Here is a 60,126-nt window from a genome sequence, read left to right on the forward strand (position 1 = left end):
GCATCCCATATATACATTTCCATATGAATCCTCAATGCACATATTGAACCAGCATTTATAGGATACATCGCATCAATATATTCCCAACAATACAGCTGTCCAAAACATACATTTCAGACTATTCCCAGGTTGCATGAAGGATAAAATAGCATTCCTCCATTTAAGTGGGGAAATTTATTTTTCCAGAAATTCACAATTAACTTAATCGTTTCTCAGTTGTTGAATATTGGGTCTACAAACAAAATAGCATTAATTGTGAAATATAATTAGACTTATTTTTATTACTACTACTACTAATAAAAACAATATAACAATATCAGCCAATCGCTATCCTTTACTCCAATATTTTCCAGAACACCAGGTCGGAATAAAACGGATCAAGCTCAGAATCCCAATCCAATTCCATACCATTCCCATTTCGGAATGCAATGCGTGACTCTATACAATAGAATCCTAGCGTTTCTAGGATATGTAACACTAATAAACATTCCAAACATATATTTTAGACCATTCCCAGGATGGAATACAATGCATAAATATGATCAAATCTGATTAAATGGGAAAAAATCGTTTCCCGATATTCACTTTAAACGTATGCTAATCGGTTCTCATTTTGTCAATATTGGGTCTATCGATAAATGGCATAATTTGGGGACATAATATGTTATTTCAAGGTATAACAACAATCACGCTGACTTTAACAATACCTGTATCAATACGGGTCATTAAAAAAAAAAGCAATATCGGTCTATTAATATTAGACTACTATTTTCCTGAACAGCAGGTTGGGAAACAAACAAAGCATGCAGCATCCAGACAAATCCAGACCCCTGACAGGCTGAAGCCCACACATGAACCCTGCATGTCTGAACATTTCTTTGTTGAGCAGAAGTTGCTCTGGTTGTCTTTACCGCACTGTCGTGCTCAGATTGAGCCAGCGTTCATTCTTCATATCGCTTTCGCTGCAAACCGCGACACACACATCGTGTTGAAAACTGTCCACCCTAATTTGACTAATTAATTACATCTAGTTATATCCACTGTCCCAGGTTTGCGGATAAGCGTCAAGAAAATGACCTAAACCTCACGCATTATCCGGCGGTGCATCGCCGCTTCCCTCCCCGCTGTAGAGGCGCCTTACCTCGGCACGCAGCTCGGGGACGACCGGTCCACTTCCCAGGTGGCGTACAGGTTCATGTGCACCGGCCGATTGGAGGTGATCGCCATCGGCTTGGAGGGCTGCGGAGACGGTACTCCTCCAGTCCTCGGGAGCCCTCCCCGATCCGACATACTGGAGGAACCTTATGTTTGAAAACAATGAAAGAAAACCCGAATAAAGCGGCGGTTGGTCCTCTACTGCTCCACGAACACCGAGGCTCGGTTATATACCGGATCCGCTGTTCGCCGTCAAACTCGCGGCCAGTGTTGCTCAAGTTGCGTTAGTTGTTTATCGGTGCAGGAAGCGGAAATTTCTTTTTTGCCTCGCAGAGAAGCGCCACTGCCGAAGAGCAACGCCTCTAGTGAAAGACGAGCCCTCACAACCAACCACTGAGAGAGAGAGAGAGAGAGAGAGAGAGAGAGAGAGAGAGAGAGAGAGAGAGAGAGAGAGAGAGAGAGAGAGAGAGAGAGAGAGAGAGAGAGAGAGAGCCTCACAACCAACCACTGAGAGAGGGAGAAGAGAGAGAGAGAGAGAGAGAGAGAGAGAGAGAGAGAGAGAGAGAGAGAGAGAGAGAGAGAGAGAGAGAGAGAGAGAGCCTCACAACCAACCACTGAGAGAGAGAGAGAGAGAGAGGGAGAAGAGAGAGAGAGAGAGCCCTCACAACCTTCTCGAATATCCAGAATATTTTGGCCTTTTGCTTATTTGTTTGTTTGTTTATTGTGTAAATTTGATCAAACTATATTTAAATACTCTCATATTTATCTCCTCATGCAAACCGTTCCCTACACTAAAAACAAAGAAACTGAAAACGCGTTCATTTAAACACGGAATTTTGAAGTAGCATTTTCTTTTAAATGACAGCCTAGTCCAATCATCTCTGTATTCACAGCTTTAAAAATCCTGTTTTAGCCTACAGTGTAGGCCACACCTACAACAGAGACACAATGGGGATCATTTATTTTACATTTAGCTTCATTTATACATTTAGCAGACACTTGATCCCAAACGACTTGTGATTAAAAGGCCATTCTGGATGCAGTTTTCTCTTAAAACACTGTCAGCATAACCGCAGCAACACTTTTCGAAACACTTGTGGTTCCTCAGGAAATGGTTTTGTGTAAGTGGAGGAGGGGGGATTATTGTGATGGATGTGTAGTGTGATATGTGCTGTTGTAGTTGCAGACAATGTATTTCCAACAATTTATTTATTAATTAAACATGAATTAAATCGTAGCTGTAAGAAGTTCACCATTCATTGACAAATAACATTGTTTAGAAAAAGTGATGCCAAAAGTGATTGATATTCAACTTTTACCTCCAATTGTGTTCCATTAAGGGTCCGTTTAAACACCGTTTTCGACTAAAAACGGTAAACTTTTTGAGCATTTTGGCCATTTATTTACACAACAACATATTTTGGGGGGCCTGAAAACTCAAACATTAGAAAACGAGTTTCAAAGTGCAAGTTTTTGAAAACGAGACCGCTATCTTCGCCATGTAAACGACAAAAACGTGAATCTGTGAAAACGGTGACGTCATGCACGTGTGTATTACGTGTAAATCTATGTGGGCAATTTATTTTATTTTATTTCATTTATTTATTTTGTGAAGCTTTACATGTATTTGATATAATTTCATTAATGTAGAAGTTCTATCTGTTCTGTCCTTTGTCTGCTTATTGTTTGATACATAATCAATAAAATAAAATAAAATTTTTAAAAAATAAATCTATGTGCGTAATGTTTCTTTCGCAGTGACATCGCCACCTACTGGCCTGGCAGCAGAATACAGCGTTTTTTGTCACTTTCGCTTTCCATTTGAATGAGGATCATTTTGACAATGTTGTCGTCTGTTCATGAATAACGCAAGTTTAAGTTTCTAGTACATCATTGTTAACTTGTGTAACCATTATTTTCTCTCGATCATAACATTCTTTGGGAGCAGATAAAACACATATTTACATGACAATGATGTACTAAAAACGGAGAAAAGTTTTTACTTTGCATTTTTTTTGAGTACAGACGACAACATTGTCAAAATGATCTCCATTTTTTACAGTCTATGATTCAAACCATAGAAAACGCATCCGGGAAAACAATTAAACACACTGTATTCTGCTGCCAGGCCAGTAGGTGGCGATGTAAAGAAACACACACGCCTATATATTTATTTTTTTAATTTTTATTGAATGCCAGTCACATACAAATAATAAACATGACAATAAATATTTTACAAGAATAATACAATAAAAATTTAATAATTATACATTACAACAAATAGGAAAAGAAAATATAGTGTAATTAAAATTAATAATACTATCATTTTTTTTAATAACATAAAAATAATAAAGAGTTAATAACACACCAGATGAAGTATTTTAAAATGTAGGCTACTTCTCTCTCTCTCACACACACACACACACACACACACACGCCGTAACATGTAATTCACATGTGCATGACGTCACCGTTTCACAAATTCACTCTTTTGTTCACTGAGACGACACCGGTATTTTAAAGTTTGCGTTTTCAGGCCCCCAAAACAGTGTTTTTGTATAAATGAACAGCCAACACGCATAAAGGTTTTACGTTTTCAGATGAAAAGGGTGTGAATGTAAACGGCCTTAGACCCACTGAACCGCATTAAGAGTTCATGAATTATTGACGGTTTTCAATGTGGGTCAGATTTGAGTTTCCCAGGCTTATAGCTCGTCTTCATGACTTCACGCTGCGCTTGTTTGACGCGTTTAAGAGTTATTTAATGTCTGATGAATTTGTATTAGGTATATACATATAGACATTAGATATATATCCTCATTAAAATTGGCATTTTGAAACGTTTCCTTTATATCTATCTCAAGCACAACAACACTGTCATTGAATATTTTGATATATTTTAAATGATATATTTCGATATTTCTGCGGGTCTTAGTAAATATTGTAAAAAAAAAAAGCCGTTAAATTAAACAATTTTCTGTACATCTCATTATTAAACAGAATATTAAATTATTTAATGCATTATTCAATTAAATTATAAAATAAGTTAAATTGTATCATGTACATCTCTGTCAGACAGATCTCTAAATAGCTTGGTTATTTTTTTTTTTTTGGATATCTTTATTTTGAACATGTAAATACAATTTTTTTTTTAAATCATAAAAAAAAAGGTAAAAAAAAAGAACAGATGAACAACAAAATAAAACTCTATACTTTCCAGTACTTAAAAAAACCTCTATTTACATGTACAAAAAGGAGAAGGAAGAAGGAAAACGTATGTACTCCTGTCCCTTTATACCCTGAACAGTGTTATGAACAGTATTAAAGGCCTTCAACGGGACACTGAACTAGTCATAATGCAATATATTAATAAGTCACTCCATATCAGAGTATCCGCAATTTGAATGCATTTGATTAAACACACAACCCATCGCAACCAACATTTGAGGTTAAACAACCGTTTATCTGAGGTCAAAGCTAACTTCATTGCACTTTGTTGGTCATGTGATCATGTGTCAGCGACATTATAATGAGCCTAGATTATAGATATGACACTGATCCTCTCCTGTCCTCCACATCATCAGGGCAGAGAGGAATGGGACGAGAAGGTCATTTAGAAACGGCTCCTGTGTCCTAACAAGCCACCGCTGAGATTAAGATTCATGTGCTGGAAATAAGTAGATACACCCTTAAAAATAAAGGTTTGGGGGTTTTTTTCACAGCAATGCCATAGAATAACTATTTTTGGCTCCCCAAAGAACCTTTCAGTGAACTTTCAGTTCTTAAAAAAAAAAGTAAATAATCCTTTTTTCACACAAAACCTCTGTTCCATGGATGTGAAAGGTTCTATGTGGAACTATAAATGCCAATAAAGGACCTTTACTGTTAAAATTGCAGTAAGCAATTTCTGAAAAATGCTGTTGATCGGTGGAGTGGATCGGACAGATCAGCACAACACTCCTGTAGCCAATCAGCAGTAGAGGGCGTGTCCACTCATGATGGGGAGGAGAGATAGAGCCAATCAGCAGTAGAGGGCGTGTCCACTCATGATGGGGAGGAGAGATAGAGCCAATCAGCAGTAGGGGGCGTGTCCACTCATGATGGGGAGGAGAGATAGAGCCAATCAGCAGTAGGGGGCGTGTCCACTCATGATGGGGAGGAGAGATAGAGCCAATCAGCAGTAGGGGGCGTGTCCACTCATGATGGGGAGGAGAGATAGAGCCAATCAGCAGTAGAGGGCGTGTCCACTCATGATGGGGAGGAGAGATAGAGCCAATCAGCAGTAGGGGGCGTGTCCACTCATGATGGGGAGGAGAGATAGAGCCAATCAGCAGTAGGGGGCGTGTCCACTCATGATGGGGAGGAGAGATAGAGCCAATCAGCAGTAGGGGGCGTGTCCACTCATGATGTGGAGGAGAGAGTGAGCCAATCAGCAGTAGGGGGTGTGTCCACTCATGATGGGGAGGAGAGATAGAGCCAATCAGCAGTAGGGGGCGTGTCCACTCATGATGTGGAGGAGAGAGTGAGCCAATCAGCAGTAGGGGGCGTGTCCACTCATGATGTGGAGGAGAGAGTGAGCCAATCAGCAGTAGGGGGCGTGTCCACTCATGATGGGGGAGGAGAGATAGAGTCAATCAGCAGGAGGGGGCGTGTCCACTCATGATGGGGAAGAGAGATAGAGCCAATCAGCAGGAGGGGGCGTGTCCACTCATTTCGGGGGAGGAGAGATAGAGCCAATCAGCAGGAGGGGGTGTGTCCACTCATGATGTGGAGGAGAGAGTGAGCCAATCAGCAGTAGGGGGCGTGTCCACTCATGATGTGGAGGAGAGAGTGAGCCAATCAGCAGTAGGGGGCGTGTCCACTCATGATGGGGGAGGAGAGATAGAGTCAATCAGCAGGAGGGGGCGTGTCCACTCATGATGGGGAAGAGAGATAGAGCCAATCAGCAGGAGGGGGTGTGTCCACTCATGATGGGGAAGAGAGATAGAGCCAATCAGCAGGAGGGGGCGTGTCCACTCATTTCGGGGGAGGAGAGATAGAGCCAATCAGCAGTAGGGGGCGTGTCCACTCATGATGGGGAGGAGAGATAGAGCCAATCAGCAGTAGGGGGCGTGTCCACTCATGATGGGGAGGAGAGATAGAGCCAATCAGCAGTAGGGGGCGTGTCCACTCATGATGTGGAGGAGAGAGTGAGCCAATCAGCAGTAGGGGGTGTGTCCACTCATGATGGGGAGGAGAGATAGAGCCAATCAGCAGTAGGGGGCGTGTCCACTCATGATGTGGAGGAGAGAGTGAGCCAATCAGCAGTAGGGGGCGTGTCCACTCATGATGTGGAGGAGAGAGTGAGCCAATCAGCAGTAGGGGGCGTGTCCACTCATGATGTGGAGAGAGATTGAGCCAATCAGCAGTAGGGGGCGTGTCTACTGATGATGTGGAGGAGAGAGAGTGAGCCAATCAGCAGTAGGGGGCGTGTCCACTCATGATGTGGAGGAGAGAGTGAGCCAATCAGCAGGAGGGGGCGTGTCCACTCATTTCGGGGGAGGAGAGATAGAGCCAATCAGCAGGAGGGGGTGTGTCCACTCATGATGGGGGAGGAGAGAGTGAGCCAATCAGCAGTAGGGGGCGTGTCCACTCATGATGGGGGAGGAGAGATAGAGCCAATCAGCAGGAGGGGGCATGTCCACTCATGATGGGGGAGGAGAGAGTGAGCCAATCAGCAGTAGGGAGCGTGTCCACTCATGATGGGGGAGGAGAGATAGAGCCAATCAGCAGTAGGGGGCGTCTATTCATGGGCTGCGTTCAGCGCCGACAAAACGTTGCACAACGTTTTTTAAACAAATACGGTGATGCGTTGAACGCACTGTTCTGATGACGCAAGAGTTGCAACTATGGCAGCTGAGAAAGGCCATTCTTTGTGAAGAATTTTCGGAGCCTGATGAAGTCGGTATTTATGTGTTTAATACTACAAAATGTGCCCGATGTTACAGTTACTGCACTTGCCGCCCAGAACACAAGAGAACATCCCAGTCGAGTGAAGGGATTTGTGGAAACTGAAATGGAAGCACACATCTTACCTAATTCAGACTAAAGCACATCTATTCAGCCTCACATACTGACTTTATTTGTAGTTCATACTGTTTTAATACCCTGTATTTTCTCATTTTTAGGAAAAGCACTTAATTACCATTGTTTATTTCTATACCAAATGTCATACACTTGCAATGAAGCTAACAATATAAACAACTACATCATGTTGATATCCTATATTTTTACAATAAAACTTTCGACAAACATGTCTTCTAATATCCTCAGTTGTTGCGTATACCGAGCTGCATCGAACGCATTTGTAAATTACTTTCCTTGAACCCATTGTGCGAGTTCCCTTTAATACAGCGTGCGTTATATACATGTTGCTGCTGATTGGACTGCAGTTCTAACACACCCACCAAACAAGAGAAAACGTACCTCAAACCCCGGTGCACGCCGTTTCCAGGAAACATGACGTTCAACCCGGAAACCGTAGCAAAACGTTGCGCACTGTTTTGAACTTGAACGTACCCATGATGTGGAGGAGAGAGATTGGGCCAATCAGCAGTAGGGGGCGTGTCCACTCATGATGTGGAGGAGAGAGATTGGGCCAATCAGCAGTAGGGGGCGTGTCCACTCATGATGTGGAGGAGGGAGAGTGAGCCAATCAGCAGTAGGGGGCGTGTCTACTGATGATGTGGAGGAGAGAGAGTGAGCCAATCAGCAGTAGGGGGCGTGTCCACTCATGATGTGGAGGAGGGAGAGTGAGCCAATCAGCAGTAGAGGGCGTGTCCACTCATGATGTGGAGGAGAGAGATTGGGCCAATCAGCAGTAGGGGGCGTGTCCACTCATGATGTGGAGGAGGGAGAGTGAGCCAATCAGCAGTAGGGGGCGTGTCTACTGATGATGTGGAGGAGAGAGAGTGAGCCAATCAGCAGTAGGGGGCGTGTCCACTCATGATGTGGAGGAGGGAGAGTGAGCCAATCAGCAGTAGAGGGCGTGTCCACTCATGATGTGGAGGAGAGAGATTGAGCCAATCAGCAGTAGGGGGCGTGTCCACTCATGATGTGGAGGAGAGAGATTGGGCCAATCAGCAGTAGGGGGCGTGTCCACTCATGATGTGGAGGAGGGAGAGTGAGCCAATCAGCAGTAGGGGGCGTGTCTACTGATGATGTGGAGGAGAGAGAGTGAGCCAATCAGCAGTAGGGGGCGTGTCCACTCATGATGTGGAGGAGGGAGAGTGAGCCAATCAGCAGTAGAGGGCGTGTCCACTCATGATGTGGAGGAGGGAGAGTGAGCCAATCAGCAGTAGAGGGCGTGTCCACTCATGATGTGGAGGAGAGAGATTGAGCCAATCAGCAGTAGGGGGCGTGTCTACTGATGATGTGGAGGAGAGAGAGTGAGCCAATCAGCAGTAGGGGGCGTGTCCACTGATGATGTGGAGGAGAGAGAGTGAGCCAATCAGCAGTAGGGGGCGTGTTCACTCATTTAGTCATTTAGCAGAAGCTTTTAGCCAAAGCGACTTACAACTAACATGATGGGAGAGGCGAGAGAGAGAGAGAGCAAGAGGGAGATTTGAAGAAAGACTGTAGAAAGAGAGATGGCTGAGAGACATTACAAAAGAGAAAAGCTCAGAGGAATATCACTGGGAAAAGAAGGGTTATGATCAGGCAAGAGCTTTAGGACCCATGTTAACATTAGAAAAGCTTTCCAGCGCTGGAGAGACTGAAGCGGGAAGGCCTGAAAACAGATGGCGATGGCGATACTTCATACACGAGTAACATTGGTTTTGCCGCCCGTTTCTCAGAACCAAGATGCTGTTGTTGTGATGTAAGTTACAGTAACAGGACAGCCGAGTGTCATAGTGTGTCTGCAGCTGCTGAATGAGTTCATTTTTTGTTCTTCTTTGTTGTTCGTTCATCATCTTCGCTTTATTTTGCTTTGCTTCAGCAATGATAAGAGACATCTACTCGCTTTAGTGGCGGAGCAATGAAGAGAGGGGTGTGTGTGTGTGTGTTTGTTTGGGTTGATTTCAAATATCAACAGTGTTTCTCGGAAATCACTTAATATATATAAACTATAAAAAGCTTTTCTCACATTTGAAATAATCGTTTAGTCACACAGTTCCAGGCAAACGGGATATTATTTGTCCAGTAAGTAGGCGTTGGGAAACCCACACAGAGCTGGTGATGAAAGCACATCTATATTTATCAGACTCATTAACCCCTGTGTGTGTGTGTGTGTGTGATGGAGAGAAACACGACCCGGCTGATGCTGATCAATGCATGACACAGCTAGGCTTCTCCTGTGTGTGTGTGTGTGTGTGTGTGCCTCCAGCTTTCGTCCAACTTCATCTTTTAATGAGCGCGGCCTGAAGAACGCTGATGATGTTGTAGGATTGAAGCGGAAGGTAAGAGCCCACGCCTGTGGATATTCACATCAACCACTAATTAGTTGAGTCATTACAAGCTGCCTTTAAAACACTCGAGTTACTGGTGGTGTGCATCACAATTTTAGTCATGCAATGCTGCTCTTTAAAGTTTAAAAATATTAAAGTTGGTCTGTGGAGATTTGATTTCAAAGGCATGGAAGCCCATTTCTGCCTAATAAGAAAAAAAGCATGCATTGGTAAATCATAATTACGACATAAAAAGTCAAAATTGAGATTAAGTCGTAATTTTGATTTAAAAGTTGAATTATGATATAAAAAGTAAATCATGACAGAAGTTGTCAAAATTATGAGATACTAAGATGACATTGACATCGTCATAATATAAGTCATTTCACATAATTTTGATTTGACTCTTGTCATGATCTCAAAAAAGTCTTGTCAAAATGATGAGATAGTCAACCGTGACATAAAAAGTCAAAATTGATACTAATTCATAATCATAATTTAAAAGCTTTTTAAATTATTTAATTGTCATAATCAATATAAGTCTAAATATGACAAAGAGTGAAAATTATGAGATAAAAAGTCATTAGACATTAGAAGTAAAAGTTGTAATTATAAAAAGTTTAAATGATCAAATAAAAAGTCAACCATTACATAACATCAAAATTAAGTTATAAAGTCATATTTATATTAAAAATTGAAATTATGAGATTAGGTCATAATAAACAAATTTCAATGTCAAAAAGTAAAGAATTATGAGATAATCATCAAAAAGTATACTAAAAATTACATTATGACACCAATCATAATTGACAAGTCGAAATTCTGACATAAAAGGTTGAAATTCAGACTTTGTCATGATTGACTTCTCATAATTTTTACTTTTGTCATGATCTCAAAAAAACAATCTTAATGAGTTAAAATTATGAGTCAACCATGACATAAAATGTAAAAACTGAAACACTAAGTCATAATTATGATGTTGAAACTATGAAAGTCAACCATGACATACCAAAATTATGGTTATAACGGACCGTTTTTAAACCGAGTTAAAAAGTTTTATTTACAATACAAAAAACCCCTGTTATGATTCATAATAATTTTGACTTATGTTTTAACTGATTTAGCTCATATTTTCAAGCTTATATGTTGTCTATGCTTGCTTACGGATGCGTGTTTCAGCTCATCAGGCTGTGTGTCTGTGTTTGGGGGAAACGAGTGTGTTATTGTCTGAGAAAGCATATTTGACTGTTTGTTTGTCAGTGAAAGTTTAATGTAGGTCAACCCGAATCCCAGACATCAGGTGACGGTCACTCTCTCTCTCTCTCTCTCTCTCTCTCTCTCCCCCTGCTGGCCTGAGCGCGTCACTGCAGACCCCAAAATCATTCATTCATTTAAAGTCCCCCTGTGGTGAAAATCAAGCTTTTAATGTTGTTTATATGTCTATATGGTGTTTTTAATATGCTTTAAGACACACCTTGTGTAAATTCATAAGTCGACAGCATTGCTGAGTATTTTTCTCCTTAAAACTGCAGTGAACCAAAGACAGTCTCAAAAACACGGTGTGAAATCGCTGGTGTTTCTGACGTCACACACTACCTTGTAACCAATCAGATCAACGTGTGATCGTCAACCAGTGGATCTCTGAGCTGAGTGAGTGGAGGTGGGGCTCATTTGCATATTCATAGAACCACGCATACTAAATGAGGCAAGGGTGTCGAGTTACATTCAAGCTATTTTAAGGCATGAAGAAAAAATGTTTAAATGTCATTTTAGTGATCATAGACGAGTTAAGAATACAATTATTGAATACTTAATATAATTGTTTTTTTATTTTTTATTTTCATATAATAAATACAAATTATATTCATTAGATCCCAGACCTACAGAATAATAAATACCACAATGTTTGCAGTTGTTTAAGGTTAATGACTACAGATAAAAAAAATCATGTTAAAGTTTACACTCACAAAGATTAATTTCTAGAAAACTACAAAAATTCATAGTCGTTGAAATTTCCATGATATATTTTGTGATGCAGTGGACCTTTGGCAGGGCCAACTGGGTCACCTCGAGTCTACTGCGGACGTGTTACAGTCCGGGAAAAAATAAACAAAATGATGGCTCAACCCGTAACACTCTTTAGAGTATGGTGGTATTTATTTACAAGTGCCCCAAAAATCCAAAAAAAGAATCCATTAGTGCACATATATGTACAAGTGCATGTTGACGTAAAACAAAGTAACAAAACAACAAAAATAAAACAACAAAACAAATCAAAGATTGAACTAGACGAATATGTACACAAATATGTATCCACAATATACAAAATAAATTATCGCTCACGGCTCTGCAGTAGCATGTTGCCTCGACTTGGAAAACAAGTCCTGTTCTGGAGTCTGGCTGCTGCTTTTGAAGGCCAGACTCCGCCCCTTTTCCTGGGGACAACCATTAATAGGTGCATGTCATAAAGGAATATATTTCACCTTTAAATTGGCATATAACTCTACCTTATAACAAAACAAACTTTACACAAACCAATTTCACTAAACATGATAAAATAATAAACTGGATAACCACACCTCAAATTAGGGCTTGTCTATTATTTTAAACGTTGAGTACCCCACATTTAGACACCTCATGGTTTCACCGGGTTCCGGTCCACTGCGCCTGCTGTGTATTTGTGTGTGTGTGATTATGTGTGCCAGTGCTGCCGTCTGCAGCAGTGAAGAAGGTCACTTCTTCACATATTTACATTATAAAATGAAATTTTACATCTTAAAAATCCTTCTGCTTGACTATTTTAAACTGATATTTCCCGGTTTTTCAGGACAATATGAATGCAACATATAAACGCACCATATTTCAGATATTAGCAGATGAAACCAAAAACAAACTAGCGTTCATAAGCAGTTAAAGCTAAACGAGGTGGATGACACGTTAAATAAAGACACTGGAACAACAGCTTGTCATTGACTGCCATTTTATTTACAAAAACATTGAGCATAAATGAAAAACGTCACTCACTGTAACGTCACGCACAAACACGAGTGTGCTTCCACACCAGATCAGATCAGATAAAAAGAAGCAGGAGTGAAGGACGGGCGTCTCTCGCAGGACTAGAACTTGAACTCTTTGTACTTCTTGGCCCCGGAGCGCGTGTCCTGCGGCTGAGCCTTGCGCTTCTTTTGCTGCCAGGAACAGAGGAGAGGAAGGTTTGAGGACACATGTAGACACGAACCATTCACACATAAGAGAAACCTCGTGATCAGAAGCGTTTAAAGGGGCTCTCCTAGAACCACTGTATTGTGAATGGGTCCCATTTCGTTAATATTGCCATTTTAAAATTCATACTGTTTAATTACATGCAAAACCTTTCAATATCATGCACAGGTTACATTTATCAAAAATAAAAATGTGGAAAATTATGAAAATGGCATGAAGACAGTCCATTTAGGATTGCAATGTGTAATTTTGTCAAAATAATAATTAAATATATAAAATGTATTATAAATTAATTATAATTTTTATATTTTAAATTTTAAAATGTGTATATATATATATTTAAAAAAATTATATACACACACATATATATATATATGAGGAGTTCTTTTCCAAAACGCTATAAATCCATTTCAATAGTTTTCAGGAAAATTACATTTTTTACCTACACCCACACATTTTGTGAATATTCAATTTATCCTGTTAAAATGTTTTATTGGCTCAGTCTGAACATGTTGAACAATGATTATTAAATCAAACAACAATATTGTTTATGATAAATTAAAAGTTAATTTTTTTTTTTCCCAAAACGCTATAAATCCATAATTTTTTTCCAAAACTGTATGGTTTGTCTTTAAAAAAAAAAAAACGAGAGCATGTAACATATAATCAGGGGCTCATACTATAAATTATTATAAATTAAATTTAGTAACACATTTAGGCTAGAAGTCATTTGGTGCAGAACCTGAAAATAGTAATGATATCAATAGCTATTCAATAAGTTATTTAGTAATACATTCAGAGTAATTTTTAGTAAAGTGTCAAACCTGTAACAAGTAGGACCAATTTGTCCACTACATATGCGTAAAAAAAACGAATTATTAAAAATATTTAATAATGATAACGATATTCAAAAGTAGTGATGGGCACCCCTCCACCACACACACACATGCTTGTATAGGCTACACAGCATGTGAACAAAGCGGAGCGGCGTGACGCTTACATATAGGCTAAGTTAAAAAAAAAACTTAAACATACGTTTCATATTTATGTTTAATAATATAGGCTATTGTTTTTTTGTTTTTTTTTTCATATATGTTGATTATATGAAAAGGGAACCGCATGAGATGAGTATGATAGGATCATAAGATGACCAATATATCGGAAAACATTTGGAATGGGTCAGACATGATTTTGACCACTTATTAAGTTTTGTTTAGTAGAAAGCCTTTCTTTAAAGTGAATTTCGTTTTGTATAAATTGTATCTTCATTTTAATCAATGTTTCATCAACAAATTGACTGGATTAATAATAAATAAATAAGAAGCGAATATAGCAGACATATAATCAGGACACGGAAGCGCCCGCGCGTGATCTGGAGAGCATCACATAAATTGACCGAAACACAGCGATACTTGCCTCACAATCCTGAGAAGTATATCTATAAAAAGCTTGAAATGTCTACATTTAAACAAAACAATAAAAACGAAAAGAAATTGGCTACTCTCTGCGTATGTAGGCTAATACAAAGTGTGCATTTCTCTCTATAGACGCGTTCACTACTGCGAAGATGGCGAGTCAGCGTAGTCAACTTTATCCTTGCAGCTATATCTGACAGAAAACACTAATTAAAAAATAAACAATTCAAATGTTTCATGCATAGGCCTAATCAGTACTTTTGTCGGTTCTTTGTGGCAAGCTTTATGCGTGAGATGCGGAATAGGCAATAAAAAAAAATGCTCATTATGGTTTCTCTCCCATATTTAAATAATTAAATCAATATAAATATGTGATTAAACTTAAATGAACTACTACTACTCGACTAGAAAACTCACTCATTTTGAGGAATAAATGAACATAAACAAACCTCTGTTCAGAGCGCCACCCTGTTGGATTGCGTAGAACGTTCACCGAATTCTGATTAGTCGAGAGGATTTATCGCGTTTAGGCTAAAAATAGGTTTGGCGCTTATCGCGTTTTGGAAAGAAACTGCATCTTGTAGTACATTTTAAACAAGGAAATATAGCGATTTGGCATGAAATGTTGATGGAGCAGTGAATAGGTTCAGTGCACAGCAAAATGACCTGACAAACTCATTTTTTTTTAAAAATGGCGTTTATCGCGTTTTGGAAAAGACCTCTTCATATACACACATATATATACATAATTATATATATGTATATATATATATATATATATATATACACACATATATAATTATGTATATATATATATATATGTGTGTATATATATATATATATATATATATATATAAATTAAAATGTATAACTTTGCCTGTGATATTCCTCATTTGTAAGATGCTTTAGCTTAAATGAATAGATGCAAATGTAAAATCAGCCTAGAATTAAATGGGAAAACGTTGCCATGATGTATTAATTATATATATATATATATACACACATTTTATTTATTTCTGTATAGATGGTAATTTAATGAATCTAATGAGAATGACCATGAAAATTGAGATATTCTACCCCCCAAAAATCCTAACAGACTTAATATGATGCAATAATGCAAGATATTCCCCGTTTCTCTGTCTGTGCAGTGACGCACAGGAGTTCGGCTTGTGATTGGCTGCAGTGTTTGAGGTCCTCACCTTCTGTTTGGCGGCGTGCTCGGCCACCATGTCGCTGAAGTCCTCCTTCTCCACCTGCGCCTGCTGCTCGCGGACGTGCTCCTCGTACTTCTGTGTCATGGCCATGGGGTCGAGCTCCAGCTCCTCGGGGGCCAGAGCCACTTCCACCGCCTGAGAGTCTCCGCCCAGCGCCGTCACGCCGGCCTTACGGCTCGTCACCGTCTGAGAGACACAGCAAACGGCAAACATGACGTGTGTGTCAGATACTTCACCCTCATGCTTCCCTCACACTCACTGGCTTCTTTCCCTCACGGGTCAAAATGACTTAATTTGTTTGTTTTTTTCTCCAGAAACCTTTTTTGTTACTTTTATTTACCTTTAAATGACTAGATTTGACCAATAAACAATAAATAAACAGTAATTTAAGCACATACCTCACATTCTTTCAACTTAAATTCAAAATAACTCACTATTTCAAACACAACCCTTATAATTCAGCTCAAAATACCATACATCGGGTGTCTTTGCCGACCTCTTGTGGAAAAGTAATAATAATAACATGATATTTCATGACTCTAGATGGCCTTATAGCTCTATATATGGAGCAAATGAGCGGTTCCTCTGGGTCCTGAAGTCAGTTTGTCTTCAGGATGCATTCAGATACACATGTAGACATTATAAAATCATTTTTTGGTACAGTTTTAGAAATTTTAGTTTGAATTTTGAGCATTTTTAGGTTTTTCTGTGTGTACTGAAGCATGCCTCGCATGCCATTCATTCCTATGGGGGTCAAATTGGCCCATGAGGGAAGGATGCGTTACTTTTTTAAATTTCAACCACAACACACCTTGAATCCATTAATTTTTTTTTTTTTTTGTGTGTGTGTATTTGTGATTCCAGTGCGCCAAAAGTCCTAACTAAGGTCTTGGACCCCTCTGATGAAGTTTCGGGTCAAAATGACTCTAGTTTTTTGCTCTTCCCTTAAAAAAAACTCTTATTTTGGTTGAATCAAACTTGCAGGGTCATTAAAAGCACTTTTGGCCACTATTGTACGGAGTGTGAATGATCTTTTAAACCCCAACTGATCCAGCCAATGGCTACACCCCAAAATCTCATTCGTTTCATATTTGCAAACAGCTGCACAAATATATCAGCAGTGGCATTAATGCTTGATAGCTGACATTTCCAGCGGGAATGAACGTCACCGTCACAGCGTTTACATCCTCGCTGTCGTCTTGGATGCAAACGAGCCCCATATGGATGGAGTCATTAGCCTGTGACGGCTGTGAGAGATGAGACGCAGATCGTGTGAAGCCAGCGCTCTGTTATCAGAGGCCTGGAAAGGTTATCTGCCACATCTAGATCCACTAGACAGAGAACTCTGGGATACGAGCGTGTAAAACAACAGGCGAAATGATTACCATACAAAATACAAATGGTTCGGCTCAGTAAGCGCTGATTCATCTCGGGTATCTGGGTTTGCTTTTGACATCATCAGTGGGAAGATGATGCAGAACGAGTCAGATGTTTTTAATGAACAATAGTTCAGGTTTAAATGTATAAGGGAAAGTGTGCATCTTTCGTATCCATCTTTTTTCCACTGTGTTTTAAACTATAGGTGGTTTGGGGAACTTGTTGCAGTCATGGAGGTTTTTTGGCAGATTTTGTGTGGTTTAAATGGAAGTTACTCCCATAATTAGCACAAAGCATCATGGAGCGCAGGGGGAAGGTGGACAGGAACGTGCCAAGAATTGAAATACAAACTGATCTGAGAGATTGAAGACTCCTACAGCCGTTTCCATCCAAAGACGTGAATTTGTAATAGGAATATCACATAAAACATTCACAAATAAAGCAGCGTTTCCATCCCATGTGTTCAAGAGAACAAAATCATCACTTCCTGGGAAATTGGCAGATAAAATTGGTAGTTTCTGCAATCGGGGAAGAAACTGACTCTTCCTCCAGCATAACTGAGTTAAACTCTGTCATGTTCTCCTGCGTTCGGATGCCGGCGTTTGGGAACGCAATCCCGTGAGACGCTTCTGGAGGGAATTAATCCAAATCATTCTGATGACGGACTTTGGTTCAAGCATTTTTGAATAACTAAATGAACATTTGAGATGGCGTGCGATGTGATTGGTTTTTTAGCGCATCGAGGGATTTATTTTGTAAATGCGTTTCAATTTTAGTCTATGATAAAAAACTGATCGGGCTCAATTGACCTATGGCTAAGCCACGCCCCCAAACGCGATGAGCCAATCAGTGCGCATAGCTAACCCAATACACTCGGACATTCTCTGCTTCCACGTCCATTGAAATGCATTGCAGTTAGTCGGTTTTCATCCGTTTTTATATGTTTCTTCTTGTCATTTTAAGTTTAAAATGGTGAAACGGTGTGCATGGGATACATGCAACTCCGACACTCGGTATCCCGAGACGCTGGGCGACGGTGTGTATGTTTTACCCTTTCCCAAGACACATCTCAACCGAGATAAGTGTCTGCTCTGGATTAAGTTATGCGGTAGACCACAACACCAACTAAAGGTGGATAAATTAAACAAGAATTAAACAAGGATGTCTCTACATCTGTTCTAAGTCAACATATTTGAAGTTTTGAACGTTATCTTTAACATCTCTAACGTAACGTTAGCTTCTAGCTGCGTTGTACATGTCACTTAGCTTCATTAACGTATATAAACGTATGTAAATAACCGAGATAACAAATGTTAGCAATGTTGTGCTGAATGATTCATGTAAATACTGCAGTGCATGAACAATGCTGATCCTCCATCTTGTTGTCTGAGATGGTGATGGCAACGAGATGCGGTTTATCACGTTTACACTGTGACCGGTACATTTTTGCCTGGAGCTGAAGCTTTTCATCGACCTTCTCAACAATAAAATTATTAATATAACCCTCCAATTAATAGTTAATGCCCTTTTGGTGACTTCGAGATGATATATAATTTTTCTGTCTCCAAAAGTCATCAATTGCCTCCCGTGAAATGTCTCCTACTGTGACAGCTGCCATAGCGCCTGTTCCCGAATGTTGACTGTGTGTCAGAGTGAGTGGAGGGGGCGTGGCTTAGCCATAGGTCAATTGAGCGCATATGTTTTTTAAATGAAATTATGCACATCTTAGTGTTTCCATCCAGCGTTTTTTTATGGAATACCCCAAATTGGCATAATTTATTGGCATAAAAACAGGTGTATGGAAACACGGCGTATGACACACTCATCCATCTCTCACACACAGTCGTACCGCAGTCATGTCGTAGATGTGTGTGGACGCCATCATGGCAGCTCCGACCGGCCCAGTCCTCCTCTCCGGCAGCACCGTGAACAGCTGAGGCGTCTCGTTCCTGAACACACACACACACACACACGTGTTAAATAAGTTATAAGTGTCTGATATAGCGCTGCTTAAGTGCTCGAGGAGACCGTTGAGACTTCACAGATCAGCTCAAAACTACCAGCCCACATCTTTAACCACTACGCCACACATTAGGTGCAAACGTTATTGTAAGTTTAAGGTCTTGCAGCGCTAGTGGAGTCGCACATTAAATACTGTCTACTCAATGTTGCCTTACAGCACTTAACATCTTAGTCATCGCTGCATATTAAACTATTCATAAACTAAATGTAAGAATAACTTTTATATTATTAGTAATGTTTCAAGATTAACATTACTGGACTGAAAGAAGCTTAGGTTTTACTTGATTATCCATATATATATATATATATATATATATATATATATATATATATATATATATATATATATATATATATATATAAATATAAATATATATAAATATATATATATATATATATATATAAAAATATAAATAAATATAAATAAATATATAAATAAATATATAAATAAATAAATAAATAAATATATATATATAAATATATATATATATCTCGTTAAAATGTAAGTATCAAATATGATCATCAGGCTTTTGAGGAAGGTTCATCTCTCAAGCATCATGTTTTAAAACTACAGAACTATGATTATAAAACTAAGCACTTAAATATCATCTTGCTAAGACATTTTTGTCAGATATTAAAATGTATATATGCATTTTATGTCAGTATCTGCTATAAAGATCTCATTGATTACATTACAAACATCAGAATTTCATCTTTCTTTCTGGGCATATAAATATCAGCATCTGCACTAAATTGAATATTTTGCAGTTTGGGCCAATGAATAATTTTTTTTTCTTTTTTCTCCTTGAGTATGAGCTCCATATTCTCACTATATGAGCAATAAAAGCCAGGGCCCGTATTCATAAAGACTCTAAGAATCCTCTCAGAAAACTCTTAATTTAGCTTAAAAACTTTTACGTAGGAGTCTTAGCTTAAGAGCGATTCGGGAACGATCTGAGAGCAGTCTGAGTAAGGAAAAGACAAAACTTTCATCTTAGTGAGGAGGCGGGGCTGACCCCGTTGCTATGTGTGACACAATCTTTTGAAGACTGTGATTGGTTGGTTGTCCAAGAAGGGAAAAAAAGAGTGATTTTAACTATAGGGTCTATTCTAAGCCTTCACTTTGAAATTACATGCATAATTTTTCCTATTTAACCCTTCTCACACACACACACACTATATATGTGTATATAAATCTTTTTTTATTTACCATGCTGTTAATTTCCTATAAGGTATTTGATTGGCTTAGAATGATAAAAATAGTTCCACTCTTTCCAATTACACTGGTTGCTGGCATGTCTATTTAAGTGGTTTTTGAATGTTGGTTTTATTAGAACAAACATGGAATCAAAACCAAGAAGGGCGAGAAAGCCCGACTGGACAGAGGGACAGTGTTTACTGTTAGCCCAGTTAGTGGATGAACACAAGGCCGTTCTTAAAGGTACATTCGGGCCGGGTGTCGATCTATAGCGTCTTATTAACTCACTGTCATCCATAATCTGCATCACATTTCTTCTCCCTCTTCGTCTTTCTGTCATTTTCTCCTCTGCTAAAGAAACTCTTAAGCCTCTTAAAAGTCCTCGTCCATACTCCTAACAACTTTGACCTTAAGACCTCTTTTAAGGGTTAAGATACTTTCTGAATTACTTTTTTCTTTACTAGGATTTTTTCTTTAATTTTAAGAGTAAACGCCCACATTTCTAAGCATTTTCTTAGAATTTTGGACTAGGAGCGACTCGGGCCCAGATGTATCAAATATAAAAAAAAAATTTTTTTTAAGGTTCAATAAACTGGATTTTTCTGTCCATTTCAAATGTCAGGCTTTACAGGGTTAAATAAGTGGTTTTAAGGGCTTAAATCGGGCGCATACACAGACACTCACCCGTCCATGATCTCTTCGATCTTCTTCTTCCTCAGCTCAATGAGCTCTGGCGTCTCCATGCCGGCAGGAACGGAGGAGAATCCGCCAGGAGTGATCAAGCCACTGTCACAACAAGAAGAAGAAGAAACGTTAATGCCTTACACACATGACAGTGCAAGCTTGAGTCACTGAGATGAAGCGGCACCTGTCCGCAGGTGTGAAGAAACCGGTTTCGTCTGGTTTGTCCTCGTCGCTCTCCTCCTCCTCTTCCTCCTCAGACGATTCTTCATCGGACGGCTCCAGCTCGCCCCACGTGCTTCGGTCTATCTCCTCCTCCTCGGCTTTGGCCTGTGAACATTTCAGAAGGAAGTCGAGTCATTAATAACATTAATAAAACAGGAAAATAACAGTGTTAATGTGGTACAATTCATTAATTATGAAACTTAATTCAAGCTGTAATACTGTAGTTTCATCTCAGTGTTGTTTCACATCAGTTCAATGACTGTCAATGTTGCAAAATTCAAACTCAGCTGAACCAAAATATTTACTCTAAGTCAACCTGAGATTTGAAGTTAATATTTCAATAATTTAACGTGTATTCTCAGATGTTGGTTAATGGTCACGTCACATGCTGGCATAAACATAAAATATTTAATCTTTTTTACTAAGGGTTTATTTATTTTAATTTGACATTTTTATGATTTAACTTATTCTTTAGACTCTAGCCACCCGAGCCATGGGCTGCTCTCACTGCTACCATCAGGCAGGCGGTTAAGCAGCATCAGGACACACACCAGCCGACTCCATGACAGCTTCTTCCCACAAGCAATTAGATTTCTAAACTCTTGATCCCTCATGATCAGTAACCATAAACAGTCTAACTGTCAACATAGCACAACATAACCCTACCGAACATTACATATATATATATATATATATTTCCACCTTACGTGTATCTATTGTATGCATATATACCTCTTTTGGATATTGTATATAGTTTATTGTACATTGTATATTATTTATTGTTTTGTTAGTGTTTATGATACTGTGAGTAACTGTGCGCACATTAGATGTGTAAATCTAAGTAAATCCGATTGTTTGCTGTAATTGTTATACGTCCATCGTGTCATGACTGCTATGTTGCTCGGAATTGCACCTAAGAATTTCACCCACTGATGCACTTGTGTATATGGTTGTGTGACAATAAAGGGATTTGATTTGAATAGGGAACGAGATGCTGCGTTCACTGCCAAACTCCTCGCGCTGCCGACAAGCTTCCTTTTTCGGCAGAGAAATCTGAGGAGCAGATGATGCGCGCGCTAATATAACATGACGACGTAAGAGCGTCAAGGCGGTGCCCGCGCCATCAGCCAATGGATTGGAGTGAATCGTGATTCTATATGGGCTTCAGACAATCGTTCTGACGCATAATTTTACACGTGAAATGCAGCCAAACCTTGGAGCGTTTTGTCTTCGGCATCTTCAATAATCCCCTCGCTATCAGCAGACGTTCCGGGAGTCTCCCGCATATTGATAACGGCTCCCTGATGCCCGCAAATTAGTTAAAATCTCCCGGAACGCTTGAGCGAGCGAGCAAAAGCGCGCATGTGAGACAGAACAGACAGTGCTCCAATAAACCATATAGTGCGCGCATGGTGGAGAGAGAGAGGGAGAGAGCGAGAGACTTTGCGTGTGTGCGCCTTATGCCACAGAGACTCAGGCACCGAAATTTTCGTTCTTGTTTGGTCTGGTTACTACCGTTTACGTCAGAACCGGTTCCCTATTGGCACCGCGTTTCGGTACCCAACCCTAGTGACCATAAACTTAGTCAGCTAGAAAAAATAACTCTAGAGAGGAGAATTTAGCTAAATATATGCACCATATTACATATTCATTATAAGTTTTAATGTTCTTCAATATTTAATGCATGTTTGAATAAATCTGGCAAGTTTTTATGACAGCCACCATTTAAATGTTTATATTTCATATAACTTTCTTATTATAAAAATAAATAAGTGTAATTAAAGTGTTTGTATAGCTACAAATATCAAATGCGCCTGTACGTAGCTCATAGCCAATCGTTTCAATTATACCAGATGACGTTTGTAGAGCGACAGAAATTAGATGAGGAACAAGACGATTTATTTGCGTTCTAAACTACTTAGAGCAATATCTAAGGCTGCATCGAAAGGTAACTTCGCGTCTGCTGCCATGTTGGATCCATAGGTATAAACAAACTGCTTCGGTGTGTCGCATAGACGTCGTCATCGTCTTGCTGCTCCCTTCCCGTTCTGTGATTGGTTCCCTAGATGAGGCGAACATCTGGTCCATGGTATCCAGACTGCCTAGCAGCGTGAATAAAATCGCGCTGCGCAAAGGCAGCGTGGGGAAACCCAGGCTAGTCGAGCCCTGAGTTCATTCATGATTTGTTGTCGTGATGTAAAGCGGAACTGATCTGAGTGACTGTCACGAATCATTAGAGCGCCAAAAAGATCCCGACAGCTCGAAAGACGTCTATGCTCTCATTTCAGTCTAATTAGCACATTCCCAATTATTATTGTGAAGTTTACCGGAGTTTACACCCCACAGACAAGGTAGAGTATGTTGTAGAGATGCGCGGTTGGCGGTTACAGCCGCGGACTCCGCGGATAAACCGCGGATCGGGCGGATGATGGGACGAAAAAAAAATATTTTAATTAAATTCAGGTCTATGCAGTCTATGCAGAGACTGCTGGTTGTTATCAGAGATGGCAACGCCGGCGAAGGAGGTAGCTACGTGACAAACTAAAAAAAAGGAGAATTAAAAACAAAGGAAATAGAAGGTCAGAAAAGTGTTGCCTGGAATAAGTTGTGCGCTCTCTTGAAATGCGCCGTTCGATATTGTTTCTGGTAAAGGATTCCACCAAGTGGCCCAGACGTTGATTGACATTGGAGCTAAGTTCGGTGCTGTTGACGCTGGACGAGCCTGTTCTGAAGACTCCCGTTAATTTTGAATGCACGGGAAGAGAGCGGAGAGCGCGTCTTTTTCAGGCACAGTGCAATTCATTTTATACCATCAACAGGCCTAACAATCATATACTAAACTATAGAGCCTCGATATTAAAGAAACGCCAAAGTCACTCCTAGGCTTTTTCGTTGGTGCGCCATCAGCTATGCCTACAAAAGACAGATGAAATCTAATATTAATAATTGATCCATGTCGGTATACACAGCCTAATATTTTATAATGAAAAATAGCCTACACAATCAAGATAGACTATTTACTTTTTAGCCTATTTATTAAATCCAGGAAATTGGTTAATGAAACATGGATTAAAATGAAGATACAATTAATACAAAACGAAATTCGCTTTAAAGAAAGGCTTTGTGCTTTTTTGAGGCCTCTGTTAAAGTTTGAAAGTCTTTTAGTGCCGCTTTCTGAGTGTTCGCGTCCGTAATGGAGAACTGTCACGTAACATTGTTGGCGCCCCATACAATAGCAGCATGTTGAAATTATGTGGCAAAATGCGTTTTCTATTATGGTGCGTTCACACCGAACACGAATTTAATTAGTCAATGGAAAGACGCGAATAGACGCATCATTCGCGCCGGGCGTTGCGAATGACGCGAATTGGGCGACGCGTTTGCCGCGAATGTCTTCCGCGCAAGATGAAAAATTTGAACTCGAGCGAATGTTCAAGCGTCTAACTAAACGCGATAGACGCGTATTTGACGCTCTATTCGCGTTCGGTGTGAACACACCATTAGGCTACAATGAACATATTGTACTAGTGTTGTCACAGTACCAAAATTTCAGTATTCGGTACCAATACCAGTGAAAATCCACGGTTCTCGGTACCAAAGCTTAATTTAGATAACATTTGCATATATTAAAGTGTATATCACAGTTACAAAGATGGAAACTGTAGTATTAAAAACACTTTACAATAAGATTCTATTTGTTAGATAATATTAGATAAAATGACCTAACAATAAACCATAGTTATATACTGTAGCAATTATTCTCCTTGGGGTTAATTTAAAAATATACAAATACATTTTTTAACATTATTTAATGCACAATGAATGAAGTGAACAAACATGAACAATCAAGTGTTTGTATTAAATAACATTCACAAACATTCATTAATGTTGTAAAAATATATTGTTCACTCAATGTGTTGATGTTAACACATTAAGTAATGTTAATGAATGGTATCTTATTGTAGTGTTACCAAACTATACAGGAGATAAAACATGTTTTATTTGACTTAACTGTAGCCTACTTTTATTTAATCCAAAACTGCCAAAAATGTCACTCTTGCCTGTCTTCAAAACTTGAGAACCCTGTAGCTGATTTCTAATGCAAGGGCTAGAAATCAATAAATGATTTGCTGATACTTCCTCGTCATCACGGGGAGCGCAGTTTGCACCGCTTTCTCCTTCTCTCCACAAGCGCTCGCTCTCGCGTGTCTCCGCTATGCAACCATAAACAGTGACGCGCCTGGAAAAACAAGCTCGCACGTCGCTTCTATTATGAGCGCGCTTCCCGCGGGCCTACATTTGAAATTTGCACGCGCAAAAAAAGTGCTATGTGAACGTGTGAACGGCCCTTTATGGCAACGTGACATTAGCCTAATTCAACATATTTCCATATGTGGCTCTTTCCTCCTTTCTTGTCAACAAGTGGATTCAGAGCCAACGCATTAGCAGCGCCGCCGGTCGCCATGTCTCAGTGTTTTTATGAAGAGGACGCAACTCTGCACCTTTCGGACAGCGCATCAAGAACCGGATTAACCCGGTACTCGGTACCTAGAAAAGCTGGTACCGTAACCGTTAATTTTTTTTTAGTACCGACTTGGTACCGAAGTACCGACTTTTTTGACAACACTATAATGTACAGTAGCCTATCAGATAAGGTCAGGTTTGCAGAAGTGCGTTTAATTTAGGCTATTTATTTATTTTTGTCCCTGCGCGCCGATCGGAGACGGAGTTTACTGCTGATATTCTGAGAGCTTTCTAGTCTCGCAGCTGTCATCAGCAGCGCCTTGTATCGCCCAAAATTAGCGGTGGTCAAATTGGTCAAAAAACGTTGGTGTGGACGGATGGCGGACGGATGAGTTTTGTGATGCGGTTGCGGATGAAATAATAGCCCATCCGCGCATCTCTAGTATGTTGCATGATTTTAGTTTTCTTATGTCTCGTTAGAACTACAGAAACGCGACCCGATCTGGCAATCTTACACAGCGTGGTTATAGCAGATATAGTAGCGCAAAGCGAATCCAGAAGTGCCTTTCACCCTGTTACGACTTAATGAACCACTGAAACCATTTTGGAAACACTATTTTAAGGTAAAAAATCTTACTTGGTGTTGCTTTAAATGTGCAGCTAATTGAGTGTCCTCACCTGGAAGTCTATGGAGTTGGTCCCGAACACATCTCCGTACAGCGGTTTCCCCGTCTCATCCACAGGAGGTTTTCCCCACCCGCCGGCGTGATACCCGAACGAACAGCTCTGAAAGAGACACAAACACACACCTCAGTATGAACAACAACATTATGATGGCCATGACATTTAGATAGTGGAAGGGTTTTCATGAATGTAAATCAGATCCTCTAATGGAAGAGGATGCGCATGTGTTGTTGATCAGAGTTACAAGCATTGCTTTATATCTAATTACTGACTAAATCAAATGGAAAATCTCTTCCTTCCTCACAAGAGCTTCCTCTAATCAAACATGACGGCTCAGTTTTGCATATCACTGCTGGAAGTGTTTACATCATTTTAAATTAATTGTGAAAAACAACAATTGCATGTCACAGTCCCACATGTTGAGTTAATTCACTTAAATATTTAATAGGGCTCACACTCACCAACAGCATCTATCCTGCCAAAGTAGTACTTTCAAATTGAGCATAACTAGAAAACCTAAAAATCCCATTGGAGATTTCCCATATATAGTTCATAACGTAGTTGCTTACATTTTTAATATTTAAAAAAGCACATTTTTTAATATTTTTTTTTTATACACTGACCAGCAAAAAGTCTCTGTTTGGATTAAAATAGGCCAATGACTCAGAGTCTATGGCTGGATCATTATTGCAGTGATTATGATGTTTCTTATGTTATATGTTTGGCAACAGCTCTTCTAATGATAACTCTTGGGTGTTTTTAATTACAAACAAAAACTAACAAACAAGCCCAGATGAAAAAGTAACATAACTTTCCATAAAAAGTAACTAATTCAATATTGTAATGTTTAGGAAAGAGCTACGTATAAAAGCAACATTCCTCAACACTGTTTTCCCCAGTGTGTGTGTGTGTGTGTGTGTGTGTCTGACCTCAGGGATGGGGGCGTTGAGGCCGGGGATCTTCAGGTTGGGGTAGGAGGGAGGAGGACCGTATCTCTGCATGGCGATCAGCCACGGCGGAGGAACTTTATGAGAGTTCTGCCGAGACAAACACACGAGAAAAGCTCAGCTAAAATTAGACAGAAGAAATTACATAAGCGTCTAGGAGCATGAAAAGCTCTCTTGCAATTTCACACACAACAGCCTCTTTGCACAAGCAGCTCATAGAGGAGGAGGATCTGTGTGGTGTGAAGCACTCACGGGTCCTGTGGGCATCCCGAGAGCAACCCTCAGCTCGTCCGACAGATCGCCTGGCTTCTTCTCCTTCAGCCGCGTCTCAAACTCTTTCCCCTGAATAACAACAACAAAAAGGGGTTTTTCTCAGAAAGCGCCATCATAACAAATAACAGGCCCACACGCCGCAGACTTACGCAGAAACCTCCGCATATTTCCGCAGATTGTAGTAGTGCCCGACCATCATTGACAAGTACAACTTGCGCGATTGTAGGCTGCGCTGATTGAGGTTTAATTTTTTTTTATGAGAAAGTGAATGTTTAAAATGTCTCAAATAAAACTGAACGCGGAGGAATTAAGGAAACGTCTCTTGTCTGCAAAAATCACAGCACAAAATAATTTGCAAACGTTTTTTACACAAGAACAGAGAGGGAAAATGAGCGCCGTAGGTTTGTGTACTACACACACTCAAGCACGCGCTCATCTCCAGCATTTCATCGTCAGATACACTCAGAAACCCGTCAAAATAAAAGTTCTATTTGCATTTGTATTGTGAACCTCAAATAAAAGTTAAGTGAATATTTAGTAATGTTTTCATTTCTAATACGCTAAGATCTTTAACAAATTTAAAATTACGCAAAATTAAAAAAAAATGCAAAAAAAGGTAATATATATATTGCTATAAACAATAATATACAATATATAATATATATACACACAATTATTAAAACCATTCCGCATAATTCAGCAGATTTTTCTAAAAATTCAGCACAGAAATCACAAAAAAAGTCCGCAGATTGTGTGTGGCCCTGCAAATAATGTGACATGATAGGGGCTTCGCACCGGGTAGTTCTAGGAACGATCCACCAGGGGGTTTCCCCGATAACTAATGATTCCCCTAGGAACGTTTTCCTGGTTGTGTTCGCGCCGCCAGTAGAGACTCTGAAGTGACATAAGCTGCGCTTGTTGTGACCTTTATTTTGACGGCGCTGAAAACACCAGATCCACACAGTGCTCGCATCCTCCGTGTTCATTAGTGTACGCCCTGTCTAACAGTCCTGGCTAATACTATCACTGTTTTCCATGTTTGTAGAGTTAGTTTCTGGAGTAAATATATATATTAGGGCTGTAACGATTCACCAAACCCATGATTCGGTTCGTATCACGATTCTATCACAGGGGCGGAAACGATAGAGATTGAGAGAATTTTTTTTTTTTATTAAATAACATTTAAAAACCCGTATAAACTGAACACAAAAGTACAATATTAACTATGCAAATGATTAAACTATGCAGTGTAGGCTGCTGCTTTTGGGTTGTTTTCTGTGCTCCACCTAACTTGATTTCGGGATGGTGTCGTAGGATATGCTGGTGTTTCGAGTGTGTTTGGCCAATCAGCGCACACCAACATCACGGATAGTTCCTATAGTTCTGGTTTAAGCCCCGTTCACACCGCCAGCGACACGATCCCAATCATTTCAATGGAGCGCTGGCGACTTCCGGCGGCGAAGCGATTTTAGCGAGCAACGACCAATAAGAAAGAAGACATTCAGTGGAGCTCACGTCCCCGTCTCGAGCGCAGGCAAAAAGAGTTCCAGGGCGATTTCACTGTTTTATATGATTTGACTGTATCCACATACATGAATATAATAAAATGATGCATGGAAAAGAAACTGTCAACAGTCTCAGTGAGTTTAATTCATACATTTATAGTTCAAGTGTTGTAATTTTATGATGCAAGTACAGTTCATTTTACAGTTTCCCCTGCATTATATTGACTATTAGGGACAAGAAAATTGATTATTTGTCAAATTCGAATGACATTTTAGTAATTTATGACAGTATGAGTGAGTTTAATTTGTTGATTGATCGATCGTTAATCTAGTAAATGATTTAATCCACTGAACACTGCTGTGGGAATATAAAAACTCTCCCAACAGCATACAGTTTCTTTTGAGCCTAATTCCTAGTCAAATTAAAATGATATAGTTATATATCACTCATGATGGTATTTTGTATAGATATGGAAAGATGATGGTATTTTGTATAGATATGGACAGACGTGCAGTCTACCAATAACATTAGAGCGACATCACTACGAAGGCCAAAAGCGACTCCACAGCAAGGTTATAATCGTTAACGAAAACGAACGAAAAAACAAAAACTAGGTGGGAAAAAACATTGTCGTTAACTGAAATAAAAAAAAAAACGAGGCATTACAAAAAAAACGATAACTAACTAAAACTGTAACGTGTGTTTGGCAAAACTAACTAAAATAATAGAGTAAATGTCCTTAGTTTTCGTCTTTGTCAATGTCTTTCATTTGTTAACGCTATTTAAAACACGCAGTGTATTCGTTCAGCTGCATTTCCTTTCCCTGCTCTCCCTCCGTCTCTGTCACATGCACGCATGCACACACACACCGCGTCTCCATGAAAACGAGGGTTCGATGTTGAAAGCAAGTTCGCGAAAGGTTGGTATCTCGTGAACACCTTTACACAATCACACATTAAAAAGTGGTGTGAAAATATTTTAAAATCTTAATACAATTTTGTCAGTGTGTTAATGTCGACCCGAGAAGCGATTGCGCCTTCTTTAGAAAGTTAACTAGTCGCAAATTTGAGGTAAAATGCACTTGGGTTGTCGATGTCAAAACACTATAAGCTGTGATTCAAATATTAAATAATGTTATGTCAATATTTTACTCTTACACTGAATGTTTGCCGCTTCGATCCAGATGAGTATTGTATAGGGTAAATTTAGTATAGGGTGTGGGAATTGTAGCCTACAGCTGTGGGATTTGTATAGGGTGTGAATATTATATAGATGTGGTGTAGATATTTGGTACGGCGAGTGGATTTTGTAAGGTAAAGGAACTTCACATTGTAGGCTACGTTTTATGTACTGGTTTTATTGTTGAATAGATATTTCTAAAATTGTATGATGTTTTTGTTGAGTTATTATTACACTATTTTTCCTGACCTTTTTTAATCTTGCCCCGACAAATAACCCAAACTACAAACAAAAAAAACGACTAAAACTAACACTAAAACTAATAAAAACTAAACTAGCAAACCCACTTTAAAAACTAATTAAAACTAAACAGAATTTGAAAACAAAAATTCAAAACAAAATAAAAACTAATGAAAAATGCAAAACTATAATAACCGTGCTCCACAGTACAGAGACTAGCGACACACGCTGGCGGTGTGAACGGGGCTTTAGACTCGACTCTGAAGTAGGAGTAAATGAAAGGAGTTCCTAGAACTAAAATCATTCCTAGTTCCTGCGGTGCGAACGCCCCTGTAACGCAAGCGCACCTCATAGTACAGGTCTCCGTGAATCGTGAGCTTGGGTTTGATCTGCCATTTGAAGAAGGCGTCGTGCAGCTTCTGGTAGTCGATGTCGATCTTCCCCATCTTGGGCCGAACTTTCTCTCTCATTTTGGTCTTCATGGTCTTGGCGTCTTCCTACAGGGATACAGAGACGTCAGTAAAGCTGCCAGCAGCGGGAAACACCAACACGACATTAAAGTTGAAAATAACCAGGTTCACAATATTATAAACGTCAGTCTCATATGGAAACATCACACGATGATGCAAACAAGCGATCACACACCAGTGTCACTCCTGAGCTCATCTGACACACTTTAAGACAGGAACGAAACACGATGATCTACTTAACGCTGTTCAACTGCAGAGCTCATGTTCGACAAAAAGCAGATTTTTTAATGTCTGCACTGAACTATATTATTGAATATTAAAGTGGAAAGGTCCTGCACAAATGACGTTGCTTTCAAACTTTATAATCTTTCTCCAAACAGCTACATTCTGGTTTAATGACCTTGCTCTAAAACACAATAGGATCAAGCATCATTATAGGAAGCTTTATTATATTACCACAATCAAAAACAAAATGCGGCACAATAACAGCCAAGAGGAACATATTCAATACATTTCTATACCGCTATGTACATTAAAAGCACTTAATATTTAAATAAAGTTTTATATATATATATTACTATTGAAAGGTTCGGGGTAGGGCTGGCCGATATGGCCAAAAAAATCATATCTCGGTATTTTTTGGTTAAATGGCGATATGCGATATATATCTCGGTACTTACTACGATTTTCTATTTGGATAAAGAAAATCTGTATTTATTTTTAAAAAAAAAATTTCACATTCTGCCCAACGATATCCTACAAACAATGTTGATATTGAAGGATATGGCAACAAATATAGTGCATGTAATGTAGGCTATGCAATATATAATGTGCAAAAAGATTTTATTTTTAATTGACTAAAGGCTAAACTAAAAATGAAAATAAAAACAAAAACAAAAGCACAAACTAATTATATTAGCCTGCATTTGATTACCCCATTATAATGGGCACTTTCAAAAAAATATACTTGTAGGTTTAAAATTCCACATATAGTACATTTATTGTCTCCAACAACAAATATTTTAGCAATATGTTTATTTTAGTCAGAATTATTGCGCTACTCTTCTATTGTGCTCCGTCTGTTTGACGCGCGTGCTCGCGGCGGCGCTAGTTCACAGAAGCTTGAATTTTAGCGGAGATTCACTTGCAGAAGCTCGTCCTCTCCTGACAGTGAAATGGACATATTTGTTTGACTAACATTTACAGATGGAGAATATACCTGTGAAATGTAAGTTGAGCACTGAGGAATGCACCACATCTCAAACGCATTAATCAGCTCAAGTAGGCCTATTTATCTGTCAGTCAGCAACAGTAACTGTCAGTGCATCTGACAGGACAAGCTGCTTTAAACTTGCTAACTATATCTTAGGCTACCAGTTATTTTTGAAGCCCTTAATATAAGCTTGTGTCATGTTTAGGACAAATTGTACTATGTAGCTATTAGGGGTGGAACGGTACATGTATTCGTATTGAACCGAAACGGTACGGGCGTCACGGTTCGGTGCACGAATTTGCACGGAGAATACACGGTACAAATAAAAAAAACCCTCTTAAATAGCGATAAATTTCGCTCTATTCGCTTTTGGTGTGACTGTGAACCCAGCAATGAACAGGCTGCAATCAAGATTGCAATGCTGGAGTGTGTGTGTGTGTGTGTGTGCGCGCGCGCGAGAGAGAGAGGCGCGATTAACAGTGTGTGTGTGTGTGTGCGCGCGCGTGCGAGAGAGAGAGGCGCGGGCGCGAATCGCACGATCGAACTGTGTGTGTGTGTGTGCGCGAGAGAGAGAGAGAGAGAGAGAGAGAGAGAGAGAGAGAGAGAGAGAGAGAGAGAGAGAGAGAGAGAGAGAGAGAGAGAGAGAGAGAGAGAGAGAGAGAGAGAGAGAGAGAGAGAGAGAGAGAGAGAGAGAGAGAGAGAGAGAGAGAGAGAGAGAGAGAGAGAGAGAGAGAGAGAGAGAGAGAGAGAGAGAGAGAGAGAGAGAGAGAGAGAGAGAGAGAGAGGCGCGGGCGCGAATCGCGCGATCGAACTGTGTGCGTGTGTGTGTGTGAGAGAGGCACGGGCGATCAAACAGTGGAAACATAAAAACATACTCCGTCATTTTTTTCATACAGGACATCATTAAAACTGCAAATTGTTTACTTATATTTGTGTACACTCGCAATAAAACACAACATTGTGCTTTTGTCACACTCTAAACTCTTATCAAACTGTAACCTACAACTGTTGACAAAAGTTTTTAGTGGTAGTATTATTTTATACGGAAATCAATTATTTATCATATGAGAATAAAGTTAGGGTTAATTAAAATGAAGGAAACAAATATATTGATCTGAAATAGCAAATTAATTTTAAATTCATTCAGGTACAATTACCAAACATATCTCAAGGTCTTTTCGTCTTTTTAATCATTTAATTAATAAACTAATTATATAAAACTACTGTCAGTGCACTACAAATAAACTGGTTATATGCCTTTATTAATAAAACTTATTTAAAAAATACAAGGCTTAAGACATTTATATAAAAAGCCTTCTATATTTTTGTTTTGCTATTCACTCCATTGTACCGAAATCGTACCGAACCGTGACGTCTGAACCGAGGTATGAACCGAACCGTGACTTCTGTGTACCGTTCCACCCCTAGTAGCTATACATTCACTGCAGCAGCTCACACTGCGACCTCCGCTATTTTTCAGATGTGCTCATATCAAACTACTGTATCGATATAAACGGTATTGCCTCATTCCATATCGTTTCAAAAAAGTATAGCGATATATCGTACAAACTCGATATACCACCCAGCCCTAGTTCTGGGTTGGTAATTTTTTTTGTCTTTGTAAGAAGTCTCTTCTGCTCACCAACGCTGCGTTTATTTGATCAAATATTCAGTAAAAATAGTAATATTGTGAAATATTGTAACAATTCAAAATAACTGTTTAAATATATAGTAAAGTGTAATTTATTCCTGTGATCAAAGCTGTATTTTCAGCATCATTACTCCAGTCTTCAGTCACATGATCCTTCAGAAATCACTCTAATATGATGATTTGCAGCTTAAGAAACATTTATGATTATTATCAATGTTGAAAACAGTGGTGCTGATCCATTTGACACATTATTTCATGATTCTTTGATGAATACAAGTTCAAAAGAACAGCATCTATTTAAAATAGAAGTATTTTATAAGTCTTTAGTCACTTTTTACAAACATAACGTGTCCTTGCTGAATAAAGGCATTATATATAATTTTTTAAAGAAATGGATAGTATGGCAGTGTGTGTATGAACCCGAGCGGTACCTTCTCCTGCAGGGCTTCTCTCATCTCCTGGATGCCGGTTCTCCGGATGAACTCGGGCAGCTCAAACGGAGGCTTCTCTATGCCCCTCTTGCCCTGCAGGTACTTCCTCTTGAAGCACCAGTGACGCGGCACCGGCACCGTGTTCCTGGTGGCCTTCAGGTGAACCAGCAGCTTGGGCTCCTGCGCCGTCACGTCGTGCATCTCCACCACGTCAGGGCGGACCACGAGCTGGCAGAGACGAACATGAGGAAAGGGGGAAAACAGGGCTTGACATTAACACCTGTCAGATGCGTGTGGATTTCAGCAGTGGCGTGTAACGCATAGGCCTGTCACGATAACACATTTTGCTGGACGATAATATTGTCGTTCTGAGACCATTTACATCTAAAATACTGATAATGGCATAAAAATGCAGGTACACCTTTTCAAAGATCAATAAACTTTTATTTCTAAAGACTATTTAACACTGAAAATGGAAAACATTTTAAATATCCACAATAAATGAACAAAACAACCAAAAACAATAAAACCAATGGACTCTGGAAGAATGGAAAAATGCACTTGAATAAATACCAAAAACAATCAATAAAATGGATGTAAACAAAACCCAACCCTATGATAAATTATTTGTTATTAAGGCGAGACACGGCAGGCAAAAACATCGTTTTTTTTTCACTGGTCAATTTTGAGATTTCGGGATATTTGTCTTCATAAACATGTCTTCTTTCAGACTTGTGGTGAAAAAAAGTCTGAAATACACATTTAGGTCTTTATTTTACTACACTGTCTGTTTGCGTCTGTAGATTTCTCATAAATTCATCAAAAGTTGGGCGTTGTAAATAATCCGTTGCTCCGCGATCTGCACCCTGTCATCACACACACCGTTAGAAAGCGCTCTCTCTCCTGTACAGTGTTGTCGGATCCAAATATGGTCATTTCCTTTTTATCAGCAACCAATCGTGGAAATAAAAGGGCGCAAATGCGCAATCTCATTGGCTGATGCTAAATCTTTAAAGCCCGTTTTCTCAAAACGACTTTTCTCTCAAACTCCACGTCCGAAATCTCCACTTCGGTAGCACCTATATACACCAAACTTTCCACTCTTGTACCTAGTTATATTATGAAGACATTTACTGAGGGATTTGTAAATATATTATTCCTAGCCCGATTTATATAACGTTTTATTCCAAAAAACATGGCAAAAATCATTTTTTTAAGGCTATTGACGGTATATTCTGATTTACAGGATAACAAAAGTAGATATCCATAAATCCCTCTGTAATTTTTTTTCCCATCTAATATGTGAACACAATGAAAAAATAATTTTGAACCTGGCTTTATCCAATACTCAGATTTCATTTTTTGAAATATATGCAAATTTGTGCATATTTAATTAGACAATGCCTAATTTGCATATTTAGAGTTCAAAAAAGTGCAGCACGCACATCCAAAGTAATAAAACTGGGTGCTGGACGGACAGATATTTGCAAAGGTAAACAATGAGTCCGCACACCAGAAGATGCTCCTAAGCGAGTTTTAATAGTTGCTCACCTCGTGTAACGTTTCGGGCCCAGCCCTTCATCAGTCTGATGAAGGGCTGGGCCCGAAACGTTACACGAGGTGAGCAACTATTAAAACTCACTTAGGAGCATCTTCTAATTTGCATATTTAAACATTAAATTACAGAAAACTTGTAATACATTTTTTTCTCATCTTAATGTAGGTAATCAACAGGGAAAGTTTCATGGTGATATCTGCTAGTTAAAAAAATTACCCTATTCACCTGTAGTGTCTCGCCTTAAAGCACAAACCACTGTTAATTTAACATAAAAGCAAGCAGGCTACTGCGTGCATGGTTTGGCATGACTGAATGCGCCCAAAGTGCGCTCCCTTAATAATTCCTAAAGCTGACAGTTCATCGCGATCTCACACATCTGTTATTATCAATGAAGCTGACTGGACAATCAATCTTTCATAATATCCACACTTTGTTTGCTATAATCAGAGGATTTGCCAGTATACAGAATTAAGCAATGAACAAAAAGTCAGTTTTGAGCGGTGAGGGGAGTCTATCTTAAATGCTTCTGATTGGCCATTGCGTTCAAGAAATCAACACATATGTCTGTGATTGGCTACATCGCTCAACGCTGCAAACATGTTATGAATAGAAACTCTGGCCTGTAAATCGTTTCTATTTTGTTTTAGTTGTTCTTGTTGCTTTTCTGCAACAGAGGAATACAAATCTATTCGTTTTTATATGCAAACCGCACACACAGAGTTAGTGCATTACCGCTCGCGCTCGGCCATCAGATCTAGTGCCGCGCCGCTCTCTATTGCGTTGGGAGTGCACGTCTCTAGATCAAGGATAGTGTCGGGAAATATCGGGCTCGGGCAGAGAATCTAAGCTCTAGTTCACTCCTACGATAAGGAACCGAGAGTTGTCATCCAGTCTCTTTGGTGTAGAGAGACAGAGAGAGAGAGAGATGAGGTAAACAAACAAGCATGCAAAAGGAAATTATCGCGGCCGGAAAATTATCGAGCTCATTTTTTTTATCGTGCGATTAATTGATTTATTGACTATCGCGACAGGCCTAGTAACGCAGTCACTCCTACCAGCCACTTTTTATATAATGTACATTTTTCAATTGTAGTCTTTTAAAAAGGCATCTGAAATAATAAACAATGAAGTAATTAATAAATATAGTGCAATGTAGTGTCAAAAATATTGATTTTTTGAGACAGATACTGGAATATCTGAAACTCTTCCGCAGGATACACAACACCAGCTGCGCTTTCTCTCGGTCTCATCTCTCCAACAGCGAGTTACACACAAACCCGCGTCCCTTTACTCACTCGTTTCATTTGCTCTGGATGAATATTGATGTTACAGGGCTTGAATTTTGCCGTGGGATTGCACATATTGTGCATGATTTTGCTCACACCCAAAGTGTGTGCACATAAGTATATTGGCTGTATAAAACCATATAATGGGTCTGTGTCAGGTCTTAAAGTGACAGCAGCCTAATATACCGGCCACCAAATTATGAGATATTAAAAATCTCTATATGGCAGTTTTCCCCTATGGTATCGATGTCAAAACACTAGCCACCACGGCTGGTGATCAAAAAAGTTAGTCAAACCCTGGTGACAATAATATTTGATCTGCTATTAGCACTAAAAACAGCAACAATTCCCATTTTGAAATGACATGATCATGTTATTTGAGTGCCAAGTAAACAATAAAATGCATAGTTATGACATTTTTCAGTAAGTACATTTACAATTCTACAAGACTTTTTAATCTAAACATTGAACTGTTAGGTGGTTTTAATAAACTCGAGTTACCTGTTTGAGCTCCGCCACGGTCAGCCTGTTCATCCTCCTCAGTTTCTTTTTGGACAGCTTAGGCAAGTCCTTCTTGAGGTCCTGTCAAACAGGAAGTGAAGGGGTTAGACGGGAACATCATCAGGAGACCATAAGAGCTGGGCGACTTTCAACTTACATCGTCGCTGTCATCACTGTCCTTCTTCTCCAGCTCGAATCCCTTCTTCTTAAAGGAAAGGATTTCAGGCTTTTCGGGCTTCTCCGGCTCTTTTTCCTTTTCCTTTTTCACATCATCTGTCAGCTGTGATAGAAAGCCGTTGAATGCCACATCCATCAAAATATAACATTTCAGTCTTTAAAATACTAGTGTAGGTGAATGAAGCCGGAAGGGCCACGAACTGTCAATCAAAGATCTAACTGCAAAACCAAACAAGCTTCATTTCCTCCTCATATCAAACACAATGTTTTGCGGCGGTTTTGTTACAAGAAATGTTATTTTTGGACCAGTTTCTTATCTCAAAACACCAAGGAAAGTTGGCATTTGCCGTCCTGTAAAGCTCCTGACCTTGAACGCCTCAAAGATCCTCTTGAAGAAGATGAAGTTGGGGTCGTAGATGGCGGGCTCCTCCGTCACGTACTCGATCTCCACCTCGGCCTCTTTCTCACGGCTCTCCTCTTTCTTCCTCTCCTCCTCCTGCTCCTTCTCTTGCTCCCGCTTCTTCTTCTTGTTCTTCTTCTTCCTGTTCCTGCGCTTGCGGTTTTTCTGCAAGCAAGCGAGCGAGAAGGAATCGATTAAAAGTGTTCAGAAGAAATACAGTAGTCAACATTTGAAGTGGGTCAAAAAAAGTTCATCAAAATGGTCGTCCTAAGACAAGAACGAGTGTTGTTCAAAATGCACGTATAACTTTGATGAAAGGATTTGATCCGCTTCAAATGTTGACTCCTGTAGTTAGATCAATGACGCTTGAAAATGCTGACAAAGCAAGTGAGGAGACCTACATCTTTTTTAGAAAGACCGCTTTCATCGTCGTCATCTGAATTTCCACGGGCGGAGGAACTGTTCAAGTCTATCTCATCGTCATCATCTTCCTCCTCTAAAGACAAGAAAGAGCCGGAGAAATCATTTAACAAGCATTCCTGTATTGTTTAAATGTAAACCAGCATTAACTTAATCACAAATGATTTCATTACTTCACAAGCCCCCGCTTTCAAATTCAAGTCTCAGAGTAAATTCAGTGTTTCTCCCACTGGTAATTAGACTTGATGTGCTCAAGTGCTCTCATCTCTTAAATGCGATCATTAGTGACATTAAAGCAGCGTTTGGGTGTAGTGACGAGTTCCTCATAGTGACCTATAGGGGCGACGCTGAGCTGCTCCTGCCTCATCTCCTTCAGCTGCAGGATCTTCTCCAGGGCCTGAGGGATCTTCGGCCCGATGCCAACATCTTCACCCTGCCACCCCTGAACACACACAAGTCGAGATCAGTAAAGAGATTCATTACTCAGGCAGACTATGCGCATCGGTCAAGGGTCTCGCACCTCTCTGGCGTCCTCTCCTGGAGGGGGCGGGACTTTCTGCCGTAGATTGGCGGCCTGGAGCAACATCGGGACACCTGGAGGAGCCGGGCCACCTTGAGTCCCGACTACAGGAGCAAATCAATGTTTAGAGTAAAAATCACATCAGATTTACAGGCGTTTCAATCTCGTCTTTTTGTCTGAAATTAATAGATCACCCCAAAAATGTTAATTCTATCATTACTTAATCACCCTCAAGTTTTCTGTTGAACATGAAGGAGGACATTTTGAAAAATGTTGGCAACCAAAGCTGCTGAATGGAAGTCAATGGGGACCAGAAACTGTTGCTACCCACATTCTTCAAAATATCTTTTGTGTTCAGCGCAAGAACGAACTTCATGCAGGTTTGGGGCAACTTGAGGGTGAGTAAATGACACTTTTTATTTTCAGGTGAACTGTCCCTTTAGACACCACATCATAGAGGAATAGGGTGAAAAACGTAATTAATAGACAGCATACTTCCCCAGTTGATTGATTAAAAATGGCAAAAAAGTTAATATGCTACATTCTTGTTTCATTTTGTTGACAGAGTCAAAGGTGAAAATCAGAGGGGATTTCAGATTTCACTTTTTATCACTCAAACCAGAAAATATTGTTAACAGACAGAAACAACAAAAACATTTTCACCATGTTTTTAGGAATAAAATGTCATAAATCAAATTATATATGGACAAACCCCTCAGTAAAAGCCTTCCAAATATAGATATGAATAAAACTGTGAAGCGTGGTGTGTGTGTAAAGCTGCTGAAGTGGAGATTTCTGACTGATTGTGACTGAAATATACAAATGCAAATAGATAAAGTGCAATAAACTAAACACCTAAGTGTATTTGAGGTTTTCTTTCCACTAGTCTGAAAGACAATGGACGCAAAATAGGCCAGAAATTAAATGAATCTACCAACATTTGGATAAGAAATATTTTTGCCTATTATGTATATTACAAACAGATGTTAAAGAGCATCATGGTGAATGTGTGTCAGCTGACCTCTGAGAGGGGGGATGGGGGGCAGGAGGGTGGGTCGGGGTCCCAGTTCAGGTCCTCTGGGGCCCGGTGGCGCCCCCTGCTGGACTTTAGCAAGCTCCTGCTGTCTCTCGTGTTCCAGAAGCACAGCAGCCTGAGAGACACACACTCACTATAAGACCTTTAAAATGGTTTCAGCCATTCATACTCAGTGTTTCCGCTACATTCATTCCACCGTGGCGGGCCGCCACACCTAAAACCATCCCGCCAAGGCTGCAGCTTCTCAGTGAGGTCCGATATTTGTTATTTGTTAAGCCCCACTAAAGGCATAAACAATATTGTAAAGCACAAAGTTTTCGCACTATATTCCAAGACTTCTAAAGTCTTTCAATAGCATAATGTGCGGTAAAAATTTATATATTTAAGTCGTTAAGTTAAAGTTAATGGAAACTCATCTCTCCTCAGTCATTCTCCATTCAGCATTCAAACAGCGCGTCGCGTTCGGTTACGACAGTAACACGACGACACTCTCTTCAAGATCAATGTTCCCATTATTATACTTTTTTTTTTTTTGTAGATAAAGATCTATAGTTTCCAAAAAATGACTATCTTGCTGGAGTTTATTGCGCTTTCTAAATCATATTCCCTTCTCCCGGGTGTCTGTTAGATTACAGCACTAGAGTAGAGAGCGCTATGATTTGGTCTTCATGCGCACTGTAACTGAAATTTAAAACTGTTAAAAAAAAGGCTCAATAAACTGTTGCATAGATATAATACACTAAGCATAGATAGATATAATCTCTTCTCTTTGTGCTTTGAACTTTTCAATGCGAAGCGCTGCGCGCAGTGACTTCGCGTTGCTTCAAGTGCATCATTCAGCGCACAGGATCCGCAATCGCTTTGCTGCACTTATTGGAGCCTTTCATTTAATAATACTTAGGGGAGGTTTAAACACCTGGGGCGTGGCCAATGGGAATATCACTGATGGGCCACGCCCCCTCCCCCTGGGGAAATGGGCCTGCCACCACAGTTGGAAAAAATCCTAGAGGAAACACTGATACTAACTCACACTGAGTGAAAAGAATACACATGTAAAAGGAACACGCCACTGTTTTTGAAATAGGGGTTATTCACCGTCTCCCCTACATTTAGATTGGCGGGCAAACACATTTTTGTCTCAGTGCATGCATTGTCTTAGTCTAGCAGCGCCGCCGCTAGCTTAGCTTAGCATAATGAATGGAATCCTATGTTGCCGGATAGCATCTCAAGAGTAAAAGTGATCCAAAAAAACAAACAAACCCCTAATTTCTTCTTGTGGCCTGCGTATTCACGACGAGTACAAATAGCAATGCAGATTAAGACTAGGCGATTTCCTAGGCAGAGATTGACTTGGGACTATATTGGGGTGAAGCACAGGCGAAGCACTGCTACTTGGGCGCAGAGATATCGAAGTTATTCGGTGCTGGTCCCATGTTGATGGAAGTTGATGGATTTCATGTGTTGCGTGATTATCTCTGTGCCCAAGTAGCAGTGCTTCACCCCAATATAGTCCCAAAAATATGGATCAAAATATGTACATTACCGTTTAAAAGTTTAAGGTCGGTACGATTTGTAATGTTTTTGAATGAGTCTCTTCTGTTCAACAAGACTGCATTTATTTGATAAATACAGTAAAATATTATTACAACTTAAAGTTCTTTTCTATTTGAATAATAAACTATTTTATTCCTGTGATCAAAGCTGAATTTACAGTCTTCAGTGTCACATGATCCTTCAGAAATCACTCTAATATGATGATTTGCTGCTCAGGAAACATTTCTGATAATTATCAATGTTGAAAACAGTCGTGCTGCTTCATATTTGTGTGGAAAACGTGATACTTTTTTCATGATTATTTGATAAATAGCAAATTCAAAAGAACAGCGTATATTTAAAATAGAAATCTTGCAAGTTTATCTTTTGATTAATGCATCCTTGCTAAAGATGTCTTTCTTTAAAAAAATAACATATATATAAATATGACACCAAACATTTTTGAATGGTAGAGCATATCAAATTATTCACATTCATATAGCCGTTAATGTTTGCGTTATATGACAAAGTCTTGACGACAGCATCACAGGCAATAAGCGAACATTCACCCGTTTCTGCTGCTCTAGAAGTTCCTGTTCCTTCATCTGCTCGTCCATCCCCCGAGAATCACCCTAAACACACACATACGGTTATAAACCGCAGTCATGTGACCCCTTATTTCATTGTATTCTTAAAGGGACAGTTCACACAAAAATGAAAGTTCTGTCATTAATTACTCGCCCTCATGTCGTTCCAAACCCGCAAGTCCTTCGTTCGTCTTCAGAACACAAATGAAGATATTTTTACTAGGGATGAGCGAGTACAGCATTATCTGTATCTGTATAGACGGGATACAGGAAATACACGGATAAAGTGATCCGGGATTTGACCCGGGTTCGTTTGATTTTGCTTCATTCACACTGCCAGTGATTTGCCGGAATCAGAGAGCGCGCTCACACACAACCCGTGTGTGTTCCGGAAAGACGCGTGACGTTGGATGTGACGGGTCTCTACTTCAGTCCAGTTTGCAGACATTTTTTCGTTCTTTCTTGTATCGATGACGAACACAAACTTTCTTCTAGAGTAACTGAGTCGCACGATAACTATGTCATTGCAAAGACTCGTGAATCCTCACTACGACACACCCCTTATATGGCATTGGTTCTGGCTTTTGTTCACACAGCGCGCGTTCCGGGTCTGAACACGGCAATGTTAGTAGGTCCCCAACCCGGCATCGATCCCGGGTCGAGTTTGCGTTCACACAGAAGGCACTCTGGCAATTTGCCGGGTTCAAAGCGCTGTGTGAAAGGGGCTTACCTGTACTCGGACTGGGCGGGGCCTAACCTGGAAGTGGGTGGGATTTAACCCTGAAGTGGGTCAGGTTGTCTTGAAATGGGCGGGGCTTTAACCAGTATGTTATTTTAAGCATGCAATTGATATGGGTTGATCAGAAATTGTTATATTTATTGCTGATTAGAAAACTATATTTACATGACAGCATCGAGCTTCAGATCAATGGTTTTGATCACTATAACAAACGAACTATATACAGAACAAGTTTTGCAACAATGAATACAACACATGCGGTTGCAATTATGAAGTAAAATGTAACGAACAAGAGTTTTCATACTCAACATTATTTTTTGTTTTTTTAACTTAAATTTTTTAACAGTTAAAAAACTGGTTGGAGCCAGCAGACGGTTAAAAAAAAAAAAAAGTTAATTTGTAATATAGTTTTATACCACTACTTCCTTTATTTTTTTTAATGAAACACAGCAAGAAAGGAACTGGGAACTGGGAGAAGAATATAGTTAACCTTATACACTCACCGGCCACTTTATTAGGTACCCCATGCTAGTAACGGGTTGGACCCCCTTTTGCCTTCAGAACTGCCTCAATTCTTCGTGGCATAGATTCAACAAGGTGCTGGAAGCATTCCTCAGGGAGTTTGGTCCATATTGACATCACACAGTTGCCGCAGATTTGTCGGCTGCACATCCATGATGCCAATCTCCCGTTCCACCACATCCCAAAGATGCTCTATTGGGTTGAGATCTGGTGACTGTGGGGGCCATTTTAGTACAGTGAACTCATTGTCATGTTCAAGAAACCAATTTGAAATGATTAGAGCTTTGTGACATGGTGGAAGTAGCCATCAGAGGATGGGTACATGGTGGCCATAAAGGGATGGACATGGTCAGAAACAATGCTCAGGTAGGCCGTGGCATTTAACCTGTTAACCGTCACCAGTGCGTGGGCGCTCTGAAGCGTTTTTTTTTTAAATAGTTCAAAGTTACTATCATATTTAATGTGATTAACTTGACAAACTATACATCATTAAAACGATATAAGACTCAAGTTTCAGTATTTGACCACTATTGTATTCTGTGAAACTTATAGTGACAGTTATGTCTTAATTTGTGTCAGGAGTTATGAAATAAAAAAATGAGTCGTTACCTTTAATATGAATTATGAGCGTCAGCTGCTCTCATTCAGAAAAAAACTCCCGTGCGATCGTCATGACAGCACTTGACAAAACAACGTCCCTCAGGGCTTTTAGCTCAAACATGTGCAGATTTGGAGAAATATTGATAGATTCTCATAGGTTTACATCAGACTTCTATAGACAGGAATAATATTTATTGAATTTATACCCAAATGCGTCGATGTAATCATTTTGAGCGCTGTATACTCTGATTTACTGTGTTATCCATTCATACTGAAGTCTGGGGCGCTGTTGCACAGTAAAGTCCATATATGGATCACATGAAGAAGAGCCATAATCATGTGACATTCAGGAAGTCGTGATTCATAAACAAAGCTATCCGAGATCGCTGTAAAGTGCAGATAAAGATGTTTTGAAGACAATAAACATGATTGCAATGATATTTGATTTACCTGTGTTCTTCGAGTCATGTCAGGTATTTTCATAATAATAGATTATATGTATAATGTAATGCTAATCGAGATAGACTTTCAAATTGTGCAGAATACAATAAAATAATATATTTTCTATCTGATTTTTTTATCTGAAGCCAAATCAGATTACAGAAAGTTATTTAAAACACTCGACTTGCGCTATAAAGTAAGTTGGAGCACAAACATAGTTTTATTCTCATAAATTGTCGTGTATTGAGGGTGTGCTAAGCTAACATGCTAGCTAGTACTGAGCACCTGCTACCTAACTTCGATGTAATTTTTATGATTTTTTTTCTAAATAAGAATGCTTACTGAAATGTTTCGTTTTTCAAAAAGGGCATTTGATACAGTTTCACTGTGAAGTGAGAACTTTTATAAAATAAATGAGGGATTGAAACAGTGTGAATTGCTAGTCGTTAGTGATTATAATGCAGACAAAAGAAAAGCATATTTAGAGCAATAAACAGGCTGGAGAGGTGTGAATATGTGCAGGGGAGCCTGAGACTGAATGGGACTCGTTTTTGCATCACAAAACAATAGAGGCAATAGACTGAATAGATGCTTATAAGATGACAATAAACACCAGTCTAATCAAAATAAAGTCATATGACATGATCTTGAAAAACATTGAACTAAATACAGAGTTTTAGACTTATCATCTTCAGATTTTAAATATAACATGGTTAGACATGTGGCTTTAGCTGCAGTGCATTTCTAGATTGCTACAATGCCAACTTCAATTTTATTTTCATGAAGATGTTTCATAAAAATAAATGTATAATAACTTTACAAAACTTTGAAGCTATTTATAACTATTTTTTTTCATTATGACAATAATTAATTCTACATTTACAATAAACTTCCAGGTGTCAGCTTTCAAATGAGATCTTACTTGTGCTTTTAGTACAAAGGGTTCATGAACTGTATCTGTTTCAGTTTGGGAATGCCATATCTGGGGATTTTTCAAAAATGGGCTTGAAGCTTAACAGGTTAAACGATGCCCAATTGGCACTAAGGGGCCTAAAGTGTGCCAGGAAAACATCCCCCACACCATTACACCACCACCACCAGCCTGCACAGTGGTAACAAGGCATGATGGTTCCATGTTCTCATTCTGTTTACGCCAAATTCTGACTCTAACATCTGAATGTCTCAACAGAAATCGAGACTCATCAGACCAGGCAACATTTTTCCAGTCTTCAACTGTTCAATTTTGGTGAGCTCTTGCAAATTGTAGCCTCTTTTTCCTATTTGTAGTTGTGATGAGTGGTACCCGGTGGAGTCTTCTGCTGTTGTAACCCATCCGCCTCAAGGTTGTGCGTGTTGTGGCTTCACAAATGCTTTGCTGCATACCTCGGTTGTAACGAGTGGTTATTTCAGTCACTGTTGCCCTTCTATCAGCTCGAACCAGTCTGGCCATTCTCCTCTGACCTCTGGCATCAACAAGGCATTTCCGCCCACAGAACTGCCGCTCACTGGATGTTTTTTCTTTTTCGGACCATTCTCTGTAAACCCTAGAGATGGTTGTGCGTGAAAATCCCAGTAGATTAGCAGTTTCTGAAATACTCAAACCAGCCCTTCTGGCACCAACAATCATGCCACGTTCAAAGTCACTCAAATCACCTTTCTTCCCCATACTGATGCTCGGTTTGAACTGCAGGAGATTTTCTTGACCATGTCTACATGCCTAAATGCACTGAGTTGCCGCCATGTGATTGGCTGCTTAGAAATTAAGTGTTAACGAGCAGTTGGACAGGTGTACCTAATAAAGTGGCCGGTGAGTGTAGTTACTTACACTGTGTGTCTGATATGAATGAAATCTCTCGGCAAATATATTTGAATGGGTTGTAATTGCTGCTTCTATAGACACCATTGTGTATTTTACAAACTATAAATGTATTGTTTTGCTATAAATTATATACATTTAAATGTCTGAAACCTAAAATAAACATTATGTGGTTAAAAACACTGAATAGTTGTGATATATGACAAGCGCTGAGCGCGTCCGTCTCTGGCTCAGCGCAGCCACAGCGCGAAAGCACAGTTTGAATCTGGCAGTTCTGTCACGTCACTGTACATTCGCTCCTCAGTGCTCAGCTGCTGCAGAGCTGCCGACATCGAAATTGCTGATGAGATGTAGAGGAAAATATCTCCGCGTTGTGCTACGCCCCTTAGCTGTTCTAAATCCACTGTAAAACACGGCTTTGCCGGCTTATTGCTTAAGTGAAAAATTAAAATGTTAGCCCCGCCCCTCCTCCCGATATCATCGTCCATCGCGATGTTTCACTGTACACATCGTCTGATGCCAAATTGGTAGACATCGCACAACCCTATATACTACTCGTACACGGCAAAAGTTCTTTATCCGTACCGGATACTCGTTTCAGCCGAGTATCCGGCTCAACTCTAATTTTTACCCTTCCATAGACACAATACAACGACCACTTTCAAGGCACAGAAAGACATCATTAAAATAGTCCATGTGACTCCAGTGGTTCAACCGTAATGTTATGAAGCGACGAGAATACTTTTTGTGCGCAAAAATCCCCAAAAACGGCGCCTTTATTCAACAATTTCTTCTCTTCTGTCTCAGATCTCCTACGCTATTTGCATAGTAAACACAGTACAGCACTTCCTGTTTCTACGTCAGAACGCCGCCTCACTATTGGCTGACGCTGGTCACGTGACCACCACGACATGCGTGACATATGTGAGCCGGAGTTCGTAGAACCTGGAAGTAGAGTTCTCAACGGGTCGGGTCGGCCCGACAAACCCGACGGGACCCGTGGGTTCGGGTCGAAATATAAGCAAATGACTCGGGTCGGACCTCGGGCTTAATCTTTTCCGCTCAGTGAAAACAAACAAACAAACAAACAAAAAAACATTTAATAATCATCGCTGCTGTTCACCGTAAAGAAAGTCTTGCTGGTGCTGCGTGCAACGTGCATCGCGCGGGCAGACCTCACGCCGCGTGCGTGCGCGCGCCTTTAGCCTGGAGAAGAAGATGGAGTTGGTGAAAAGTAAACTTGACGCAGGTGAATTCACCGTCGCTACTACAAGAGTGGGAAAATCAGATGTCTGGAAAGTGTGTGGAGTGGTGCTGGATTCTGATGGAAATTCTATGTGGTGTGAAAAGTAGCCCGATCGCTGGCTGGGTAGGCTACCTACATGTTTGAGCTCTTTTTATTTATTATTGTGTGAAGATTTTTATGTATATAGCCTATTTATATATTTAAAATGTATTGTTTCAGTTGTTTGTATTGTTTGCATTGTTAAAAGGCGTGAACATTAAAGGTTGATTTGAACTCCTGTCTGCTGGTCATGATAATACGTGTATGTAATACGCGTCGGGCCGCGGGCCGGGTTCGGGCAGATAATTCATGTTGATGTGTCGGGTTACATCGGGTTCGGGCTTTAAAAGCCACGGGCCGGGTCGGGTCGTAATTTTCAGGCCCGTTGAGAACTCTACCTGGAAGCGCTGCACTGTTCGCTACGTCACCAGCGGAGGAGAATGACGTGGAAGAAAAGAGTAAAGGTGTAATTATTTTGTTTTTTGGAACAAAAAGTATTCTGTGAAGTATTTCACAACATTAAGGTTGAACTATGAGTCACATGGACTATTTTAACGATGTCTTTACTTTCTTTCTGGGCCTTGAAAGTTGCAATGACGTCGCTGACTATGTGGGGTTAGAAAGCTCTCAGATTTCATCAAAAATATCTTCATTTGTGTTCTGAAGATGAACGAAGGTCTTACAGGTTTGGAACGGCATGAGGGCGAGTAACTAATGACAGAATTTTCATTTTTGGGTGAACTAACCCTTTAATAGTGTTTGATCATGTATGTTGTTCAGCATTTAAAGGATTAGTTCACTTTAAAAAAAAACTTTTGCTGATAATTTACTCACCCCCATGTCATCCAAGATGTCCATGTCTTTCTTTCTTCAGTCGAAAAGAAATTAAGGTTTTTGATGAAAACATTCCAGGATTTTTCTCCATATAATGCACTTTGCTGGGCACCAAACGGTTCAAGGTCCAAAAGACAGTTTCAGTGCAAACTGCAAACTGTTCAAAGAGCTTTAAACGACACCAGACGATGAATAAGGGTCTTATCAAGCGAAACGATCGCTCATTTAAAAAAGAAATAACAAAGTTTAAGTTTTATAAGCTCAAATGCTCGCCTTGCTCTGTTCTGTGTGACTCTCCTGTTCGAACTCGTTCATCAAAATGAACAAATCTTTTTCCGAGTCAATTCGTTCATTTCGTTCGTTAAATGAACCAAATGACTCGAAAAAAGATTTGTTCATTTTGATGAACGAGTTCGAACAGGAGAGTCACGAACGTGCATCACAGAACAGGGCAAGGCGAGCATTTGACATTATTAAACTTAGTTATTTATTTTTGAAATGACCGATCGTTTCGCTTGATAAGACCCTTATTCATCGTCTGGTGTCGTTTAAAGCTCTTTGAACAGTTTGCACTGAAACTGTCTTTTGGACCTTGAACCGTTTGGTGCCCAGTAAAGTGCATTATATGGAGAAAAATCCTGGAATGTTTTCATCAAAAACATTAATTTCTTTTCGACTGAAGAAAGAAAGACATGGACATCTTGGATGACATGGGGGTGAGTAAATTATCAGCAAAAGTGATTTTTTAAAAGTGAACTAATCCTTTAATTAATATCTAAATAAAAATATGCGTTTCTCTTTTAAGTTAAACATAATACTACATCATCATGCATGTCTCCGCTTAAAGTACATCAAGCATCACTAAGAAAGTTTGGCAGTAGTTAGCGAGTAGCAACAGTAGTGGAACTTGACACAAAAGTCATTCATCATCTACCACAACTGCAGCTAGCAAAAGGTTTCACACAGAGTTCAGTGTCTCTCACCGGCACGGCTCTGTCGTCGTGGGGCATCATGCCGGGCGGCTCCATGCCCATGTGGATCGGTGGAGGGCCGCCCATCATATTCATGGCCTGCATCATGTTCATGCCCGGCGGGAGGGGCATTGAGGGCATCGGGGGCATGGGCGGCAGACCTGGCATCTGACACACACACACACACAGCACAACCTTTAACACTTATTCTCAAGCATGTCATTCCTAGTCCTAATTAGACCACAAAAACATGAATACACAGAATAAAGGACACATTGCAGTACCGTAGTCATGACCTTGTCATCTCCTCCTGACATGTTCGGCTTGTTTAAGATCATCCCAGACTGCAGACAAAATAAATGTTACATTCAGGCAAAGAAATATAAGTTAGGATAATATTTGCAGTTTAAAAAAAAAAAGAATAGTTTACCTGTGCAAACGATTTCAGCCTGTCTATGAGCTCCTCTCTGGGACCTGAAGAACAAAAACATAATTGAGTAATATCACTAGACTGAATTAAACATGGTTTTACATTAGTTTAAATGAACTGGTTTCGTTAGTAACTGCAGTGTTTGTGTATAAACTGCTGCATTTAAACACGACCACAGTTCTCGTTTACGCACAAACATTCACACTACGACTAAATTTAGTTATTTAATGACATTCACGGCTCAAAAGTGTTTTAACTACCAGAATAAACGCACATAAAGCTTTACATTAGACATATTTACGTGTACTACTGCACACGTTAGCGCGAAGTTTCGTGCACTAAAGGCCTGCAGGGCATCATAACAGGCTAACAGGCTAAGCTAACGAAGGAAACCCTGAGCTACACTTCGCCACAGGGCTCTTATCAAAACCTTTTAATCTCACCCATATTAGGAGCACCAAACTCGGCCAGTTTGGCCTGCAACTCGCCGTGGTTCCATGTGTTAAAATCCAAATTTGATTCAGCGCCCGGCGGCCCTTCGCTAGCCATGATGAAGCTCTACGGCACAAACGCGTTCAGGCGCGAGGGATCACGGGAACGCGACGCACTGCATTATGGGATTTGTTGTTATTTTTCGCGCAGCACCAGTTTTTAAATACTTGAATGTATTTAATTGAACGCTTATTTTATTTCAAATAACGAACATATTTGTATATAGTTTCCGTTATAGCATTGAAAAATGATTAAGAAGAATACAGCAGGTGAAATATTTGGCTTCGTCTTGGTAAGTGTTTGGATTATTCTAGGATGCGTTTACCACGCTCTGCCTCAAGGTGGTGGTCTTTCTAACATCTGAAAAAAAAGTAAGAAAAAAGACACTGAGGAATAAAACAATACGTTCCTGCTATTTACAGTTTTTCTCAGTCGCTTTGGTGCATTTCTCATCAGAAATTACATTCTCAAATTACTTGTTCAACCTCCACATCATCTAGTCACTTTTGCAGATCATAAAAGCAGTTTCTCAATCTTTTGAACAAGTTGCAATTGCCAACTTTCCTACATTATCAGTTGCTAATGCCATATTGCTCAAAATGTGTTAAATAGTTCTCTGTGCAATAGTCTTACTCCTCAAAACACCCAGTCATTAGTTCATGGTATAAGTAGCCTAATTAAATGCAAAATGGTTGATCTAGTTGTCATAAACTGTCAAGCATATTTTCTACACATTTCTATTAGACTTTTTGTAAATGTGCCATGAATTGATGAATTGTGCAGGTGAATCATGACTTTCACTAATGAAGAGAATGTAGATCAAACAATGAGAAACCAGTTCTCTGAAATAGCCAAAAGTTGCATCTCACGAACCTTCAATATATCACAATAATATTGTAATGTTTTTTTTTGTCAGACCACTAATACAAGTGTAACTGTGAATACTATCCAGTGTCTTTCAATCAATAACTCACGTACAGTAGTGTGTAAATTTGTACTTTTGAAATGGATATATGGCGCAGAAGTACATTTCAATACAGTAACTGTCACCTGTTGCTTCATCAAGTAATATACTAACACAGTGCAGTGTTTTATTCACAACATAGCATTTTGACTGTCTTTGTGAACAATGACACAAGGCCTTTTCATTCTGATGGCACTGATATGTTCATTGACATAAATAGCCTACTTTTGAGAGATGATCTAAAGATTTTGAGTATTAGGCTTTTGCATGTAATCCAATGTGTGGAGCTGTTTGTACGAATTGTTTTGAGATTACACATACTTCCTTGCAAATATTAAGGATGATTTGAGAAATGCACCAAAGCCACTGAGAAAAACTGTAATAGCTTTTCTATGCAAAATCATATCGAAATGCAAATGTAGGCCTATATTCAAACATGGTGTCAGGACTGTGGTCTTACAGTTTCTACTATGAAATGTATCTGTTTAAATTAGCTATTGTATGTATATCAACATTTCTTGTGGTTATTTTCTTCTATTTATCGAACTGTAGCGGTTTAGTTTTGTCGCGTCGCGGTGAACGCGTAAACGCGCTCTTTGATTGGTCGACGTAATGTCACGTCACGAGCCCTTCGCGTCGCGTTCCCACACATCTATTGCGCACGCGCGCCGGATCCGCTGGGCGTTTGTGCTGCAGTGCAAAATCAGTGGCAAGACGGTAAACTACATGAACTCCAGATGTTTGAAGGATTAAACAATAACCAACACGTCTGGATTATATACTAATTGCTCATACTCGGAAGTGGACTGCGAATCAAGACACGAGGTAAGTGAAAGAAATCATCGGTTTCTCGCCATCCACGCAAGTGAGACTTTGACACTTTGTTGCACTTTTATTGTTTTAGTCGCGTGTTGTTGTTATCAAATATGCTTCACGTGAAGGTTGTGTTATAAAATAATTGTTTGTCAGCCAATGGTCACATTTTTTTTAGACTTTAAAACGTCTAAAGATGAATAAACTTCATTTCCTTGTTTTGCAGTGTCTAAAGCTCTCCTGTTTATGGCCATTAGAAACTCGTAAGATATCGTTTGCATGCATACATTGACGTCATAAACTGGTAAACCAATGTTTAGTGGTTGTGAATGTGTGTAGTTGTGTGTGTGTGTGTGTGTCAAGTTCTGAGAGTTGATATTTTGTTTACATTCGTGTCACTTCTCTAAAAAAAAAAACATCTAAAAACATGATGATGAATGCATAGCCTGGCTATTAAAAGCTTGACACACACATGTTCAGCTGTTGTGGTCAGGGTGGGTTTCGGCGATCACACAGGAAGTGATGAAAGCCCCATTATTTCTTGTCTAAAATCCACTTTGATAGTGCCATGGTGCTTGTTTTTGTTATTTAATAATGCCATTGGAGAACTTGCACTTTAATAAGACTGGAGTATTCCCAATTATGATCATCCTCGTGTGAGAGACCCCATCCTAACATTTCATCTATATAGGTTCTTGTATATAGACACAATTTATACACTGAAAAATTAACGTTATAAATATTTCTAATATATTAGTTGAAAATGTTTTAGTTTCTATTAAGTTATATTTTTATTTAAATCTATAACTACTTTAGGCTTTATTTATTTGTTAATTTATATTGATTCTTTAGTTATTTAATTATTTTATAAATTTATAAATAATTAATTTTAATGTATTTTTATTATTATAGATTTATTGTTCATTTGTTTCTCTAAACAACATTTCCACAGACTCCCCTAGCACTCCCTCTTGGCTCCCAGTTTGGAAACCCCTGGACTAAGACACTGAACCCGCTAGTCGTCTTTTGAGACGACTCGAACCCTTAGTGCGCTCTTGTATTGTATGTTGCTTTGTATGAAAATCATGTCTTAAATAGGTTGTAACTTGAGAGGTGTTGTCAGTATTGTAGAGTTCTGCCACTATTGACATGATCGTATCAGACTCAGGAGAAGTTAAAGCTGGATTCAGCGCCGCTATTCACATTAGGAACAGTGCAGATGTTTTACTCTGATCATCCCAGTGTCAGTTGTGTGATTTAGTGTAGTAGTTTAGGGTGTTGTCTGTCTGTGAGAGTTTTTGAGTGACGGCTCACCCACGCCCAAACCGACATGACAAAATCATGCCTGCAGGTGACACTGTGATTGTAAAAGAGTACAGGGAGAACACAGTGTTTATGTTTAATTTCTAATTAATTAATTTCTGCACCACTTACGGCACCAAACATAATTGGAAAAATCTGTATTTTGACATTTTATTTATAAAAAAAAATTATATATCGATGAGCCACAACATTATGACCACTTGCCTAATATGCGGTTGGTCCTCCATGTGTCTCCAAAACACCCCCGTCCCGTCGAGGACTGGACTCTGTGGTCTCTGGCAGCGGGACAATAGCAGCAGATGTTGCAAGTCCTGTAGGTTGCGAGGTGAAATTGCCATGGATTGAACTTGTTTGCCCAGCAAATCCAACAGATGCTCAATTGACAGTTCGCAAAGACCCGCCCCCTTTAGTGTCCGACAAAATGCCGCTCTCTGACAAAGTCTCAACTTTCAAATTTGGTCCTTTTTTTAAAGAAATGTAAACAATAAGTACCGTTTTTGGCTCTTTAATGTGTCGTGACCAATCGCTAGAGCCTCAGTTAAAGCTGCTCGTAAACCGATCAACGTCTAGTTAATTTATAGCATCACATAAACATGAATGAACATCAGAAGGAATGTTGTTTCAACCGTGGAAAGACGTCAGTACAAGTTCAAGTCCACCGGCGTTAATCTACTAACTCTCTGTCAGACAAAATGGCGGATTCGGCAGATTGCGGATCATGATTGGTCAGATTGCCTGTCAATCAAACTCTCTGCGAAAGGTGAATTGGATTGAGATTTGGAGAATTTGGGCAACACCTTGAACTTGTTCATCATGTTCCTCAAACCATTCCTGAACAGTGTGTGTGCAGTGAGATTATCCTGCTGAAAGAGACACTTCCACCAGGGAACCCCATTGTCATGACGGGGTGTTGCTCTGCAGTGTTTAGGTTGGATGGCAAGTGTCAAATTTACATCCACGTCGGACTCAGGGTTTCCCAGGAGAGCATCACACTCCCTCCACCGGCTTTCCGTCATCCCATAGTGCATCCTGGTGACATCACTTCCAGGTAAACGGCGCACACGTACCGGCCATCCATGTGATGTAGAAGAAAACGGGTCCCGTCCAGACCTTCTTCCACTGCTTCAAGGTCCAGTTACGACACTCGCTTGCCCATTATAGGCGCTTTCGACGGTCATTCATTACAGGCTCTCTGATTATAAGCCCATATGCAGAAAGACTGCGATGCATTGTGTGTTGTGACTAGGGCTGCACACTATATCAAAATTATCAAAATATCGCAAATCGCGACAGCTTGCAATAACTGCGGTCAAAAGACAGAGAAAATCACTCTCTTGGCTGAAAAACTTCTGTTGCTTTAATAAGAATCAGTATTTAGTTCATACAGTGAAAACTAAGCAGTGTTTATTTTTGCATTTGATTATTCAGTTCCTGTTGTTTAATAATCCTAATTGTAGGCTTTCCTGAAACCCTAAACCCAGTGGTTTACACTGATGTTAAAATAACACTTCCTTCTTACAGTAAAACACTGATGTTCACGTTCAGAAGCTGGAGGGATGTTTTCTTGCCACAAAAAGATTGAGAAACACATATGTAGGTTATGTAATTTTAAATATATTTTAAAGATAATTTAAGTTTATTTGACACACTTTAAGGATTATCATATCGCATATCGAATATCGCATTATTTAATGACTTATCAAATATCGCATTTTTCTTCAATATCATGCAGCCCTAGTTGTGACTCATTCCTCCCATAACCATCATTAATATTTAGCTTGACTTGTGCCACAGTAAATCTTCTGTTGGCTCGGACTGGAGCTTTTGTTGCCGTCGTGCATCGATGAGCCTTGATGCCCAACACCCTGTCGACGGGTTGTGTTCCTCCTCACACACCGTTGGTAAATTCTCCCCATTGCAACACACACACCTTGTCGCTTCAGATACTCTGAGTCTGACGCAGTCGCCTTGACATAACAATCTGGCCCTTGTTAAAGTCACTCAGGTATATGTATTCCTGCTCATTTCTCCTGCATTCAACACTATATTTCACTAATCATCTAATCTACTGAGAACTTTGTTAGGAGATGATCAATATTTTTCACTTCACCTGTACTGTGAGTGGTCATACATTTCGGGCTCATCAGTGTGTGTATTAAATTACACACACACTGTAAAACCTGATGAGTTAGTTCAAACCGATTGCCTTAAATCATTTAAGTTTATTAACTCAAACAATTTAAGCTTAAAAAAATATTTGATTTGTGTTCAAGTAACTCAATAACTTATTGTTAAGATAACTTGGGTAAATAAAGTTAATAGTACTAATTCCATTCAGTTAATATAACTTAAATCTATGAAGTACACTGTAAACCCAAATAAGTTGGCAGAATTCAAAATACTTTTATTAGTATAAACTTAGTTAGCTTTAAAAAGCTAATCTGCTAACACAGTAAATGCTAACATATTAGCAATAGTATGTTATACAGAAACACTTGCTGTATGAGCACAGCAATATAAATGGATTATTTGCTCTCAAATCAAGCTGCATGCACCACTTGTCACCATGATGGTAACTATCCTAAAGCCAACATTAACAGATATTCTTCTAAATTAGCATAACAAAACATGAATCACTACTAAATCTCACACATAACATTAATCTTACACACAAAAAAACATTATATTACACTTAATTTTAGCATTTACTCTCCCTTTCGAGTGCCATCGGCAAAGCATGCTGGGAAATAGACATCCCAGCTGTTTCAGTTAAACTTAAGTTCGTCTAAATTAAAATAAATAATTTCATAAAACTCAAAACAATGAAACAGTTCAGTTTACTTAAAATATATCAGTTCAGTGAACTTGAAAGAAAAAGAAAGTGCTAAATACTCATAAAAGTTAATTTGACTGAACTAATTTGTTTAATTTAAGTTTGTCCTACTCAAACCAATTACTTATTTTGAGCATTAGGGTTTACAGTGCATTATATAATATAGCGGTCTTGTGGAAACACGTTTTTCCTCGAGTGTAAGTCTGTGCACGTCTTCAGCCTCTCCACGATTGGTCGACTGCATCTGTTCACAAACTGAGGTTTCATGATGTGTCTTTACTTGTTTTGCTTTTGTCATCTTTGTCCTTTTTTCAGAGAGCTACACAATAGAGGTTCCCGCTTCCACAAGAGACAAATTCAATGTTTATTAGAGTATGTCGGCCCGAGCACCTCCACCACCAGAACTCGATGATAACCTGGACATGTTTTATGAGGGTGGTTTAATGGCAGATGGCTGGAGATTTGACATGAGACAAATAGCAAGAACTGGTCTTCACAAAATAAATAAAGAAACTCGCTTTAGAGAAAAGCATCGCTGAAGGCAACATTGAAAAGGGTTTCTAGCTGAAGTGTGTTTATGCGAAGTCACTGTTCGAGCGCTGAAAGCTGCATCTGTACTCCTGACACACACACACACACACACACACATGCCTGCAGTTTAAAACACTCTTGGCAGCGTGTCTTATACTCTCCACGGATCTCACGCACCACACCCTTCCACTGCTCTACTTTCTCTCATTTGTTAGAATGAGTTTATTGAGTTTTTCATTAAGTTTAATGGGGACGGCCTTCATGTTCATGATCATGACTAATCTGCTGCCCTAGGCAAGATTTTACCGCTTGCATCAGCCACTGATCCTTGTGTTTATAGTATACACTTACACAGAAACTGCATATGTACTGGAGAATGAGAGAGACCATTGGGGGTTACATTTATATTATACAAAAAAAAAAAGCTGATGATGGTGAACTATACAAAAATAGTCATAGCTTGAACTCAAATAGCAAGAGTAATTAGCAATTACATCTACTAGCATTCATGCTAACACGTATTCATTGAGCACCTCTCTAGCATACTGTTTAATTCTCAAAATTAATTTAAAAAGTGTTTGTTTTCCAGGAGATGGCAGCAATATTTCTAAACTATGGCACATTTTTCATGTTATAATCACAAATAAAATGAAAAAACTGAGAAAAGCAGATATTTTTTACTGTGAATTTGACATAAAATGTTGCTATTTTAGGGTTAAAATAACTGACGTTAACTCTGGCTAGATAGCTTTCAGAATAACGAACATTACTCTTGTCTGACTACTAGATAAACAGTTCATTCATTACTTTATCTTTTTCTTCCATGGGCACCAGAGGTCTTTGGTCTTCTTTTGTAACATTGCATGCTATCTATGGCAGGCTATAATGCAAATTTGTCATGCGTCATGTAAATTCGGCATGGCCCCTAGCATTTGCCTATTCCGCCTATGCCTACTATAATAAACAACCACAAATGACATAAGTAAGATGGGTCGACAGCATTTAAATATAAAACATTAAGAAAACACATTAAATGGAGCTTCGGCACTAAGACTAGACTAATAGTAGTTTATGGTAGGATAAACGTTTAAGGTGGAGGGTAAAGTAAGACAGGTGTGACTTATAGGAGGGAATGGGAGGGTGTATTCGTTCACTGTATCGCTTTCAGATGCGTTTTTGCTGTCGTTGAAGCTCGAGATGATCTCTGAAACATCTCAAATCATTGTGGAAAACCTATTTCATCATGTTTTGTTCTGTGTGGGGAGCATATATAGGACGGTGTGTGAATGTTTGCAGTTTGCTGTAGGATTAACAGTTGTTTCTGTAACCGTCAAGTAAGTCTACGCTAGTGAGTCACTGTTCTGAAGGGTAAAGCCGAACACGCAGGCTGAGGTCGGGCTTATAGAGGTGGTGACAGCAGATCTCTGGCTTTGTTTGAAATGAATGCTAGTTTATTCTGCATTGAGAGGCATGTCAGCGTCATCATATTAAGCTCCATGTAGGCAAAGTTTCCTGTGGGAAACTCTCGTAGGTTCAAAAAATGTGGGAACAGTCGGTATTGCGGGGGTTAAATTGACCCGAATTGGATTCAATTCAGCAAATAATTTAAATTTGGTGAGTTGAATCCAATTATTATTCTTTTAATCAGAAGGGAATGGGAGGGTGTTCGTTTACTGTATCGATTCGCATACTTGCATCAACTCTTTTAAACAGACTTTGAGATGTTTTTGACATCTTTTGTGTGCTTTCCTGAAACTCAAACAGAAGGGCATGACGCTCGCGACGCCAAGATCACGTGTCTGATTCCCAGCGAACTCAACATGCGTGACCTGTTGCAAATATATACGCCTTCAATGCAGTGTGAGTTACTTCCAATAAAAGCATCTGCCAAATATGTAAGTGTAAATACTCTCTGAGGGTAGTGAGAAAATATTTTTATTTTTAGCTGCCTTTGACCATATAATACGCGGGCCTATTTGACCCGTAAATGTCATAGTCGTGATACAAAATTTGTAAATATCAGTGTGTCGACAGTTTGCCGGCACGTGAATGACCCTAAATGAGAAAAAGTTGCAAAATTTCAAGAAAAGTGTCACTTATATATTTGCAAAAAATCATCAGAATGGGTCAGATTGATTAATTTAGGGGTTAATTTCTTTCGAGGTTGGGAACATGGTGGAAATGAATGGATAATTGATCTTGATATAATTGTGAATGTTTGTGTGCATTTTGTGTTCTGTTGATTTAAGAATAGTGATGAAACTAATTAAACAATATGACTCATTTAGCTGCTTCATTGGAAAACATAAAAAAAAACCTACATTTCCCATCATTATCTGAGATAATGCTAAATTATAGTAGCTAAAGCACAAACGTTTCTCTTTATTCTGTTGCATTAGTGGTAATATTCCTGTGTTTGTCAGACAGAAAAATGACTGAAAGAAATATGCCATTGTTCATATGACAAGTTCAATTTTATTCAGACTAAATTCTTTTCTTTTTTCAGGACTTCAAACCAGATCTGGGACCATTGTGCGCTCTGATTAAATGTCATCCAACATCATTCATTGAACGTTAAGACATTCGTTCCACTCTTCGTTTCCTGGGTTGTGATTGGCTCGTCTCTTCCCCCTCCTCTGTTCTCATTGGCTCTCTGGTGCCAGTAAAAGTGAAGCGGGCCGAAACATGGAGCCCATTTACGCCACGGGAATGGCTGCGAAGCTCCGGAGTCAGTGGGACCGGGATGCAGGATTGGGCCAGAACCACAATGCCGTGAAGTTCCTGGGACAAGATTACGACTCGCTGAGGGCCCAATGCCAGCGCACCAGGACCCAGTTTGAAGACCCTCTGTTCCCAGCCAGCAGCTCTTCTGTGGGCTTCAACGAGCTGGGCCCGCGATCCTCCAAGACGCAGGGATTACGCTGGAAGAGACCGACGGTGAGCCGACCCATAGGGTCTTAACGGTCAGATGGGTTGCTCTTGTATTTGTTTAGCACACGACTTCCTTTATACTCCATCTATTCTTCCTGTTATTCTCGTTCTCTTCTTACTTACCCGTAGTCAATCATTTTATCCCTTAAAACTCATCTTTGATCACTAAATTACATATTTAAACGTTTTTTTCCTTGAAAAAACTCTTCATGCCTTAATATAGCTTGAATGTAACTCGACACCCTTGCTTCATTTAGTATACGCTGCTCTATGAATATGCAAATGAGCCCCGCCTCCACTCACTCACTCAGCTCAGAGATCCACTGGTTGACGATCACATGTTGATCTGATTGGTTACAAGGTCGTTTGTGACGTCAGAAACAAGAAAGTCAAGAAAAGGACTTTGAGGGTCAAATGGGTTGGTCTTGTATTTGTTTAGCACACTACTTCCTTTATTATAATATAATAATTAATACCCTTTATTTATAGGTGCCTTTCAAGGCACTCAAGGACACCGTACAACATAAAAGTAAATCAGGACAAAGCTATGCAGAATGACAGACATACAGATCAAACATAAAATCAAACAA

General features: G+C 39.5%; 1 protein-coding gene across 1 annotated transcript; it reads right to left on the reverse strand.

The window, feature by feature from the left end:
- Nucleotides 1-12,544: 12,544 nt before the first annotated feature.
- On the reverse strand, nt 12,545-50,250 carry sf3b2 (splicing factor 3b, subunit 2). Its single transcript, XM_056263234.1, has 22 exons — nt 50,093-50,250; nt 49,650-49,693; nt 49,504-49,563; nt 49,232-49,387; nt 41,994-42,056; nt 39,877-40,006; nt 38,856-38,959; nt 38,669-38,777; nt 38,317-38,411; nt 37,883-38,080; nt 37,496-37,618; nt 37,339-37,419; nt 33,994-34,221; nt 30,576-30,725; nt 27,283-27,372; nt 27,013-27,120; nt 26,078-26,185; nt 20,898-21,040; nt 20,714-20,815; nt 18,659-18,758; nt 15,418-15,618; nt 12,545-12,769 (listed from the first exon to the last, which is right to left on the reverse strand). The coding sequence occupies exons 1-22, from the start codon at nt 50,196-50,198 to the stop codon at nt 12,698-12,700; spliced, it is 2,571 nt and encodes an 856-aa protein (XP_056119209.1). The 5' UTR covers nt 50,199-50,250; the 3' UTR covers nt 12,545-12,697.
- Between the last annotated feature and the right edge of the window lie 9,876 nt (nt 50,251-60,126).

Source organism: Rhinichthys klamathensis, unplaced genomic scaffold (genome assembly GCF_029890125.1).
Source record: "Rhinichthys klamathensis goyatoka isolate OS25496 unplaced genomic scaffold, OSU_Roscu_1.1 h1tg000202l_1, whole genome shotgun sequence".
NCBI classification, from domain to species: Eukaryota; Metazoa; Chordata; class Actinopteri; order Cypriniformes; family Leuciscidae; genus Rhinichthys; species Rhinichthys klamathensis.

Bases quoted from the DNA above. Each gene is read 5' to 3' on its own strand.
- sf3b2 (XM_056263234.1), bottom strand. From the start codon at position 50,198: ATGGCTAGCGAAGGGCCGCCGGGCGCTGAATCAAATTTGGATTTTAAC. The intron at 34,222-37,338 runs GTAACTCGAGTT...CGTCTCTGCCAG, and splicing joins CCGTGGCGGAGCTCAAACAG to CTCGTGGTCCGCCCTGACGT. The intron at 15,619-18,658 runs GTACGACTGTGT...TGTGTCTCTCAG, and splicing joins ACATCTACGACATGACTGCG to ACGGTGACGAGCCGTAAGGC.